The 54,467-nt window shown below is 38.8% G+C and overlaps 2 protein-coding genes across 2 annotated transcripts; one reads left to right on the forward strand and one right to left on the reverse strand.

Moving 5' to 3' along the window:
- Positions 1-23,782: 23,782 nt before the first annotated feature.
- On the forward strand, positions 23,783-28,863 carry sh2d4bb (SH2 domain containing 4Bb). The gene is given in 6 exon segments (XM_077200679.1): positions 23,783-25,163; positions 26,433-26,592; positions 26,765-26,918; positions 27,992-28,130; positions 28,216-28,525; positions 28,735-28,863. Coding segments are annotated over 6 exon segments (1,041 nt in total). The 5' UTR covers positions 23,783-25,006; the 3' UTR covers positions 28,856-28,863.
- Positions 28,864-37,144: 8,281 nt separating this feature from the next.
- Positions 37,145-51,678, reverse strand: bms1 (BMS1 ribosome biogenesis factor). The gene is made up of 23 exons (XM_077200680.1): positions 51,529-51,678; positions 50,243-50,419; positions 49,862-50,052; positions 49,578-49,657; positions 48,921-49,109; positions 48,700-48,842; positions 48,480-48,601; positions 47,295-47,488; positions 46,926-47,065; positions 46,245-46,801; positions 45,878-45,979; positions 45,332-45,486; positions 45,140-45,221; positions 43,449-43,528; positions 43,139-43,348; positions 42,579-42,767; positions 42,240-42,420; positions 41,491-41,549; positions 41,260-41,382; positions 40,976-41,123; positions 39,493-39,668; positions 39,231-39,392; positions 37,145-38,073 (listed from the first exon to the last, which is right to left on the reverse strand). The coding sequence occupies exons 2-23, from the start codon at positions 50,410-50,412 to the stop codon at positions 37,846-37,848; spliced, it is 3,681 nt and encodes a 1,226-aa protein (XP_077056795.1). The 5' UTR covers positions 50,413-50,419; positions 51,529-51,678; the 3' UTR covers positions 37,145-37,845.
- Between the last annotated feature and the right edge of the window lie 2,789 nt (positions 51,679-54,467).

Raw genomic sequence — 54,467 nt, forward strand, 5'->3', positions numbered from 1 at the left:
TAAAAAACGTTTTAATATACTTGATCATCAAGAAAATGCTAATTTTTATATTTGTTGTTAGTGTAAAAGGAACATGTAGAAGTAAATGATTTAAGACTTGTTTTATATCTGACTAACACTCGCAATCTGATAAACACACATTTTATTCCATGTCTAACCATAACAATGCAACAAAGAAAAAACTCAATAAAATCAGTGAAATTACTTCATATCACGATTGATGAAGTTGATCAACTTCATAGTTGATTAAAAACTGTTCCGGTGAGTATACAAGGTAAGTCTGTGAGAGATTAAATTTTAAACAAATATTCACATTTCATGGTAAATAAAACCCATCAAATTGGATTTTCACAATTAAATTCATACTGAATAGACTGTTTTCAATAAACCAGGATTAGTGACGTGACATAAAGCTTAGGCTGTCAATATCATAATGGATACATATGATGTGAAAATGGTTTTCTCTAAGCCTCTCCTCTGGTAACACATTAACAAACAGCAGATGCAACTATAATTTGTTGCATCTGTGTTAAGGCCCGTTCACACCAAGCACGATAACTATAAAGATAACGATAAAGATATAATTCTAAAAATCGCTCTCCATATTAAAGAATAACAGAGTTCACACCACAACTATAACGATAAAGATATGAGGAACGATATCGTTGGGATCACTTTCAGAACGATTTTTTTCCTGCTGTCGAACGATAAAACACTGACAGCTAATCAGAATCCATTCTAATTTAAAGGTCTCGCGCATTTAAAATGGCAGATGACATTGCAGAGAAGTTAATCGTCGAGGTACAAAAAAATCCTCCAAGTCAACCCCCCTTTTCAAGGATACACTAAAAGAGATAGATATATGGAAAGCAAACGGTTGTATCCTGGGAATAAATGGTGAGAAGTATTAACGATTAGATATTTTGCAGTTTAGCATAGTGTAACAAAATTACCTCAGGTAACTTAGGTTCCCTTATCGAGTCGGTCTCTCGACATTACGTATGGGGAAATCCATTTTCCTCGAATCATGAAGTCTGATAGAATAACTCTTTTGCTTGCAAATAGCCAATGGCGGTCCCGCCATCACCTGATTGGCTGACACTGCTCAATATAGGTGACGGCGGGCGCCAGAAACCTCAGAATCTTTTTTCTTCACTCGAGTCTGTTTTCACCGTTGATGTACGCATTCAGAGCGGAGTATATTAAGGAGTTTTAATTCCCCTCTCGCGTTCCGGTGGATTATATTATGTCTCTTTGTCGCCCGTGTGGTGGACCCATTGAATCCCCGGACGCACACAACTTGTGTGCTGTGCCTGGGTCGGGACCACGCAGAGGCGGCACTCGAGGGATCGGGATGTCCCGCCTGTGAGGAGCTTCCCATCAGATCCTTCGTGCAAGGCTGGCCGTTACACGTAGCGACGACCTAGTGTCTCCTGCCTCTCCCCAGTCTGCCGCCGTCGAGCCGCGGACCGGGAGACGGCAGAGATCTCCATTCGCGGGTTCTGTTGAGGCGCTGACGTCGGCCCAAGGTCCACGCCTTCCTCACGTGGCAGAGCCCGTGAGTTACTCTTGAGGCCATTTACCGCCCTCTTGAGGAAGCACGGGAATTATCTCGTTCGGTTACGACGATGACGACGCCAATAGTCCGAGTCTCCGTCTGAAGGCGCCCTCGCCTCTTTGGATGCGGAGCTTATGGCCATTCTCACTGAGGCGGTGGCAGATATGGTGCTGGAGTGGACAGCGCCCAAGGAGCTGCCGTCGGAAAGGTGGCCTCGGCGCGGGCCGTAAAGCTGAAGCGAGAGGCAGTTCAGGAAGTCGCTAAAAAAAAAAAAAAAAAAAAAAAAACAGCGCTCCTGATGTGCGTGTCAGGGAGGAAAGAGCGCGGGACGTGTTCGTCGGACCGGTGCGAAGAGGGCGTGTTCCCGCCCAGAGTTCGACGAGAATGTGTTGTTTCTGAAACCGCTGTGTTCTGTTTCAATAACAAGGTACATTACATGTCTCAGCAAAAGAGCTTCTCTCCCCAACATTATTACCCGCCTCATAGACGGGAGACGCATCGCAGAGCGGAAGCTCGGGGAAACCCGAGGAGATGGCTATCTATGTCCCCGTGCATGATGCCGCGGACGAGCTATACCATTTCATATAGCAGTCAATGCTTTCCCGGTGGCTGGCGCCCAGCCCCCGCCGCAGCATTCATTGCCCTGTATGGTGATTCTGATTACTACACAGTGTGTATTCACAGTTGTTGCGCGATGCAACTGACGCTGTGTTACGTACACACCACACTGTTATGTGTAAGGATTTATGCCATTATATATTGCCCTGTGTCCTTCAGTGCAATGGCTATTCTGTTTACTGCAAGTACGTGTTCACAGTTGTTGCGCGATGCAACTGACGCTGTGTTACGTACACACCACACTGTTATGTGTAAGGATTCATGCCATTATATATTGCCCTGTGTCCTTCAGTGCAATGGCTATTCTGACTACTGCAAGTACGTGTTCACAGTTGGTGCGCGATGCAACTGACGCTGTGTTACGTACACACCACACTGTTATGTGTAAGGATTTATGCCATTATATATTGCCCTGTGTCCTTCAGTACAATGGCTATTCTGATTACTGCAAGTGATGCAACCGACGCTGTGTTACGTACTCACTACACACTGTTATGTGTAAGGATTTATGCCATTATATATTGCCCTGTGTCCTTCAGTGCAATGGCTATTCTGATTACTACACTGTAAGTATTCACAGTTGTTGCGCGATGTAACTGACGCTGCGTTACGTACTCACTACACACTGTTGTGTAATGATTTATGCCATATATTGCCCTGTGTCCTTCAGTGCAATGGCTATTCTGGTTACTACGCAGTACGTATTCACAGTTGTTGTGCGATGCAACTGACGCTGTGTTACGTACTCACTACACACTGTTGTGTGAAATGATTTATGCCATATATTGCCCTGTGTCCTTCAGTGCAATGGCTATTCTGGTTACTACGCAGTACGTATTCACAGTTGTTGCGCGATGCAACTGACACTGTGTTTATGTACACACTGCACACTATATGAATTTGCCGTTGTATATTGCCCTGTATCCTTCAGTGGAATGGCTATTCTGATTACTACGCAGTACGTATTCACAGTTGTCGTGCGATGCAACTGACGCTGTACACACTGCACACTGATATGTTTAATGATTTATGCCTTATATATTGCCCTGTGTCATTCAGTGCAAATGGCTATTCTGATTACTACGTATTCACAGTTCGTGCGCGATGCATCTGACGCTGTGTTACGTACACACCGCACTCTGTTATGTGTAATGTTTTATGCCATTATATATTGCCCTGTGTCATTCAGTGCAAATTGCTATCCTGATTACTACGCAGTGCGTATTCATAGTTGTCGTGCGATGCAACTAACGCTGTGTTTGTGCACACTACACACTGATATGTGTTATGATTTATGCCTTATATATTGCCCTGTGTCATTCAGTGCAAATGGCTATTCTGATTACTACGTATTCATAGTTGTCGTGCGATGCAACGGACGCTGTGTTTGTGCACACCGCACTCTGTTATGTGTAATGATTTATGCCATTATATATTGCCCTGTGTCATTCAGTGCAAATGGCTATTCTGATTACTACGTATTCATAGTTGTCGTGCGATGCAACGGACGCTGTGTTTGTGCACACCGCACTCTGTTATGTGTAATGATTTATGCCATTATATATTGCCCTGTGTCATTCAGTGCAAATGGCTATCCTGATTACTACGCAGTGCGTATTCATAGTTGTCGTGCGATGCAACTAACGCTGTGTTTGTGCACACTACACACTGATATGTGTTATGATCTATGCCGTCATATTTTGCCCTATCCTTCAGTGCAAATGGCTATTCTGATCACTACGTATTCACAATTGTTGTACGATGCAACTGACGCTGTGTACACACAACGCACTGATATGTGTAACTATTACACCGCTATATATTGCCCTGTATCCTTCAGTGCAACTGGCTACTCTTTTACTGTGTAGTCACAGTTGTTGCGCGATGCCACAGACGCTGTGTTATGTACATTGATATGTGTCTATGATTTATGCCGTTATATGTTGCCCTGTATCCTCAGTGCAGCCGGCTATTCCGATTAACTACGTATTCACAGTCGATGTCGCTATGCCTCTGACGCTGTGTTTTTTGTACACAAAAATGTAACTATGCTTGTGCATAGTCTCAGTCGTCGCTACGGCGACTTGCATTGCATCTGTGTAGATATTGAAGCGTTATGCTGCCCTTCAATGTAATGGACCATTGTGTACACATATTCATGCAGTTTCGGTCGCTTCAGCAACTTGAGCTGCATTATACACACAGATGTTTAAAATGTGCACACTGATGTGTTATGCTGTTATGTTGCCCTCTATCATTCAGTGCAACAACCAGCTATCCTATCTAACTGCATATTCAGTTTGTCGCTACAGCGACTACACTGCACTTATGAACGTATAAGGACGTGTGTTGCTATTTTGTTGCTCTGTTTCTTTCAGTGCAAAACTAGCTATCTTAATCTACTGTGCATACTCACAGTTTCTGAATGTATGTTCGTACACGGATGTGCAATTTACCATGTGTTATGCTGTAATGCTGCCCCGTTTCCGTGCAGCTAGCCATCCTGATCGAACTGTACATCTCAGTTTCTGTCTCTACGCAGTTCTGTCGCTACGGCGACTTATGCTGCGTTATGTACATGCATGGATGCGCTACAGCGACCGATGCTGTTACGTACATGTGCTATGCTGTTATGTTGCCCCGTTTCCTTCAGTACAACTGGCTATTCTGTGCTAACTCGTCTACTCACAGTTGTAGCTACGGCTATGTGTTTGTTGTTTACTGAGGTGCTATGCTATTATGGGGCTATTATCTACTGCGTATATTCATCAGAGCCCAGGTGGTTGCAATTCCAGCATTTTGCCCGGATGAGGTCAGTGTTTCAGAGTCTCAGAAGTACGCTTGTGCCCCATGCGTGCCCTGCGTGCTTATGTGAACAGAACTAGCCAGTTTCGAACTTCAGAGCAGCTCTTCGTCTGCTACGCGGGTGCTAAGAGGCGGCGCGCTGTCGAAACGGAGGCTATCTCACTGGATAGTGGAGGCTGTGCACTGGCTGGCTTATGCTTCACAGGAAGCCGTTTCCCTATAGGGGTGCACGCCCACTCCACTAGGAGTTTGGCGTCATCATGGGCGTGGGCGAAAGGCATGTCTATTCAAGACATTTGTTTCGCGGCAGGTTGGTCGTCTCGTAATACCTTCGCGAGGTTCTATAACTTGAATATCCCTTCATTCGCACCACATGTTTGTCAGTGCAGGGAGAGAAAGCTGAGCTGTCGTTGGACTAGGCTAGACTGCCCCGATGGCGCGCGCTCTAGCCACGGTTCGACTAGTCGTCAGACAGTGCGAGTTATTATTAGCATAGCTATCATGTTCACTATATTGTGCCCTTTGTTATGTCCGCATTCATAGCCGGCAGTATTTTCCTAAGCACCAATCACTTGCTGCAATCTCCCTCCATTCAGTTCAGCGTGCTTAGCTTGATGGGAGGGGCCTTCGTTGGTGCAGATGCCGAGTTGGCTCGGTGCCAATAGATGTTTCAACCAGGTCCGGTGTCTGTTCCTGAGAGCTGGGCGGGGTTTCTCCCACACGGCGGGGGTTTTATTGTTCCCCATACGTAATGTCGAGAGACCGACTCGATAAGGGAACGTCTCTGGTTACTCACGTAACCGTAGTTCCCTGAGAGGAGGGAACGAGACATTACGTAACCTGCCGTGTGGGAGGGACTCTCAGTCTCCTTACTCTCGTTCAGCTAAGATTCTGAGGTTTCTGGCGCCCGCCGTCACCTATATTGAGCAGTGTCAGCCAATCAGGTGATGGCGGGACCGCCATTGGCTATTTGCAAGCAATAGAGTTATTCTATCAGACTTCATGATTCGAGGAAAATGGATTTCCCCATACGTAATGTCTCGTTCCCTCCTCTCAGGGAACTACGGTTACGTGAGTAACCAGAGACGTTATCCAGCGCTAGTTTTGACAACATTGCTGAAGTTGCAGTGAAAAAGGCGTTGTGTACATAAAGGTGTTGACTAGGTGATGTTTTTATCCCATCATTGACTTTATGTGTAGTCAGCTAAATTCAACGTCAGCTAAATTCAAATTTAGATTAGATCGATTACACTAGACTTGCTAGATTCACTGTTTAGATGCACTCGGGACATAGCATGCTGGCTGAGGACATCTGCTGGCAAAGATGTGTAAAGGCAATAAGAACAGCAAAAACATATTCAATGACATGTTGTAAACAACAATTATAATAAAATGTAATCTATAACATCAGTTAATATCATTAAAGCTACTGAAGTACGTTTTTCTGAATGAAACTGTTGTTGATTCATTCGAAAATATGAATACAATTTGTCTTCAAAAGACGACAACTCTCTAATCAGAGTGACGGATTCTCCCAACTCCTCTCGTCTTTTAAGGATATTGTGTACCCAAAAGCGCCTGTTTTTCTTTTGATATTTTTTTGTAACGTAATGCAGCAGCAGGTCATCCATTTTCGCTACTTTGAAACCGCAGCGCGGGCGCGCACGTGCTTAGAGTAAAAAGGCCGTTATCGGTTGTTGGTGTGGACACATATATAGTTATCTTTATCGTTATCTTTATAGTTATCGTGCTTGGTGTGAACGGGCCTTTTACTCTCCATTCCAAACTGACATTGTGCCACACCTAGCGCCAACTACACCCAGACAGTGAAAGACGCTTCACTGACCACTGCCAGCATTACTCCAGCTGACAAATATACAATTACTAACACATTAACTCATTTATTAAATAATCCATTACTGCATATGTAACTAGCTTTGCATATGCACCCTATTATGGTATTTTCAAAGTTCGTAATTTTGTTTTGGAGGTTTCCTTGAATGTTTACATGCATCCGAGCACAAAAAAACACTTTCACAAGTTCCTTTGCCCAAATAACCTTTAATCTAATAAGGTTAAGCATATTTAGCTTGCTGTCCGCAATGGAGGGGCTCAAGGAAGCAGCTTCAACTCGAGCTTAGATATATACCCTTCAGTGGGACTTCTAATGCTTGAATGATAAGTATGGTGAGCCCGTTCTCATCCTTTGGCGGCATATGTGACGCCATATGACAAAACGGCGAAATACTACGCACATGGCACCCTTTAGCGTGAATATAACACGCGAACCCAAGGCGTCATAAAGTTGACTGGCATCCTTTAGCGTGAATATGAGACGCAGACCCTACCCCACACCTAAACCTACCCATCACAGTGCGTGTTATATTGACGATAAAGGGTGCCATGTGCGTAGTATTTCGCCGTTTTGTCATATGGCGTCACATATGACGCCAAAGGATGAGAATGCGTTAGTATGGTAGTAAGATGCCTAAATTAAGTTGGTGGAGTTAGGGAGGTGGAGGGAGGCCAAAACAGCTGATGCCAGACCAAGGTGAGTGGCTGCTTATTGTGTGAGTGATTTTTTTAATATACATTGCGGCATTTTTCTCACTGTGTCTGAAATAGTTTGATAAAGGATCCGGTCTCTCAAAACCCCTCCTTTCCGCGAGCCTACTCTGATTGGTTAGATGGCCCAGTCTGTTGTGATTGGTCTACCGCTTGCAGTGCGTGAAACGAAACGGTGGATGGTTGTGAGAACATTGTGCCCAACCGTGGGACCAGCCACCGAGGACGTCGGACTAGCTTCGTTCAGACAGGATACAGATAAGAATACATTTATGCTATTAACTCTACCCGGGTAGTAGTTGACTTTATTCACACACACAAAAGGATCAGGAACTGAACTCTGAACTCAATTTCATACTCCTCAACTTAAAGGAGCATTGAGCTGTCAGCTCACACGGACATTTTCTTTTCTTTTATTATTGAAAGAGCTCTACTTTTGTTTTATTTTATTTTCATGCTTGGTACATTACAGCTCTGTGTTTATTGTTGTGTTCCCTGAGGCAATAAAACTGTCGACTGTTCAACTCAATACTAACTCTTTTTTGAGTCACTCAAGGCAGACCACATCCCTGACCTAGGTAGATGATAGTTGCCCTATTCTGGTATTGGTTAGCAGTAGGGGGCACTACAGTAAGTTTTAATTTAGTTTGTTGTACAACAAAAACCATAGGCGGGCATTACGCCAATATGTTGTAGGTTTGAGCAACTTAAAGTAAGACTGTAATTACTGACGACTTGTTTCAAGCAGTTCAGAATCGGTTCTTTCTTTTGGGAGACAGCAAGTTCATTTTTTGTGCACTTTGGTCTTTGAAACTTTGCAGGTCTTTCACATTCACAAACAGCTATTAATGAAAGGTATCATCTGAAAACGCATAATGGGGAACTTTAAATCTGAGCCTGAGGAGGTGAAATCCACCTGCTGAGCTGGTGAGTTCCTCCCAAGGTTTCTTCCTCATACCCCTATCTTACAGATTTTTTGCAGTCTTGCTCACTGGGGGGCTTTGATACACTATTTTCCGTAAAGTGAAAAGCAGCATAAAAAAACAGACTCAAGTAGAAACTGCTCTGTTAGCAACCACACACATTTTCCATTTCTCATGCACATATCCACATTATCTGATGAAAGATAAGCATTAAGGGTTTTGGCTATGTGATGCCTCTCCCCCTGATGTTGGTGTGGTTTTTGAACTCGTGTATAGCGAAATTGATAAGAGCAATGAGATTATGCTTATGAGCTTAATTAGAAAGATGATATCTAATTTCACATGCAAATACCATTACAGGAAAATATGTGCTGAGGAGAGAAAGGGCTCTATGCATGAGTGCTGAGAGTATAAATAACATATGTACCGAGTTTCAGTGGGTGTCTACAAGAAATTAGAGGCAGAAATACACAATTAATAGATGTGATTATTTTCCAAGACTTGGGATATGAGAATACTGGTCACCATATGATCAATCTCAAATCACAAAATAAGTACTTTGCCAAGGCACTTAAAATTGGAAATTGATTATAGATTTTTTAGAATGTAGAATAAAATATTTTAATGAAATTTAAAAAAAAACTACAAAGTTGTATTTATAAATTATTAATTGTTAATTAGGCTGTTTAAAGGTACACTATATGCAACTTTTGGCCATCTAGCGGTTAAAAATCAAAACTGCATCCTTTTTGCGGAAGAACATTATTTTGGTTGTGCTTCGGCTCTGCGTAACTGTGCGGGTGAATATGGTTATCCTACTGCTCAAAAAACATTCACTACTAGGCTTAAGAGATATAACCAGTTTAGATGGAAAGGATCTCAAGCTGACTAGCTGAAGATGTTACTGTAGATTTACCTATTAATAGACATCATACTTCCTTGCAAATAAATCCAGCACAGCGCTACAACAACCATATTGAAATGACCCTTCACAATAGATATTGCTTTACAATGAACTCTGATAGAGAGCTACATATGGCTATTTATCTGTTCAATAAATAATAATGTACTCATATGTGGAGTAAGAAAAATGGCATCTCCGTGTCGCTTTTACAACATTTTAAATTCCTCAGTTCTAGCCATCTCCAAAAAAAAAACAAGCTAATGTTGATTCTTGTTTTATTACGAGCTTTGTCACGTACTCTTTTTGTCAGCAGACTTTCCTCTGTTCAGCGTTTGTTTTAAACAGTTAATTCCCTGGAGGTTCAAGATTTAGCTGCTCCATGTCAACCTTTCTTGCTCGCTTAGCCAACCTCTGCAACTCCCACACCATATACACATCAAAGTAGCCGGAGCAACTTTTCTCTACTTACTGACATGACGAGACACGCACGGGCGAGTGATGTATGTATGCAATTTCCCACGAAAACTTCACTTCAGGTCTAAAATTTAAAGACTTAAAATGGGCTTACCATCATGAATCAGGGTAAGGCAAAAACACGTTTTGGAAGAAGGATTCCAAATTAATTTGATCTTGGGCTCCATGCACATGCACGTTCCCTAAAGAATACTCAAATAAAAATAACCTCAGTTTTTTGTTCACTGGTCTAGCCGATTCATCCACTTCAGTGGACGAGAAAGCAGATCTTTGCAAGGAGGCCATGAAAAGAGGGTGCAGCTTGTTAAAGGAGCTCTGCATGATCTCTGGCAAATAAACACACTCTAAGCTATTTTTGGTGTGTGTGAATAAGAAAAAAAAGTGAACAGAAGGAAGAGAACAAGAATATCAGGCCCAGGAGAAATAAAGAGACAAAATATAACTCAAATTATGCCCTTCATTGTACTACACAGGCAATTCGGTCACACTTTAGATTAGGGTCCAATACTCACTATTAAATAACTATTATCTAAGGCTTTGCCTCAATAAAGTCCTAATTACTGCTTATTAGTAAGGTAGTAAAGTTTAGGTATTGAGAGATTAAGGGATGTGGGATATGATCATGCACAATAAGACATTAATATATGTGCTTTGTAAGTACTAATAAACAGCCAATATCCTAGTAATATGCATTCTAATAAGCAACTAGTTCATAGTGAGAATTGGACCCAAAACTAAAGTGTTACCATCAATTCTAATCGCAAAGATGTTCTTTACTCTTAAATTAAGTTAAAATGCCACAAATACACATTAAGTGCGGATTAATCAAACTGTGCTTTTTTGGTGTTTTTTCTACATTTTGTCTTTTTTCTTCTTTAGAATGATTCAGTATTCAGTAGATCTCTTTAACAAGGAGAGATATTCAAATTAGCCTAATTGAGTTTCAGATATCTCCTGTGCATATTTCTTTTCTGTTGTGTGTTTTTGTTATTGTTCTTTTATTCTAATGCTACTAAACAAGCAAGCAAGCAGAGGACAGAGAGAGAAAACAACAATGACACATGGAAGAGGCTGGGGAGAGGAGAGACAAAGGTTGAGGAAAAAGAGAATGAGAAAGAATGAGACTGTAAGAAACAATGAATGGAATCAGATAGAAGAGCTGTTCGGTGTGAGTCAGCCATTTGGAAGATTTCCCATTGTGGGGTTACGGGTCAACACAGCTTAAACTAGATCTGTTGACCTCTTGGTCTCCTGACCACAGAAATGTTTGGTTATACCCTGGCCTGGAGGTCATTGTTTTATTTGGACGTGTTCCATCCTCGCCTTGAAAAATTGTTTCTTTGGCTGGAGATAATTTATCATTCCCTATTCACTGTGAGGAATACAGTTATAGATTTACAGATTACAAAAGTGTTTTAAGAGTCATTCCTGTTATGCAGTACATGTTCATGTCTTCAGTCTTGGACCAGTGTATTATAAGACATTAATGAACATAGGATGAATTTTAAATGATTTTATTACTTTGATTTGAGAAATACAGTCATTTGACAAATTTGACTTATGACAATTATTGGCCACATTAATATCAATATATCAATATCTGAGATAAAGTCAGATATTAGGAATTATGAGGGGGGAAAATCTGAAACTGCCATGAGATTTAAACTCAATGGAAAATTTAAAAGTGCAATGTAAAAAATTCAACAAGGAGAAACAAATTTGCAATTGTAAGATGTAAAGTCACATTGTTAGATATTATGAGGAGCAAATCTGAAATATCGCGATAAATCACAATTACAAAACAAATTGCCAATTGTGAGATATGAAGTCACACTAGTCAAGTTTCCATCCAGTTTTTGTGCTGTTTTGTTATAGACAAAGTACATATGCATCAAAAAACGTTTGTGAAATGTGCTGTTTCCAGCCTGTTTCCATACAATTTTCCATTCCATTAAAAAAGCTGCTTTTGACCCATTTCCATAAATAATTGTGCGTCTATAGCAAATGATAGGCCTATCCTATCTTTCGCATCTCAAATATTTGTAAATTGTAGAGAGTACGGAGACAATTAAAATTGGCTAGCTTACGGCTTACTATTTTTACAAACAAGATTATTAAATTAGGAAATATTGGAAATATTGGAAGACGAAGGCAAAGCAGAGAAGCTTGTCTGACAGGATTGCATGTAACTGCCTTGATTTGACATAGCCCATTGGTTTGCACACAGATATTTTTAAAAACACATTTTTTTAGAATCCATAACAAAGATTGGTCCAGTGAAATTTTCAGTCTTTGCATAGCAACAAACTTTAACATAAGCCTTGAACATGCAGTCAAGCCAGTCATGGTTTGACATGGTTGTGAACGCATATAGCCTAATTCAGATCAGAGATGTCGTAATTATTAGAAAAACTAATACTGCAAAATCTAGTCACATTGTAAGATATAAACTCGCAATTATAAGATAAACATTCAAAATTACAACATATAAAATCACAATTGTACAAAATAAATAAAAAATTGCAAAAGTACCTTACCATTTTAAACAGGCTTCCATAGGTTTGGAATTACATGAGGAGAGTAAATGCATTTCATTTTTGGGTGAACTAAATCATTTAAAATACAACACAGTCATATTCATTTTTCTCATATTGACAAGGCTCAAAATGTAATGTATACTGCGTATCAGGAATGACTCTTTAATCACACCCACTCATTCACGCCATCCATACTACTAGCATGATGAATAAATGTGTAATGTATTAAAGAGTCATAAAACAGTGTTGTAGGGTGGAGTACTGTTATCATTGCTCGAGTGTGTGTGTTATACGCAGTTGCTTATTAAAGGACGGAGAACTAGTACTACATCACCATTAGTAACCTCTGATACCACAAATAGGATTCCAACCCCACTAATGCTTTATAGCCTGGAAATGCTGGCAAGCTTGATAAATATCCACATGACTGTTATTCCAACCAGCTCCATTCTCACAATGAAAAAATGTGCACTAAACAAGCTCTGATAAAGTCTTTACGAATGCAACAATTCAATATCTCCCAGTGTTAAAAAAAACATAAGACTGAACATTTTGTTCCAACACAGAAAAAATCCCAGGTGGAAGTTGTTTGTTTACGGTTTTCCCTCCCAAACCTTTTTTAAAATAAGCCAGAAATCCAGCTCTGTGCCTCTGTAGTCCGAGGTTTAATACAACAGTAATTTGTCATGAATGGCAGTTTGTGTGTCCCCAGCAGGCTTTGGATCTTCTCTTGCAGTCTAGACAGCACTCTAAGATGGCTGCCCGGTCCCACGACGAGCGTACAAATGAATCTAGTGTAGTCTGCGACTCTGACCCCTCCGTGGCCCAAACTCTCGTTCACTCGCTCTGGCGATGAGCCAGTTGTCAGGTACTGTCGTTTCCACTTCAAACAGAAGAGCCTGCTTCGCTCTCTCTCATTCACACGCTCATCAAGACACTTGCTTAATTTATTCTAATTACCGTCAATGCAAAAACAACAACAAAGCATCCTTGTCCAAACCATAACCGTTCTGAGACAACAGAGAGAGGTTTAAGCAAATCAGACTTTAGAGCTTTATTAGCAGTCTACCAGAGCACAAGGGAGGGAAAAGTCTTACCATCAGTCTTACATCAGAGTTTTTTTTATTTTTAGGAAAACACAAATCTTTGGTATAAGATTTATGGTATCATGTAAAACAAGCAGATAAACGGCCACAGATAGAAATGGGTTGTTTATCAAGAAAAAAAGGACATGATATACTGAATAAATCACAATCCCAACACAAAATCGAAAATTGAACAATAAAGAATAAGAAAAATAACACTTTTATAGTATTAACACTTTGAAAAGCAGAGTATTACTCATATCTCAAGAGCCTTAAAGGCATTGTTAACCTAAAAATGTAAATTATGTTATTTACTTGTTCTAATACCATTTGACTGTCTTTATTCTGCGAAACATAAAAGAAGATAACAATGGATATCCATCCTGGTTTGTTCAATTCAATACAATACAATGCAATACAATCGCAATCCTACTTAAACAAGTACTAAAACACCCAAAGTTTTCAGTATATGCAGGGTCCGAAATTAACTTTTTGGCTCACCTGCCACGGGGACTGGTAGATGAAAAAATCCACCAGCCAAGCATATTTTTTACCGGCCAAAATAATAAACAGCCTTTTTGTGTCACATATACATTCATTTCAGTACATTTAATTGAGATAAGTATTATGTTGAATGAATAAGAGTACATAGAAGTCAAATCAGAGCAACAAATATAAGACATGGAAGATGTGAGCATGGAACTAGTGCTCATAACAGTACATTTGAAGGATACTTTACCGAAAGTAAACATAAAATTATGTTTTAAAATTATATATATACACACACACACACACACACACACACATTTAGCTTTTTTGTTTGTTTGCTGCATGGTAAAAAAAAAACAGTATATATATACCCTGTATTTGTTAAATCATGGGGTGCGTCGACACGCGCAACCACACGCGCCTAAAGACATATTTCGCTGAGCAAGCACAATGAAGCAAGGCAAGCGAAAAGAAGTAGCTACTGTGTGGGACCATTTTGACAGAAAGGGCGACGAAGTTACTTGCAAAATATGCTACGTGGTATTAAAATAGCAGTAGGCCTAGTGCAAGTACAATGCAATATCACTGGCGAAGCAAACATCCACAAGCAAATGAAAGGCGCTTTCCGAAATTGGCCACTCTAGCGAGACGTCATCTCTGTATTCCCGGGACGTCTGTGCCATCGGAGATCCAGACTCACCCCACATCATGTAGACATATTACTTTTTTAAGTAAAAACTAGACAAGCTGTGGATTGAGGTAGGTCTGCTATTTATATTTGACGAAAAAACGTAGTCTGATGAAAAAAAGCGTTTTTTTTCAAAGCTTCAAACTGATTCAGTGTTTTCTTTTTGTCATCTTAATTTGTTAATTCTTTAAGTTAAAATAATATATTTAGTGTTGGTCTATTTTGGGTGTGGAGAAGGTTCACACACGCTTCTTGAGGCACACACACACACACACACACACAAGGTCTCTCGCTCTCTGCAGTGCGCGCGCTACACGGTTTGGAGCACAGTATGAGCGCGCTCTTTCTTTCTCGCTCGCTCTAGATTCCTGGAGATTTGAACTAATTTGCGGGCATCAGGCAGCCGCTATCAATATGCGGGAGACTCCCGAAACTTCCGCAAGACTTTGGATGTCTGGAACATCCACCCGCCAGTGTGGCGGATAGCCTTTTGAGATTTACTCGCCAAACGGAAAATCTACCCGCATTTGGCGCTTGGCGGGTGCTAATTTCGGACCCTGAGTATATGCAATAGTATATGCGGCTCTCTGATAATTTTTCAAATGTTTTGATCAGTTTTTGTAAAAAACAAATCAATATTTACATTTATTCGTTTAGCAGTCATTACATTTTTATGCAATGCTATAGTAAAACTGTGGCAAAGCCATAATTGTTCTGTGCTTCAGTCAATGCGCTATTCTTATTCTTCTGACTTTTTAATGGCAGTTAGAAAAACTAAAAAATATTGTAACTGTTTTCTGGAACTATCCCTTCCATTCCACTCTATAGCACTGGGTCCAGCATTTTTAAACACAGTAAAACAGCTAGAGTATACAGATCAGTAGGCATAATTTATCACTTTTGTTATAATTAGCTGTACTTAATTAACATGTTAAAATGACGGTCCTAACTAACAGCAGAACAAAGATGCAGCTCAGAATCAGACAAAAATATTCATCTAGTCAGAGTCATAAATGTTTTATCAGTTCTTTATGGGCCTCGGGGGGGGGAACAATGAAAATCAGCCCTATTTCAGCATGGATGCATGCAGATGTGAAAGAATGCGAAAAGCAGCCTAAACATCATCAGCATTGCATTCAATCCACAGAACAAATACAACAGAAGATCAAAGCTTTCTTAGCTCTCTCTCTTAATGGAGCTCTGTATGACTGTAAATCAAAGGTTTGGAAATTGAGAGCTGGATTGTGAGGGAGAGGGGAAGGAGTGGCGTTTGATTGACAGCAGTAAAAGGCTGCCGTGCGATGCTCCCTTGGCCTGTCCACACTGATGAAACCCGTTTGCCTTCTCAGCAGTGTGGGGTGAAGCGCGCATCCGCTGAGACATCCCAGGAGAGGTCATTGCTAGGGTCATGTTGGCATTGCCACACAATAACAGACATACACACCGTCACACACACATTCCGTGTCAGAGTCAGTATAGTCGAGATGATGCTGGCAGAGGACACAGGGTGATCCATAGGAGTTATAGATGGCAGAAGCCCATCAAATGGTAGCATCATAAATCAAAAAGCGGTTTGAGAAAACACTCTGTGTGAATGACAGAAGAAGAGCAAGAGCTTGTCACATCTTTGTGCCTTTGTTCAAGAAGAGTTTAATCTCGACTGATTCTTCTCAGTTTTTGTTGTTTCAATCTGGGAGCTTCTGTATTCGCCCAGTGAACACCCGTCAATGCTGGTCTGTGACAAACGAGTAAAAGGAATAGGGTAGACTTGACTGAGTAGGGCTGGCAAATTGTTTTGCTCCATTTAAAAAAAACAAAAAAAACAACAACTATCAATTTTGTTTCATGACATTCTATAAAAGGTGCAGTGTGTACATTTTAGCGGCATCTAGTGGTGAGGTTGCGAATTGCAACCAACAGAAGTAACTGTGGCCGACAGGAAAAGATGTCCTCTGAGACAACAGAGTAGCCAATTAAGCAATGAGGTTTCTTTGCAAAGATAAATGAAGAAATCATGTTTACTTGATTGTTCAGTAAGAAGATATGTTATTGTTAATATTATTGTTACGTGTTCATAATTGTGTCAGTGTTTTATTCGCTGACTTTAGCTAGCTTCTTTGCTTGAAGAACAACATAGTGACGAAATGCGTTTGTCCGTTTAGGGCTACTTTAGAAACATGTCGGCGCAAAATGGCTATTTCAATGTAAGAGGACCCGCGGTGTATGTACAGTGCTTAGCATAAGTGAACACACCAATGCTAAAGTTGACTAAAAAGAGGAACATAAAAAATCATCTTTTGGAAATTGATCTTAATGCCTTAATTTAAAAAATCAGGAAAAATCCAACCTTTAAGGACACCAATTTTCTTTGTGAATGAATAATGTATCATAAATAAATAAATGTTTTTCCATGAGTGCCCTGGCATGATAGACCTGTAGCAGCGGCATGGCACACAAACAGGAGACGGCTTGCCCACAGGCTTTGTAAGCTCTGCCCGTCGAAACGGACGAGAGCTCACAGGCCTTAGGGGGTAGACGAGGATCGGCAGCTGCCGCCGAACACAGGTGCACCTGTATCGACAGACCGCTCCACTGAAGGGATAGCCTCGCAATCCTTCACCGCTCCTCCGTCAAAGGTAGTGAGGGGGGAAAAGCTGTTTCTGGCAGAGAAAGGTGCTTTCAACAACCTGGTAAGCTCTCCATGCACTTCGGGAAAGAAAGGCACTGGGGTGGCGAGATGAGAACCAGCGCGGCCCACTCCGAGATACCGAGATATTTTTTATTTTGAACATAAGGTTACTTAAACTTAAATCATTGAAAGGAAGTACATATTAGCAAAAAAAATTTGTTTGGTTAATGCCACTAAAACATGTTGCCAGAATAGTATTTTCGTATGTTTTATACTCTACAGAACAATACTAATAAATATATATATATATATATATATATATATATTAGTGGTGGGCCGTTATCGGCGTTAACGTGCTGCGCTAACGTGAGACTCTTATCGGGCGATAAAAAAATATCGCCGTTAATCTATTGTCAAAGTTGGGTTGGGATCATAAAACAGCTTTTTCGAATATCGTTATATTTTCACACAAATCGCGCAGCAGTGTATTTTCCTGTCAGGGACACAAGGTGTATACTTTTACATGTTACGTTGGGCGACGCTTATTGTTTTTTTCTTCTTCCAATTAGCCTACTATGTTTAAAAAAAAAAACGACGAAAACATGTTACTTGTTCAATTAATAAACAGTTTGTTTGATGACAATTCGCTAAAGATGAAAATATAAAAAAAAGATGAAAAATATATATATATATATATATATATATATATATATATTAGTGGTGGGCCGTTATCGGCGTTAACGTGCTGCGCTAACGTGAGACTCTTATCGGGCGATAAAAAAATATCGCCGTTAATCTATTGTCAAAGTTGGGTTGGGATCATAAAACAGCTTTTTCGAATATCGTTATATTTTCACACAAATCGCGCAGCAGTGTATTTTCCTGTCAGGGACACAAGGTGTATACTTTTACATGTTACGTTGGGCGACGCTTATTGTTTTTTTCTTCTTCCAATTAGCCTACTATGTTAAAAAAAAAAAACGACGAAAACATGTTACTTGTTCAATTAATAAACAGTTTGTTTGATGACAATTCGCTAAAGATGAAATTGGCCTCCCTTTCTGTCATTGTAATTGTGCGTTTTATTTTATTATTTTTTTTGAACGATATTCGACTTTTGGTCCTCTATTGTCGAATGGCATTTTTGGCAGAAATTCACATCCCTATGCGAGGCGAACTATTCTCAAAGACTTACTTTTAGTCATTATTTGGGTAGCACACATATTCTGAATGCCTTCGGCAGAATTCAAATGAGCCATTTTAATCTAGATTAATTCCAAGATTCCAGTGAGATTAATCTAGATTTAAAAAAATTAATCTATACCCACCTCTAATATATATATATATATATATATATATATATATACATACACACACACACACACACACACACACACACGCAGTATATAGGCCTTCTAATATACATGGAAAAAACATTTTACTATTGTTAACAACATAGGAACAAAATCATAGTAATGCCACACAAGCAAAATCCATAGAGAAATAAGTGAGCATATGTGTATGACCTCGACTACTGAGACAAAGTGATGTTAAAAAACAACCTCTCTGCCTCCATCTCATGGGTCAAAATCAAAATCGGGCAAATCAATAAATAATAAAATACAACTCATATCAAAAACATGAGGGGCACTCTCACAACCTTCCCAGCAGTGACATAAAAACATTTATCAGTGTCACAGTTGCTGTATTTGTCTATCTCTTTGACTGTTTTTCTGCTTGTTTGTCTGGCTGCTGACAGCATCTCCTGTTAAATTTGTGTTGACAGCACAACGGATGTTTTTTCTGGCGCTGTCAATCGATAGAAAATTTTAATTGCATTAATGAGATCATATGGAGATTAGTTAATCTAATTAATTGCATATCCCAATAATTGCAGAGAAATTCACCCAAATGAAGGCAACTCAAAGACATTGGCCTATGAGTTAAGCATTAAATAGACATTACTAAAATAGGATTTAGAAAGTCAATATATTGCTTAATATCACTGAACATCTACAGCAATTAACAATTCTGTCCAATGTATACTTTTACACAGATCAATTACATTATCAATTACATTTTTAAACAATAACTAACAAAAAAATGTGTTACATTTTTCATCTTTCCCCAAAGATAGCTTGACAAGCCGCAAATAAAAATGGCCATCTATATGCTGGTTCCACTAAGGCACAGCTGGCGCTGATGACAGACTGACAGAGGCTTCCTCTGGAGAATGACCTGCAGGAGGTGAAAGGGGACGCGTCCTTTAAGGTAGCGAGGAGAAAAGCAGCAGGGTTCTTCTGCGACGCCAAAAAACTGATTCACACACTGTGAAAGGAAGGTTTAGTTTCAGACACTTACTGTCTCCATCATATTATGTAGAAAAGGATGTATGTGTGACCTTTGCAGTGTAAATGAGATCTGAATACGGAATTAGAGGCATCAAGCCAAGCACAGTGTGACTGCTGCGTATGTGTAGATGATTACCTCCCTGTCTTCTCTGTCTGTTTCATCCCCAGGTCAAATTGACATGCCATGTCAACCAGTCTGTCACTATTGTCTCTCATTTTCCTCCACTATCATTTCCTGCTCCGACTGAGCTGTTCTCATTAGCACTCACAGGAAGAGTCTACCGGATGGGGCTCGGGCCGGTTGGACCAATTTTGGCTGCAGTAATTATGTTTTGAGAGGAAGGCAAGGGCACAGGCTTACTACTAAGGATGTGTTACAGCACCTCACTATGGTTGCACTTAAAAACAGCGACCTCTAGTGGACACTGCTGGACACAGCAACCCACAATCCCATAGTTCCTAGAGGTAGACAGCTGTCAATGCAGATCTCCTCTGCTTCATCTTTCATTTTATAACAAGTGACTATTTTTTACGCTCAAGCCTGCATTCAAACACTCTATGACAGCAAAGATCAAACAAGTGCAACGTATGTGACTGCGCCGCATTAATAAACACATACCAAGTATCAATCTGGATGTGAGATACGCAGTGATCAGATGGAGTAAATAATCGTTATGTATTGGCCTCGCTCCTCCCAGTCCTCTACGGTCTATAAAGGCCAATTTGGCTTGACAGATCATCAGATGAAGATGAAAAGTGCTCCTGTTTTATTTAGCAGCTCTGACATGAACATCCAGTGCACATCTTTTGATAATGTTATGTACTGCAGTAGAATTTTTAAAAGCCACTGCTTTCCGCATAATGGAAGCGAGGCCCTCTCAGGTCGCAAGTCTACGGGGATGAGTGGAAAGCCGCGGTGGGTTTGAAAGGATAGTAAATATACGCAGAGTGCTGGCTGCATATTGCGAAAGGCTAAATGACATAATTAGTCTCGATCTTTTGCCCAAATTCGCCCACCACGAATTAGCTGCGTTAGTGTAAACACTGAGCTTTGGACAGGCATGACAGGGTTTTGTTTTTTATTAACAGCATTTGATAGCGAGTCTCACTGTTAGACATGATTATTACATCAATGGCGCAATTAGCATTTGTGTTAGAGTTCTGCTATGAATGCAGGAGCCTCTTTGACAGGTTTCAGTACATGTGAAAATATTTTTGCTTCAATACTTTTGAATGTTAAACGTTTCAGTTTAATAACTGCAAAATGCATTAATTTACTTCTACTCTCACATTTATGTTGATTGTCTTTCTTTCTCTATTCCTCTCATTCTTTATTCTGTTTCTCTTGCTCTCGTTCCATTCCCTTTGGCTAATAGTGACCAGGATGAATAAGTGACACAAGAATAATAGTCAGGAGAGAGAAGAGTAATTATGAGGTCATGGGGGTTTTATGCAGAACATGAAAAGTCCCTTGTAGAAATCACGTCCAAAGAGCGGCAGGGGACGAGAGGTGAAGAGAGGCACGGAGATGAAAATACTGACGTCAGAAAGACAATTATACAGAACCAGTGTTGGGAACGCTGCTCTTATCCGTTCAAGCAAATAAACTTCAGGTGAAACTACTATTTTTGTAAAATGAACATACAAATTCATACAAAATTGCCACCTCGTAACATTGTTACCTTTTCCTTAGTGAGATTAGGTTGATGGCCTACTAATGTTATAAAAAATAAAATAAACCTGCAAAATAACAACATCTGTTTTCTATATATAATATGTAATGAGTGTTTTTACAAAATATATATCATAATTTTATTATGCGACTGCGCTTGGCTCTTGAGAGTGCTTTTAAAGTCACGTTTGTGGTCTAAATCCTAAACCCTAGGTCTTCAACCCTGCTCCTGGGGACACTGGCTGCATCCGAAATCGCATATATAGTAGGCGAGAAACTGTAACTTATGTGATAAGATTAGTATGTTTGAATTCACAGTACTCATAAAAGAGTAGGCTATGGTCACAAAATACTTATTCAAAATAGGTCACAAAATACTTATTCAAAATAGGCCTACCCGCTCAAAAGAGTAGGCCAATGCAATTTTTGACCCAGCCTCCATCTCCTGCAAAGTTTATTTCCAACCTGCTTCAGCACACATGCCTGTGATTTTTCAAACCTTTCTGAAGATCTTGATTAGCTGCTTCAGGTGTGTTTGATTAGGGTTGAAGCTCAAATCTGCAGTGGGTCCCCAGGAGCAGGATTGAAGACCACTGGCCTAAACAACACCACTAGTTGGGTTTCCATCCAAACGTGAAGTGAATCTTTTCAATGTTCACAAAAAAAAAACAAATGTGAATTAGGTGAGTTTCCATCAAGTTGTTAGAGCGGATAATGATGGTATTGGTAACCTAGAAACCAACAGTAAATAAAACTCAAAAATCCTTTATTATTGTGGCTTGGTCAAATTACCATCTAAAAAAACTCCAATGCGTTTCGGCTACATGCCTTCTTGGGAGTTAAAGTAAATAAAACTCCATCAGCAGAAACAGACGATTAGTCATGTGGGTTTTATATTCGCTACATCAGAATTTATTTGGCAAATGTGTTTCCATCTCACCTTATTCGCATTAACTAAGTCAAAAACCACCTCATGCGTAAAAACTTATTTGCAAATTAAGGGATTTTTTATTATTATTTGGCGTTTCCAGCACTCGTTTATGATGGGATACTTCAAAATGCGCATAAAAACAGGGTGATGGAAACATAGCTACTGTTGGCTCTCTCTCGTATGTAGCGCGTTTAGGTTCAATTAATTCTAGTTAATAGGTTTGTCTTAAACTAGGCGTGTCCAAAATTGGTCCTGGAGGGATGCAGAACGCTCTATGGCATGGTGTTGCAAACTACCTTTTTGGACGTCACACCGCCCCTTTAATTTTTTTTATAAAAAATAAAATATTATATATATATATATATATATATATACACACACACATCAACATCACCTGGCATGTCTGTTAAAAGAAATGACGGGCTGAAGTGGGTGTGGCCTTTTGTTTGGGGGTGGAGCAATCCTTTTTTAGGAAGCAAAGCCACATGAGACACCGTGCCAACGATTGGTAATATCACTTTTTAACATGTTTAAATTGAAAAAAGAATGCACATTATGTGTCTAGTTGATGTTTATTATTATTATTATTATTATTATGCTGCCACAGAGAATGATGGGAAATGTAGTTTGGTCACTCAAGCCTTTCAGCTTATAAACTGGCTAAATGAGTAGGGTTTTCTGGCAAACTTTATATCTCTTCTTCATTAACAGTACACATAATGCATACAAACTACATTGTCAGCATTCAGAAATAAATTTATCCCGATTTGAAAATTGGCTTCCCACTCGTAATTATGACTTTGTAATTACCACTCGTAACATTCTTTCTGACATGACTTGAATGCACCAATAGTCAATGTTTTTACTATCTACTGATACTTACAGGAAATGGACACAAGAACATTATATGGGCGGAAGGAAAATGATCGAGCAGTTAGGATAATTCCCTCTGACAATGAGGACAGTGAGCTTGCGGAGGGTCATTTTATAAAAATTTCATGTAATAGAGGGTTAACTCCAACTTGCCTCAACTCAGCTGCCTGGAACTTTTTAGAATGCCTAGTAATACCTGTATTAGCTCGTTAAGGTGTGTTTAAATGGGGTTGGAGCTTAACTCTGCTGAACAGTGGCCCTCCAGGAGCAGGATTGGACACCCCTGTCTTAGGATATCTCTGCATGACAACAATATGCTTAAAACTGAGTTTTTTATGCTTAAAAAAAGTTTTTCCTTTGAGTTTTCCGCATACAGACAACACCATTGACAAAAAGATCCCCATTCACACGGATCCGCGAAAACGACAAAAAACGCTGTATTCGGCTGCCAGGCCATTAGAGGGCGATATTGAACACGTAATATGCATGTGCCTGCCATCATCGTTTTAACAGATTCGAGTTTTTGTTGTTTACACAGAGACCGTGTTTAAAAACTTGCACATTGAAATCCGTTTTCAAAAACTTGCACTTTCAGGCACCCAAAACGCCGTTGTCATGTAAATGAACGGCCAAAACGCATAAAAAGTCTTAAGCTTTTAGTTGAAAATGGTGTCATAAACAGCCCCTAAGTGGTTGTTTAAAAACCCATTCATGTAATTAAAAATAATAATTTGATAGAGGTACAGAATAAAGGTTCACCCTATTCCACAAGTATCCAAGATCCACCTACTTGATTTCTATTATCGACATGGGCGATATCTCTTTAAACATATAATAATTGACATAATATTCAGCAATAAGAGCAGTATTTATCGGGCACATAAGTAATAAGTGTGCCAATTAGACTGATGGCATTAAACAGCATGTGAACAAATAAATGTAACCACTAAAACTGAAAATGAGGCCACGTAAATTGTACTTGTCGAACCAACGTCCCTTTAAGGCAAGTCAGAACATTATTGTCTTCTCAAGGACTAACTAATGTCAAGGGTTAAAAGAGGGGGCGTGGGTGGGTCAACGCCATCTGCTAGTGCAGGGCTATTGCAATATGAGTTGCAGATGTAAGATTACACCATGAAAAGGTAGGGAGAAAGGGACAGGTCAGACAACATGCAACATAAGTACATAAATACTACTGTGTATACCAATTAATCTCAAATTTTCATGTCACAATCATAATTAGTTACACATTTTTCTCTCGTAATAGAATGTCTGTTTCAGAATTTAACCTCGCTGAGTAACTGTTTGCAAATTACTGAAATCAATCTGACATTTGAAGTAATTACTGTGACAGACGTGTAGCCTAAGAGAAAACTATTTTTAAATGAGGCAAATCATCTAAAATCACATACGCAGTTATAGCTTAACCTCAAAACTAACTGAAAAAAAAACATGTAGAACTGTCACACATATGTAGTAGTGTCAGACACACCTGGCCTGCAGAGTCACAGCAGGAGACAGATAGAGGGCGGAGAGGGTGAAATTAAACCCCATAAAGGATCTAAACGCAAGAACAAAACACCATTGCAGGATGTGAGTAGTGGAGAGACAGAGACCATACTCGGGTCAAGATTAAAGGAAGGGATCCATTTGTGATCAACAGTTGGCGAACAGAGAGGTATATAAAAAGGAGGGTGAAAGGAAAGAAAGTCTTACAGTAGTAATGCCACACTCAAGAAGAGATTTAGATCAGCTGTACATTACACTGGACAAACCCTAGGCCTTCCTCGGGCATTGAAGACTGATCCTTAGAGACAGACAGACACTTGGACTTACAGTCTGCAGTGACTAGAGACTAAGGTCAAACGATTTTGAGAAGAACATATACTTGGCAATCCGTCAGGATGATGCAGCAGATTCTTCAGGATATGTATATAGAGCCCGACCTGTTGGCTGAACTCAACGAAGAGCAGAAGCAGATCCTCTATAAGATTCAGGAGGAGCAGGTGCTGCGCTGGAACGAGAGGGAGGGAAGAGACACTAGCAAAGCTCTAAAGAAGAGTGAGTCCAGGGTCCATTTTGTACCTTTATTTGATCATGTCTACATGTTTTTTAATAAACAGTGGTTCTAAGTATTTTGTCATTTAAGCCACATCTAAAACTGTATGATGTATGTCTTTGCATCTGATGATTACATAAATTATCAAACCAAGAGGCATTAATTAGGGAAAGATAACAAGTATTCTTTTCAAACCAAATACTAGAAAAGAAAATTAGTTCTTGTCTTGAACTATGTGGTATTTTGATAATTTGTTATCTGTTATCATTTGTAATGCAAAATTTGGAAACAATTCCATTTAAAATATCATTCAATGCTAGATTCAGACATGACCACATCCAAAAATTTCCCCTGCAATGTTATGTCGGTGACTTTAATTGCTTTCACATAGGGTTAATATTTATGCTCACCAAGGCTGCATTTATTATATAAAAAATACAGTAATATTGTGAAATATATATATATATTCTATTTTATTGTACAGTATTTATAGCTATTGCAAATATTGTCTCTTGTGGCCAGTTTAATGCATCCTTGCTAAATAAAAGTAATTAATTTCTTTCTGAGAAAATAAATCGATCACCATAAGTTATTGTTATTTCTAGAACTGTTTTACAAAGAAATAGAAAACTATTTATTTATAGATTGTTAAAATGTGTATTTTTTTGCTCCATCACCAAATGAAATTGCAAAAATAATGATGGTTTTTAAACAGTTTAACACTTATCCATCTTCCCTTGTTCTGACAAATAAACAATCCAGCCTCAAACTCCGCAAGAACTATTCTAATGTTGCTGCTGGTTGGGATGCTAAAAAAAAACAGCACTGTGTTAAAAGCACAACAGAGCCATATAGTGTAAACACCTTTTGGGGAAATCAGTCTACTTGCTTATGCCTCTAAATATTAAAGGGGATTGGAGAAAGTACTTTAGAAAGTACATCTTAAAAAAAATCAACTTTAAGGAAGTGGTGGAAATGAGCTGGATTAGGTTTATATCATGTAGCAAGTGCATTGCATCAAAGGACATCAAAGATTGTGTCAGTGCACTGACAGCTAATGTCCCCTTGTGTTCAAAAGTTCCTCCATTATCTTGTTCAGTTGTCATGTTCCCGCAGCAAACAAAATATCCCAGTAGGATAATCTCTTCCAGCTTTGTAGTGCCGTCGGAGTTATTTTTTCTTTATCTTATCTGAATTCGGTCTGATGGGTCTGGAAAGTGTGTTTCCTCAAGCTATCATTTCACTGTTTTCCGTGTGGTGTCTTTTCTCAGGCGACCGCAGAGGCATTCAGTGGCTTCTGGGATCAAATGGACAGGTATGGGTATGGGTTATGGGGGAGGCCCCGGGGGACAAGCCCTTTGAAGACATTGTGGAAGAGCTGATGGAGGAGAGAGCCAGGAAGCAGGCCCAGTGAGAGGCACTGGAGCTCCGGTGAGAAAACAATGGGACAGGGGTCAAGGGACGGGTGCAGTGGGACACTGAGGGTGGGTGAAGATTGACAGATGTGATTCAGCTAAAATATGAGAGGGGGGTGGAGGGTGATAATGATAGAAGTACAGGGGGATAGAAAGTGCATCACTCAAGCTCTGCTGAATTTCCTGAGGCGTGTGAAGGAGGCAGAGATTGAAAAGAAGTTTCGAGATGCCATGGCGAAGGAGAAGGCTCGCTTCGTGGCAGAAAAATGGAAGGAGGAGACAGATGACAGAAAGGCAGCCAAGCAGGAAGAAGAGGAAGATCGCATTAGAGAGGAACTGAAGGTGGGTTTGGCTGGAATATGTTCCTGCAAATATATATGACAAAACCACAGAATATCTTATGCAACTTTTGAAAGGGGGACACAGTTCTAAACAAACCATTGAATAAAGCTTCATGCCTCATGTCCTCTTAGATTTTAAAGATAAAAAAACAAACACACAGTCACACCAGAGGCGTTTCCTCCGAGGAAACACGGGAGGCAGTGCCTCCTCAAAACAACTGGATGAAAAAAAAACAATTCACAATACAAAAGTAAAACACAAATATTTGAATCGTCTAAAGTAAGACACTGTCCCACAGCAAAACCCACATCTCTCTTGCCTCCCCTGAATGAAAATAACAGCTGAACATCAGTTCAAAAATAAACTAAATTCGTTACTGCATTGCGTTCTTAGTTATTAGTTTGAAATAAACGTGAAAATTCTTAAAACACTAAGTTAATGTTTTAATAAACAGAACATTAATTACATGGTTAATGTAAAAATACAAAATATAATTATTTTTTTATAGTGTAAATAATGTTTAACCAGGAAAATGTCAACATGGAGTATAACTAAGACATGAATTTACATTAAAAAATGTTTTGCCTCCTCCTTTAAGAACACCACAGCATGCCACTGACTCACACATACATACTTTATAATACATTTATGACCCCCCCCAAAATAGCATACAAATCTTGATCTCGATGGCTTAGTTGAGACAAAAGATCCAATAGTTAAGGGTCCTTGCATTTATTCTTCAACCAGGCCTTTAATTATGGTCTTACAATAGAGACTGAGGTTAATTAGGCTTAATTGCTATGTGTTCCATGTCCTGAGAATGAATTATTTAAAAGTTGGCAACCTCTCAGAATGTAGATAGTGATCTCTGAGACACAAGGCCAACATTTGTTCGCCTGATCTATAATAGAGTTGAAAGCACTGATGTTTGGGTTAATGACATTGTCCACCGAATTAATCATTTATATTCCCAGCTTAATGGCACCGAAAATGAAAAAAACTAAAGCAAGCTGCGGCCAAACTTCTGTGCCTTTGTGTTAGCAAGGGGCTGATTCTTTCTCCTTTTCTCTCAGAAATATGAGGAGGAAGAGAGACAGAGAGGCGAGGAAGAAATCCGCCAAACTCAGGAGAGGAGAGCAAAGGAGCTGTACATCTCTCTGAAGCAAGAGGAAAAGAGGAGTGAGAGAGATGACAAAGAATGGCATGAACAATGTGAGAGAACAAATGGAATGGGAACTTTGGCTGCCCTAATAGAAAGTAGCTTATTTCTATTCAAATTTCTCTCCACTTCCCACAGTGCAACGCTCCAAGGCGGCGGATGAGGAGATGAAGTGCAAGGCACGACGGGCTAGTGATGAATACAAGCGCCAGTCTCTGCGGGCTATCGAGAATGGCCTGGTGGCTGGACTCAGTGGCCTGTTCCATGAGACGCACCCGAACGGATCGGGTCACCACCGACAGCATTGCACGGTCATTGAACATCCGACCCCTCCAGCTGAGGCCAGCCATTCACCTGCCACAAGTGCTGGCCAACTCACTTCAGGTCATTACAGGCGCAGACAACACCGTTGTTACAGCAATCCAGTCACACGGTCACTCACTGAATGGTAAATTCAATAATCAAATCAATGACAATTGATCCCAACCATACCTTATGTATTTGTGTTGAGTGTGATATTGTATACAAAATTGCTTACATTTTAGACTAAACATACCACTCACATACTCTAGTCTGTATGCCAAAATTAAGTGAAACAACCACTGAAACATTTGACGGCCAACCACACATCATAAAACTGTTTTCAATGCCTTTCAGCCCAGTTTGGAATCGTCCACCTAGGCCAAACTCTCGAGAATCCATCATTCGCTGGTTTAAAGAGGAGCAGAGACCGAGACGAGCAGGTTATGAGCGAAGCAGCAGCATCATCGCCCCCTAGTTCCACGGTAAAGACAGCTAAAACACTCTTAAGGACTTTTCACATCTTACATCAGGGCTTCAGCACAAGAATCCTCCAGCACTTTGACCTCCACACAACATTTAAAAGAAGGGCGATTTCACGAGACAGTTAAAGGGCATATAAAATGGCGCGATGTTGAAAAAAAAGTTTTTTTTACGAGCAGTCAAAGAAACGCTCACTTATCTACTAAATTGGTGCCCTCATTTCGTTTTAAAACATTTTAAATCCTGCATTAACTTTTCATATGGTATTTTCATACAAGGTTATATATTCATTTTGATATTTTTTTTTACCTGCAATATGCTCTTTAACTAGAATTCGCTCTCACAGGTCACAACTTAATTCATTCCCTTGTTTTTGTAAACGTTGAACTAATTAGTTCCCTCATTTTGATTGAACAAACAAAGGGAATGAATTATTACAACGTGGCTGTGATTTAGTAAAAGGAGGGAAGAAATTATTAAACAGTACGCACAATTTACTTAAAACGAGGGGACGATTTAGTAAAACATGCTGGCATATTAGTAAGTTGTGGGAACTAATTGTTAATTCGTGGCCATGATAAACATTTATCCCCTCCATTTTTTTATCTTGAGTAGAAAATCAGCATATTGGAATGATTTCTGAAGGATCATGTGACACTGAATAATGGAGTAACGGCAGCTGAAATTTCAGCTTTGCTATTGGAATAAATTTCATTTTATGACATATATAAAAATATAAACAGTTACGTTCAATTGTAATAATATTTCAAATATTAGCCTACTGTATTTTTTTTATCAAATAAATGCAGCCTATGTGAGCATAAGAGACCTAATGGTAAACTAAACCTCTTTTAAAAATATTAAAAAACCTTACAGACCCCAAACTTTTGAACAGTAATGGATAGATAGATGAAAACGTACAAGACACAAAATCATGTAGGCCTATAAGAAATTACAAGCGAACGTGCAAAGCAAGCAAAAGCTTGCGAAAATAGACACATTGTGAGAACTGTCTGTTGACCATAGACTGCACTTCAAAAGGTCAGTGGCAAACGGGGTCATTTGAAGTTAGAGTTGAAATTGTTTGAACTTTAAGAGTCACATTAAAACGCTTGACCGGCGCTAGGGTACGCTGGCGCTGCACTCCACAGTGTTCAAATGCATTGGGGCAACGTTGACAGGAGTCTTTTAGAAATGGACTCACAATTTAGCTACAGTTTAGTGGGAACGAGCAGAAGTTCAATGGTTGCACTTAAGTAAACATCGATTAAATCGAGAAAATAATAATGAAAGAGACAGAGAGAGGAGGGAAGAGGCAGACAGAAAGACTCAATAATACAAAGCTTGTGTCAGGATGAGTGGAGCCACAGTGTGGCCTCTGATTGGACAATGATAAGATTAACGACCATCTGAATGACACTATTTGACCAGGAAACACGAGAACACTGCTAGCGTTACTCCAAGATCAGAGCACACCTGCACTTCCAGCTGCACTCTCACTCAATATCTCTCCATATCTGCCTCCTCCTGTCTGTCACTCTGCCTCGTCTCTTCTCTGGCTCTCCATCTGTCTTTTTAACTGTCACCCGTCTCCATATCCTGCAGGAATAATATCACGGCAGGAGTCAGAGGCTTTGCTGACCAATGCCGCAGAAGGCTGTTTCTTGGTCTGAGTGAGTGAACGGAGCTGGGGCTACACACTGTCCTGCCGCACCACCTTTGGATTTAAGCACTTCCTCATTGACGCCTCGGGTGATTATTACAGCTTTCTAGGCGTTGACCAGAACCGTCACGCCACCTTAGCTGACCTCATTGACTTCCATAAGGTAAGCCCTCTTTCCTGGAGTAGATAAAGTCCTGGAAGGTATTTAAGAGATTGCTAGCTAGCAAGAAATCGAACACGGTATGTCCATTAAAAGTAAAGTACTATGGTTACCAAAATGTTACTGTTTCTCCTAAGTAAATTAATTTTTAAAATTGATGAGATATATTTTGTCAAACAAAGAAAAAAGAAAAAGAAAAACTAAAAACACAATAACATTGGATAAAAAAAATAATAAAAAATTTACACACTATTGTATATACTGTCATTTAGAACTTTGGGCTCAGTAAAAAAAAAATGTTTGAGTGCGAAATTAATACTTTTATTCAGTGAGGACTAGGCATGTAACGATGCCCTTATGTCACGATTCGATACATATAACGATACTGAACTCACAATACGATATTGCGATACTCCAAAACATATGGTAAAATTTACTGTTGATTAAAATGGTACATTTGACATTACATTGTGGGTGTAAATGAATAAGCTTGGAGTTGTTGCTGGTAACCCAATGCACCGGACAATGGTGACACCTGGATAAAAAAATATTCCTGATTCTGAAGCTGAAAATACAGAATTATTTTAGAAAGAATATGCTAGATATATTTAAAATAATGTAGGCCACTTTTTAATGGTAACATAAGACATTTGGCATTATCATAACCCACAAATATTCCCCCATTGCATTATTATACATTATATTCAACATTATAAATAGTAGTTTAATGTAATACTAACACTAAAACTCTGAACATTTTAATTTTTTCTCACACAGTAATTTTAATTTTGGGTGAACTATACACAATACATATTGTCACTATCCATGGTATATTGTTACACCCCTAGTAAGGACTCATTTATCAATTAATCAAACGTAACTGTAAAGACTTATTTCAAAACCCTCTATTCGTCAAAGAAAATGTATGACAGTTTCCACAAAAATATTAAGCAGCACAACTGTTTTCAGCATTGATAATAAAAATAAATGTTTTGTGAGTATCGAATCAGCATATTAAGAGTGATTTCTGAAGGATCATGTGACACTGAAGACTGGAGTATTGATGCGGTTTCTGAACTTTTTCTGTATACTGAATACTACAACTGTTGTAGCACGACTGACAAACAAGCTCACAGGGCGAACGCAGAACCCATGGGGCATGAGGAACATAAAACGTGGCGAGCATACCAGTCCTTCCATCTGTGCGTTTGATGCAGAGAATTGATAGTGTTGCTTATGCTTAGCTGTCCCAGGACTGATGTTGATTTTGTTGGCTGATGGTCTGCTTTTCCTCCAGGAGGAAGCGATCACCACGTCTGGAGGAGAACTACTCCAGGACCCCTGCAGGCCGAAAAGCTCCACTGCTGACTAAGGAGGGCTTTTTATGTGAAACTCAATTTGACTATACCATATTTCTTGCATTTAATATATATTATAATATATACACTGCACAGCTTCTATTTGTTGTCTGCCAAGCTTCTTCTGTCAAATGTGAATGTTAATTAGCTTATTCGGTTTCAAATGTGGGTGATAGTAACGGTGCAGTCACGTCAGACTTTAAGTATGCAAAATTATTTTTGCCCCCACAAATATGGGCACCAGGATATGATGTCACACTCTAGGTCATGGATGAGTAATCTTCTCACATTGCCTCGTGGGATGGTAAAGTGTCTATCGTATGCACACTTCAGAATCTCGCCAGAAGTAGTAGGTCATCCAGGTGCTTTTTGCCTACTCTTTATGAGTACAGTGAATTCGGACATACTTCTTTTGTCACATAGCCTACAGTTTTTTACCACTATAAAGTAGAAAAAGTAATCAATTTCAGATGCAGTCACTGTCTGCCGGTTTAGCTTCAACACTGATAAAACTCAACTGCCTTTAATCTTCCAGTAATCCTAAAGACCTTGATCAGCTGGTTCTGGTGTGTTCCATTAAAGGGATAGTTCACCCAAAAATGAAAATTCTGCCATCATTTACTCACCCTCAAGTTGTTCCAAACCTGTATGAGTTTCTTTCTTCTGTTGAACAAAAGAAGATATTTTGAAGAATGTTGGTAACCAGACAGTTGACAGAAGCCATTGACTTCCATGGAAGTCAATGGCTACTGTTAACGGTTCGATTACCAACATTCTTAAAAATATCTTTTGTATTCAGCAGAAGAAAGAAATTCATAAAGGTTTGGAACAACATAAGTGTGAGTAAAAGACAGAAAATTCAGAATGTATCATAAATGTATGTGTGAGTCAGTGGCATGCAGTGGAGCTCTGAAATGAGGAGGCAAAGTCCTCAGATTTGAATGTTCTTTAATGTAAATTCATGTCCCATATATACTCAATGTTGACATTTTCTTGGTTAAATAATAGTGACTAGCCAATGATCAGCTTGGTCCACCATATGACTAACTTCGATCAGTTAGTAACCAGGTTCAAACCCCGGATACCAGCTTAAACTAGTCAACCCAGCTTAAACCAGCCTAAGTTGGTTTACTGGTCCTAGCTAGTCTCCCAGTCTGTTCAGGCTGGTAGAGGTTGTGGGCATTTTTTTTAGATGGTCAGACTGGGAGATCATATTAAACCTTCTTAAAGGGTTAGTTCACCCAAAAATGAAAATTATGTCATTAATGACTCACCCTCATGTCGTTCCAAGCCCGTAAGACCTCCGTTCATCTTTGGAACACAGTTTAAGATATTTTAGATTTAGTCCGAGAGCTTTTTGTCCCTCCATTGAAAATCTATGTACGGTATACTGTCCTTGTCCAGAAAGGAAATAAAGACATCATCAAAGTAGTCCATGTGACCTCAGTGGGTTAGTTAGAATTTTTTGAAGCATCGAAAATACATTTTGTTCCAAAAATAACAAAAACGACGACTTTATTAAGCATTGTATTCTCTTCCGGTTCTGTTGTCAGTCCGCGTTCATGAGTCCGCTGACGTAAGACGAGCTGACGTGTTATCTGGTGCGCCTGAGCTTCGTTTATAGTCTGAGGGAGACGCACGCTGTAAACAAAACAATCTAACTAACCCCCTGAGGTCACGTGGACTACTTTGATGAAGTCGTTATTGCCTTTCTGGACAAGGACAGTATACCGTACATAGATTTTCAATGGAGGGACAGAAAACTCTCGGACTAGGGATGGGCATTCGATTAAATTTTCTTAGTCGATCGTCGGGAGAATTAACGATCGACTATCGATTAATCATTAATATTTTTATATTCAAATTCATTATTTATTTTTATATTATATACTTTTTATAAATTAAAAATGCAATGAAAATACACAAATACAGCGCGTTTTTTCCTCGATTAGATCTTTATTACAAGATGATCAACTTGTGGCAGTAAAACTGGACGTTCGGTTAGGCTAAACTTGAAGATATATGCGCTGCGGTGCTCGAAAGCAACGGAACCTGCAGCTGCGAGTTGGCGTTCTTAAACAGAGACCCTCGTTTGTTCCAAAATAATAAATAATAAAAAAAATCATGTTAAACAATAACTTAACCAAAAACATAATAATACTTAGATCTGACAGGTTTTGTCAAAATGTAACTCAGAACTATCCAAGAACGGAGTCGAGAAAGAGGGTGAGAGAGATTAGCCTACCTACTGTAACAATCAATTCGGCTAGGCTACTTAACAAAGCCTCATAAAAAATAACTAGTAACTCACATACAACTTCTACACCAGTCTACTGATTTTTGTTGAGAAAGATAAGCATGTTGATGACATGATCTGAGGTCAGACGCGACCGCAACCTGGCCGTCAAGCCTCGTTTACACTTAAACCTGGCTCTGCAGCGCGAGTCTCCACAGACTGCGCGCGCACCTCCCCAAACAGACGAGGCGTTTATACTCGACGCGCTCGCCTGTGAAACACCGAATACCGCAATGACGTCATTTTTGCCGCGCTCACCTTCGCGCTCGTGCGGACGCGTCGAGTGTTAACAAGGCTTCAGTCCAGCCGCTGAAAACACCCGCTCTGAGGGGACTGACGTTGCCGGGATGCACAGGTACCTCCGCGCTAACTTGACCAGCCCGGGGAACACGTTCACTTTCCACTCACACTATGCAACGCAGCAGCATTAGTTTAATGATAATCGATAACAAATTAACGTGATCGACGAAATTCTTAATGATCAATAATCGATCGTCGATTAATCATGCCCATCCCTATCTCGGACTAAATCTAAAATATCTTAAACTGTGTTCCGAAGATGAACGGAGGTCTTACGGGCTTGGAACGACATGAGGGTGAGTCATTAATGACATAATTTTCATTTTTGGGTGAACTAACCCTTTAAGCTTTAAAAAAAAATGTAATTAAATGCAAAATAAAAAGCGATTTATTTTCAGCTGTACAGGTCTTCTAATGGTTGGTCAAAAAAATAAGTTGACAAAATAGAAACATTGGTCCGCAACAAAAAATGAGCAGTCTATCCATATGCAAAAGGGTTGTGTGACCACCTCACCATCGTAATGTTTCAAGAGCTAGTCTTTCCACCAATTTCCCAGCCTACACAAGTGTCCCTCTATGATCCTGCATGTCCCTGAGCACCAACAGTTACTGACTACAGTCTGACTTCCCGCACAATCACACAGAGGCATAAAGAGGATCAGGTTTCTGAGAACTACATGTCTGGCCTTGCTAACCTGCACATTGTTCAATGGGAAGGAGCTATTTCAGCTAGCAGTACCAACAAAGACCTGACAGACACATTGAACAGTGGAGTAGGGGTGCTGGGTGACAAACTACGATGAAAGACATCGGGAAAAAATCATGGGAAAGGCAGTTTCAGTTTACCCATATATTTCCAGTCAAGCGAGTGTTTTTCCAATGGCCACCAGCAATTCATAAGACTGTTGTGTGTTTATGTGTGCATCTTGGGAGGGAATAAAAAATGATATACTTATTGATATACCAGGGAGCCAATGACAGTCAGAAAATGGTAACAAACCCATTACACTTGACACAAAGGTCTCCTGCCAAGCACCAGGCAATGTAACATGATGCTGACATGCATTAAACTGACCCAAAGATCTTTACCGCACTTGCTTTATCTACAGAAAAACTTCTGCAATTACAACAACTTTAGAGCTATTGGCCAAAAAAACTAAAAATATGAAGGTGCAATGCAAAACTGGGATATTTCATGAGGGTTCAAAATAACAATATCTTGCTCACTAGCATAGATCTGTAGCTACCAAACCACACTGCAACTTGACTTGCTAAAGAGAACACAAAAATTGCTACTATCAGCCCATGTTTTGGGGACAAACCCCCATGTTTTGGGGACAAAAGAAAAAACAACAGTTTTCAGCATTATAATTCAAAATAATGGTGAGATAAAATGGGCGACCTTGGAAAAAATTTTGTATATCTAAACTTGACGAGACAAACAGTAAAAAAAGACTTACTTACACAGACATATCTTAGGCTGTTAGTTTGATTAGCCTGAAGTGTTTTCAGATGCTCTCCAATCAGCTTTCCTTCACCAGAATGGGCTACCACACAATCTCAGCCAGAAACAACTGAAAAGCAACCACAAGAAACCAACAAAAACACACAGTAAGACCTATACATTTTTGGTACTTGTCTAGTAACAGAAAGATACCATTTAGTTTGCTCAAATAGACCAGTTTGTGTGAAATCAATCATGTTTAAGGTATTAAGTTTATATGAAGAGGAACTAATGATTGATGAATGATTTAATATACTATTGTATGTATAGTGCGCTTCTGATTAGAGATTCTGACAGAGATTCTGATTAGAGACATATTTTCCAGTATTTTTCCCAGTATTTTCTGTGCAGCTGTTCACAGAAACCGCCATTATTTCAATTAATTCCTCCATGATAGTCTATTATTACTGTATAATCTATTTTAGATAAACCCGCCCTAAACGGCATACAACTCAATATGTCAAAGGTCTGGCTGGTGCGTGCGACTAGCACTCACCAGCTAATTCAAGCATAAGACATTAGAGGAACAAAACCGTGCCGATAATTGCTACCGACTGGAGACAGGTTTAGGACAGACAGACATGTATTAGTTCCGAGAGACTCAGTTTTGCAGGACCATCTCATTGATGTTCTCTTCCTCTAAAGACACCGAAACACCTCACATGCTTAATTACCACCATCAATAAATCTCAATCGCACATATGGAGACACTCCCCGCACTATTGAACATCTGTCCATACAATCCCTGATGCTGACAAATTGCAGTACCGTTGCTATTCATAGGCTTTTCATCATCCTGCCGTTTTGCTTTGTGAAAAAAACAACATGGAATTTGGAAACTGCTCAACAGCAGGCGAATGATTATGTCTGACAACAACAAAATCACACCGACTCACTAATGGCTAAAAAAACATGGCTGTCGCTTAAAACCAATAAAATAAGGGCCAACGAGTAGGTACCTCCATCACTACCCTTTTATATGAAACACACATCATTTCCTTACCCATTTTCCAATTGATTTTTATTGAAAAAAATATAATAACACAAGTATAAGCGGTTTCATGTGACTGTGGTAGATATCAGGAAGAAATTGCAATTTGCCTTTTTTGATGCATTATGGATCTTTTTGGTAGCATTTAAAAAAATATTAAATTTCTTAACATTTGTGAATGCAATAGCAAATGTGAATTAACAATGAACCATAATTTTGAAGTATTGACTGATGTAGGTTCATTTATAAATACACTAATACATTTTAACAAGTTGTACAAATCAACTTCTGTTAATGTATTACGAAAAAAACATGCATTAACAATAAAAAAAATGTATTTATGAATTAACATTAACCTAGATTAATGAAGCTGTAAAAATGTTCACTGTTAGTTTATTATACCTAATGCATTAACTTATGTTAATTGAACCTTATTGTAAAGAGTTATCATATTGTTTTTAATAGAAAAATCCTTTCAGATTCACCAGGTAGTTCTATTGTTCTTGTTTATGGTGAGATTGTATCTTTTAGACTTCAACAATACCCATATTCCGGTCTCACGCGGTGTCATCATCTCAACTCTTGAGCCAGCTTAGAAACAGCAGCTGGTGTGAGAATCAAATAATGTCGCACTCCAAACTGTCTAAATAAGAGCCTGATCCGATGGGCCTGGAGTCACAGTCTAACTGAATCAGGTGCGAGTTGAGGTAGACTCAATTGTCCTTGGACGCTCCCTTCAGGCTGGATTTGAGTTTCTTCTTCTCTTTTTGTCCCATTGCACGGTAGGTCTTCTTTCTCTCCTCTTTCAGCCTTTTCTGCCTCTCTGCATCCTCTTTCTCTTTCTGTTTCAAGAATTCTTTGTGCTTGGTGTTCTGTTCTGCTTTCGCCTTCTTATTCTTGTATGCGTAGACTGAGCTCAGAGCCTGAATCAACGCTGCCACCTGGTGGAAAAGGTTTAGAGGTTTGTTAATAAACTGAGACATGAGCCCTAAAGGGTAAAACATGACAATATACCATGGTCCCCAAAAGCATGGGCACATAAAAATAAGACACTCTTAACAAAACATGAACTTCACTGCATTAGAAAACAAAATATCAAACCAAGTAAACATGATGTTAGACCTTTTATCTCAACTGCCTTCACTCTTTTAACCACAGACGGACATGATCACTATTACAGAAGCCCTGAACCGGACAATAAAAAAAGACAAGCAAAAAAAATAAGTGTGCTTTAATGCCTTCAAGTTGATTTCCTACAATGTCACAACTTGCCATTTACTTTTTTTGATGCATTGTGGATCTTTTTGGTGGCATTTTTAAAAAAGATTCAATTTATTAACATTAGTGAATGCAATAGCAAATATTCATTTACAATGAACGATAATTTTGAAGTATTTATTGACGTGATCACTATAACCCCTGACCTCAAAATAAAACTAAAAAAAAAAAAAAAAATTAAAAAGAAGTGTGCTTCAGTGCCTTCAAGTTGATTTCCTATAATGTCAACACTTGTTTTCCTTTCTTTTTTATTCATTGAATGGTTAATGGGCCAGAAAGCTCACAAAAAGACAACAGGCTGAATGAGAGTGATCAAAGAATTGGAAAGTTATGGGCTCTTAACCTTGTATTCCTTCGAGCGTCTTGTCCTAGTAATTACTGTTTTGTAACTGAATAAAACCTTTTAGTTGTAAGAATTAATACATCAACGTCTAATGGAATGATTAAAAAAAAGTCTAGCAGATTAAATGATGACAATGATTAAAAACTCTTTATTACTTTCTCACATCAATGCCTTCCATATCTTGGAACCAGGAGTAGAAGAAATTGATTAAAAATGTAACCCCCTGTGTCATCTTTCAGACAAGAGGATTTCAAAGGGGATTGGTAAAGAAATTGGCCAGCAAGCTGTCTTGGTATTTGCCAAGGACAAGGATTAAAGAAATATGATATTTCGCAGCCAACACTCTGGAGGTTTCTTTGGTGGATTAACTTTAGACTAATAGTGGATATTAAAACAGTCTTAGTATAATGGCAGTAAAAAAGCTCACAAAGGCATGACATGTGTAAAACAGAGATGGACGAGTCAGACGGCTCTCACCTTTTTCTCATGAGGCTCTCGTATGACAGCCGGTCTCTGCAGGTCCCGTGGCGTTTTGCCTTTGGCCTGCATCTGTTTGGATTTGCTTTTGAAAGGGAGGGCCTTCTGCAGCTCTTTGGGAATGTGGAGGGGGTTGAAGTGTCGAACTTGCCTCACAACCGGCTGTGGGGATTCAAGGACAGGGTTGAAGATGAAGAGGACAACAGCAAACAATAATAACAACAACTAACTGGTTACTTAACATTTCTGTAAAAGGGCCTACCTTGTACAGTGAGTCCTGGTTGGGTTTATTCCGGATGCCCAGGTCGTATTTAAGCTGTCCGAGGGTCCTCATACCTCCCCATGTGTCCTTTTGTCCAACCGGCATTAGTAGAGATGTCACTGGATTATACAGCTGAGGAACCGAGACCGGGTACCAGGAGCGCAGAAACACAATATCTAAGGACACACATTCATATGAATTATAGGACTGCACTATTTGATGAAAACAATAATGTTGCAAATATTATTGTAATATTGTACGCATTGTATTAATAATCATTTAACAAAATATATGTTTTGAATTGCAAATATGATAAACATGTCATTGAACCAGTGCATTTCCTAACCCCTTTCTGTTCCACTTTCTCTTATTTCCATTATTCTTTTTTTAACCCAAGTTTTTATATTATATACAGTGTCATTCTAAAGATGTGGGTCAGTAAGATTTTAATAGTGAGGAAGGAAATTAGTAAGGATTCAGCAAGCATCCGTTAATTTGTTCAAAGATGACAGTAAAAACATTTAAAATGTTACAAAAGATTCCCATTTCGAATAAATGCTGTTCTTTTGACCTTGCTATTCATCAAAGAATCCTGAGAGAAAAATGTATTACGGTTTCTACAAAAGTATTAAGCAGCACCACTGTTTTCAACATCAATAATAATTAGAAATGTTTCTTGAGCACCAAATTATCATTGTGATTTCTGAAGGATCATGTGACCCTGAAGACTGGAGTAATGATGCTGAAAGCTTTGTCATCACAGAAATTACATTTTAGAATAAATAAAACAGTTATTATTTTTCTTTATTTTATTTACCATTTTACTGTATTTTTGATCAAACAAACATTTCTTTAAAAAACATTTACAGTAGTGTTTAAAGACATTTCTATGTATAGCCGAAGATTTTCTTTTGTGCTCCTTTTCCGTGACCTGGTATCATGTTATTATTAGATTTGTATAATACTTAGTAGCAGCCAAAATGTTTGGAATTAGGCAAAACGTGCATGTTTTACAGACAGCACAGAATAATGCACCTTCACTTTGAAACACAGTGTTTTTTCATATTTTAATTAAATCAGCCTTTTGCGGTTTAATAATCACACAGCCATAAAGGGATTCAGATTTTTTATTCTGATTAATTCCGCAGACCTAATATAAACAAATCATCATCTAATAAAAGATGCAGTAGATCTAATAAGCCTCGAATCCACAAACTGCCTCACTGCAAGATTTTCCACATGCCCATCTCTCCAGAGAGGAGGATAATAATCAGCAATAATACCCTCCATTTTAACAAGGTGGTTGTTTATGTACAACAGAGCTTCTTGGGAGTCATTACAAACATAGACTTTTCTGATAAATAAAGCACATTGATAAAACTCCCAAAGCACAGCTCATTATATACAAATTCAAATGAATAAATACTGGTAAAAAACTAAGGCAACAAAAAGATCTATAAACAGAGAAATAAGTCTGACTCACCACTCATCAGTAGTCTGTCCTCAAACGTGGCTCTTAAGGCACCTGGTGGGGTGCGCAAGGCTTTCTTTATCTGCCCTTTAATGCCACTGACTGTGCGGACGGACGCACCCTCAAACTTCGCAACCTCCAGGACGGTGTTAAACATTCCCTTAGAGTCGGAAAAAAGACCAAAAATAAGAGGGTCCAATTATTCTGAGAGAGGACGAGGAGTATATCATTATAGTTCCCTGGTGTGCTGTGCCGCTACACTGCGGAGAAACTCCTGACTCTGCAGGACTCCCTACCTGGATAAAGCAGGTGTTCTTAAAGACTTTATAAGGGTATCCAATCAGTTTGAGCTTCTTCACAATTGCAACAGATTTGTCCAGGTCCAGAACCACTCCTGTGGCAGCAATGCGGAAACTGGCCTGAGGGGAAATAAGATGAGATTAGTCCAAGAGAAAAGGGAAGCCTTTGTTGGACTGAAGCTGTGACCCAAGCTTCTCTTGTGCTCTCATCATATTCTGGCGTCTTACCTTAATACCTCCGACCGTCTGCACGGCCAGGAAACCTGTACCCTGGGGTGTTATAGGTCCTAGACAAGAGTAGAGAGAAAGAGTGGAATGTGCATGAGATGACAAGAAAGAGAAGAACTTCACAACTAATCGAATAAACGAACTGTCAGCAAGCTTGTGCAGAACTGCTCAAGCAGTCGCAGCATTGCTTGTTTCTGAGTTTTTGAAGCTGCGAAATGATTTACATTTTGTTTTAGATGTGAGGCCTACATAAAGAACATGGTATGGAGCTGCAATAGACACATGAAAAAGGATTATTTTATGGATGCACCCATATTAAAATTATTATATGCTGATAATCATCTTTATGGCCAATAATCCATAAAATGGACAATATTAAAACTCTCTACAATGTATAATCAAACTGAAAATGTATGGGCATGGAGATGATTACATTAAACCATTTATTTATTTATAAATTATGTTTTAAAATGTATTAAATTATTAGTTTTGTGCAGTGTAGAGTAATGCATATTGTTCTGCACGATCAAAGTGCAGAAATGGAATTATGTTTACAGACATACTATAACATAGTATCCTCTGTTCTCCGCTTATAACTTGTAGTGCATCTATGTTTGTCATCTTTTCACCACGTGATCTGTATTACATTGGCCGCTCAAGCAGAGCTGAAGCAGCACGAGTAAAAATGGGGAGAATGAGCATGTTACATTTCCAATATCGGAGAGGTGTGTGTATGGTTTGTCTCTCACCCCAGATGGTGGCACCGCAGTGCATGTGTTCAGGTGTGTATTTGAGTAGGCGGTGACGTCCGTTGTGGTCCTCGATGTAGTAGAGGGGGATGGTCTGAAAGCGCCTCCAGCCCAAAGATAGGATAAGAGGGTCACGGGTTTTCAAAATACGATGGTGCCAGCGGTGTTTCTTCAGACGCATCTGTGTGGAGGAGATAAAGAAAGGACTGGAATTTTTTACCAAGTCCTGCCTTGTAATGACATTTGGCTTGGAGTTGCATCAGATGTCCTTCACTTTATTCACAAGGTTATCGACTACACTAGAACTTGTAAAATATCCAATTGTCCTTACAGACTTACCTGCAAGTACCCTACATTGCCCTCACTCGCTCCCAAACCACCAAGGATGATAGGATAGTGAGGGTCAAAGTTGGTGACGAATTCACAAGGTAAAGCAGGGATCTCCACACGAACGTACATGCCTGGCCTGAAGCCCTCGTACTGAACTCGAACTTCATCATCCATGTCTTCGAACTCTTGCTTGTTCAGCTACAACACGAAGGGGAGAGTCAGTATGAAAGAAATTCTCAATTAAAAGAGTAGTTCAACCAATAATTTAAATTATTCACTTTTACAAAAATACATACATTAATCTGTATGACATTCCTCGGTGGAGCACAAAAGATATTTTGAAGAATGTTTTTGTTCATACAGTGAAAGTAAGCCAGATAAAAAACATCACTGGACCCTACTGACTCGCATTGTATATGGGCATTTTACAAAATATCTTCTTTTGTTTCACAGAAACAAAGAAATGCACACAGGTTTGTATCACTGGAACAAAAAATTTAATGTTACACATATTCTAGCTCTCCTCTGCAAGGAGGCTGACTGTGACGGACTGAACTTTGAGCTCTGACCTCAGCCTGTTTCTGCATTTCTTCCTTCAGGTCATCAAAGTATGTGGCGTCGCCATCGTCATATTGTGTATTGAACCTCTCCTTCAACCGCCTCTTCTTCTCCAAACGCTTGTTCTTTTGTACTTCAGCATCATCAAATTTCACTTGGGGAGCCTCCTCCTCTTCATCATCATCATCATTATCCGCATTCTTTTCATCATCATTTCCTCCCTGTGTTTAAATCAAAAAATGCAATAAATAAATAGGCAACACAAAAACATGTCAGATGCAATCAGAAGATAATGCTTTAAAAGTAGTTTGATTTTAATACCTCAGCTTGGTCTTTATTCCCAGCCTTTGATTTGTGAACAACTCCCGTTTCCAAATCTTCAAAATCTCCATAGAGTTCATCTAGAAAAACAAGAGGGATGAAATTAATTATATAATATGGATGTCACAGTACCAACATGTCAGGAGTCAATATTAAAACCAGTAAAATTTCACGTTTCGAAGACACTCACCCCCGGTTTCACAGACAAGGCTTAAGCTGGTCCCGGACTAAAATGTATGTTTGGGCAGTTTTAACTGAAAGCAACTTGCACTGACATATCTTAAAATATTGCCGAGTATTTTCTCCTTAAAACTGCAGTGAACCAAAGACAGTCACAAAAACTCTGGTGTTTATGACGTCACAAACTACCTTGTAACCAATCACATCAATGTGGGGCGGGCTTTAATGTCCTTAAATTGAACTACTTTCCGGTAATCTAAGCCATGTTTGTGAAACCAGGCCTATATTACTTAAAATTTTGCATTAACATAAATAATACTAGATACTAGGGCTGTCACTTTACGTTCGAAAATCGATTGCACAATCGATCGGACCAACCAACGAAAGTTTCGAAAACGAAAAAAGAGAATCGATTTTAACCAAATATGTACACTATTATTTTTAAACTAATTAAACAAATAAAAAAGATAGATGTAACAAAACTTACAAACAAGCAGAAAAAGAAAAATAATTCCAAAAGTGCAGTAGGTGTTGCGAAAGCAAAAAAGAAAATTACCACCAATTTAAATGCGCCAATAGTTTCAATAGGCTGCTGGAGTATTGCCAAAAAAATGGAGGACAACGGCGAATCAACCTGTGCGACATAAGAGACGAGTGATAACCCTTAATAACTTGAGGAGTTCAATATGGAAGCACTTCGGGTTTTGGACTGTAGATCAAACTATGAAGGACAAAGTGGTATGCAAACTGTGCGATCGTGAGTTCCCATATCACAGCAGCACCACAACTATGAGGGGACATCCTACACAAACTTCACGTCCAATGTAGGCTAGTCCTTCAGTGAATTTTAAGTTTTATTTTAAACCTCTTTTCATGGGCTACAATCACCTACGTAGGAGAATTTTGTTTGACATTTCAAATCGTAAACACAGCCATGTTGAAGCCTGCAGTAATGTTTTTCATTGATGTTATGGCAGTCCACTCTGCTTATTGTTTTTCGAGAATGTTGCACTACTGTTTGTCATTGTGCACGAAACTACACACCAATAAATCATCAGAAATATTGCTGAATTGTGCGTCTCAAGCGCCCTCTTTACGTTCTTCCTAATGCCTGTAAGTTGTTCGTGGATTGGCCTATAGTTGGCATTGAAAATGGAAACGTCTTTAGACATGGAAAAACGATTTTACAATCGATTCAATGAACACTTACGTCTGAAAAATCGAACAGGATTTTTTCACAAAAGTGACAGCCGTACGATATACAGTACTACATTTAAAAGCAATAATTGAGTTTCATTTTTTCTTATCAACACTATTTTTATTAATAGTGATTACATACTAAACAGTGGCAGATCAAATAATCTGCATTTACACTGCAAGGCCTATTGGATTTTTCTTTACATAAATCTGATATTTTGTCCTGGTTCACCTAAGACATAAATTAATGCATAGCAGAGAACTGCCCAGAATCATCACCTGCTGATGATATCTGGTGAATTAAGTTTTCTTACCATCTTCCTTAAGCAGCGTTGCAGCATCTTTATCCTCCTCCCATTTCCCAGTCACAAAACAGTCCCTGATAGATGCAAGCATCTGAAAAGACACAAATATTAAGAAAACAAGACATGGACAAAAAAACGGTATATTTAAATTAATTATGCAAATATATGCATATGCACATGCGTTTTTATGCTGCCTCTCACCTCGACCTGATCCCAGTCATGGCTGCTGTCTGGCTGAAAGCGAGAGCAGTCCATCGCATCCGCTCGTACTTTCTTACTCTTCTCTGGACGGCTCACTTTAAATAAACCGCCCAGCTCTTCTTCATCATTAGAATCCTCCTCTCCCTCCTCCGCCACTGAGAAAAATGTCAGATACATTATAGGTTGGAACTAGCGGTTCACGTACTTTATGAAAATTAATGCTGATCTTCATGTTGTGCCTTTTTTCAGTGAGTGAATTAAATGTCGGTACTCATAAAACATCATCATTCCCTCCCTGTGTAAATTTGAAATAAGTAATAAATAAACTATGCCTTCAGATTCAGAAGACTTGGTATTCAGCAGCACGCAGGTCTAATTTTAGTACTTTAATTTTAGAGTGCGTTTATAATTTTTTGCAGCTTGCCAGACATCTTTATTAATATTCATTGTAAGGAAAAAAGCTGATTAAGAAGACTTTCAAATTTTGTGTTACACTAAAGAAAAAAACAAACTTAATTTTGGAATCTAGATGTACGTTGTCCTAACCTGTGCCGTACACTAGCTTGCGCAGGTTTGGAGCTGCACGCTGTTGTCTTAAATATGCCTCTGTTGCTTTCTCGGCCAAACCTTCCTTCCATCGTAGTGCTCCTTCAACATAAACATCCACATTAAACAAAATACATTCAACATGTTCAATAGGAGATTTCAGAGCAGTAAAATTCAATAATAATAATAATAAAAAACAGGCAAAAAGGGAAGTATAAGGGGAAATTAAAGGCAGCTTAGGGTATGACAATGTGAAAACAGAAGGATTTAATTTAGAATTCCTAAATTAAATTAAGATCCCTTGAAAATAAATAATAAAAATCTAATGTTTGGATTATTTGGGACATTTTATTTAGTAACAAAGTACCTGCAGTTTCATAACCAATCTCTGCATCCTCCGTGTCTTTCTCGTCTTCCTCTGGATGCTTGGAGGACATCTTTGATTTTACAATCTCATCTCCATCTTCCTCATCATCATCCTCATCATCTTCCTCATCATCATCATCTTCCTCTGAGCAGAGACCAGAGTCTGGACCTGAGCTTTTTTTTGCAGGCTCCCCTTCTTCCATCTCCTCATCATCACTTTCATCATCTTCGGTTTCCTCTCCTTCACTCTTTTCCAGTTCATCGTCACTATCAGCAAACACAGGCATCTCTGCACGCTCCTCAACTTTCTGTTTCTTCACAGGAGGAGCTGCCGTCTCCATTGCAGTCTTATCGTGCTTTTTCATTGTTGCCACCCCCTCTTCATTTTCCTCACCCTCTTCTTCTTCATCCTCCTCTTCATCACTAATTTCCTCCTCATCGCCTTCATCATCATCATCATCATCATCATCTTCCTCATCTTGATCAGCAAAGACAGCTCTCCTCCTCTCTCTCTGTACTTTTTCATCCCATTCAAGGCTTTCCATAGGGTTCTGCTTCCTGTTGATTAGTTCAATGCATGCATAAAAAAATAAATAAAAAATTATTATTTAACTTTGCAGTCAACTCCAGGTACATTACAATCCCTGTTTGCAATACAATAATTTTAATTGGCAAATCTTACACATTTTCCTGGACTTCCTCCGGTGTTAGTGCAGCAGTTCCGGTGAAAAGGGACACTTTGCTGGCAGCCATTTTTACATCCAAAGTGGCTTGTGTTCCAATAAGAGACTGAACGAGTTCAGTGGTGGGCCGCACCTCCTCCTGGGACAGACATTTCTCACACCATTAAAACACTTAATATCTATCAGATCACAAAGTCTTTAAACCTCAAGGTCACATTCGCTGATGGACCAAAATTGAGTGCAAAAAGTGTTATTACTTGGTGTAATAAGCTGTGACTGCCCTGTAAACTGCAGACATTATTGCATCTGGTATTAAATCAACTGTAGGTAATGCTGTCACGGGGGACGTGATGAGACTGAAATCTGACCTGCTGCTTGTTGGCATGTCCACAAGGCATATCGATGTAGACGGCATCCTTATCATACACCAATCCCCCTACGCCAGCCATGGGGGCATACAATAAACGTTCCTTTACGTTCAGTGCTCTCTTCTTAATTGCTTCCGGAAGAGGGCAAGGGTCCGACAGGAAGCTAACATCAGCCACAGAGAAGTCCCCCACTCCTGTAACATTTATCAGTAGTTGTCAACCATATAATAATGCATAGTTAGCATAACAAAATGAATACACTAACGTTTGGGGTCAGTAACTTTTTTTAATGTTTATAAAATAAGTTTATTATTATTAGAAATAATGTAAAATATTATTACAAATTTAAAACAACTTTTCTATTTTGTAAATATTTTATATGTAATTTTCAGCAACTATTAGTCCAGTCTTCAGTGTATAATGATACTTCAGAAATCATTCTAATATGCTGATTTGTTTGCTCAAGAAACATTTATTATCATCATCAATGTTGAACAGTTGTGCTGCTAAATATTTCTGTGGAAATATATTTGTATAATAAGAATTCCTTAATATTTTCAGGATTTTTTTGATGAACAGATAGTTCAAAAGTACATTTAAAACATACATCTTTTGTACCAATTTAAAAGTCTATTGTCACGGTCACTCAATTTAATGTGTCCTTGCTGAATAAAAGTATTTATTTATTTCAAATAAAAAAAATATTAATTACCCCAAACGGTAGGGTAAGTGTATTAACTTTTAAAAGAGTAGACAAAAATGCTTTCCAGAGTCTATATTTTGCTGTTGACATCAAAGACTGTGTCCAATCAAACATTTAGTGCAAATTCATCTGTCAATTTCTTAAAGTTAGTCAAAGGTACCAGATGCCAAATGGACCGGTTGTGAACTTGCTTTCTTCCTTAAAAACCATGAACAAAACTATGTGAAGTCAAAAGAAATATGACCCAAATTACATTAAATGCAGGTTCACTTACAGCGAACTATTTCACTGACCACAGTGTGGTTTGTGCAACAAATTATTGGCTGACAAGAGTTTGAAATAGTCCAAATTAAATTGTGTACAAAAGAAAATATTGGGTTTCCACATGTACAATGTAAAATCTGGTTCCGGAAGGAAAACTTGTTTACAAAAAAAAACTTGTATATCTGTAAAGAATTTTGCTAACATTAATGACAGCTCACCAGGAATGTGGACCTGACATTTATTCTTCAAAAATGTCCCACGCAGGTAGCCGTACATAGAGACGGTTCTGTCACATTTGGGATTTAACCTTATAGCCTCAGGATCAGTAAGATCCTCCATACTATTCGGAAAAACAAACAAACAAATCATTGGCTGTTAAATGCAGCATATGCTTAGACAGACAATGAATAAAAGAAACATTTTCTTCAGGTCACTCACCGGTCAGCCAACACATAGGGGTGAGAAGTCTGCCAGACAAGAGGCCTGAACTTCATGACGGAGATGAACCGCCCAAGGTTCTTAACTTCCTGTATCTGGTACTCTCCATACACCATTCCAGACAGATAAAAGAGCTTGGCACCCTGCAAGACTTTTAGGTTCAGATACAAGACAGTTCTCTTTAAAAGATATGTCAGTTATATGCTGAGTTGTTGACGTACCTGGAAAACTTCAGTCCAGAATCTGTGTTTGAGTCGTTTTTTTGTTTTTCGAAGTCTCTTGTTGTCCTTGAAGGTGTCCAAATGTGTGAGGACCCCCATGATCCGGGGGAAGCCATGGACTTGGCAAATATTCAGGAACTCAAAGGTCTCCATTTCAAAGCCAAAACTTGCATCAATCAGCATCAGAACCTAATAAAGTCAAAACATCAGTGTTGCATTACTGGAAAACATAACAATTAAGTAATTATACAGTATAATATTCAAATAAAAACAGACTTTTTAGGCTACTAGTTATCTAGATTAGTGCCGAGTCAACATGTAGACTACCTTTCAAATGTTTTTTTTTTTTAAGAATTTAATATTGCAACGAAGATGCATTAAATTGGTCAAAAGTAACAAAAAAAGCATTTATGTTACAAATTAAATGTTGTTCTTTTAAACTTTCTATTCACCAAAGAAGCCTGAAACATGGTATCCACAAAAATATTAAGCATCACACCCGTTTTTAACAATGAAAAATGTTTCATGAGCACCAAATCACCGTATTAGAATGATTTCTGAAGGATCATGTGACACTGAAGTCAACTGAAATTTCAGCTTTACCATATCATGAATAAATTATATTTTAAAATAGAAATGATGCAGGCTTGCACTCACCAAGTCAGCAACCTTGGCCAAATCAATCATGGTGTTGATGTCATTGTTGCACTCAATGAAGGTCAGGCGGCGTTTCTTTCCTATAATCATATACAAGAAAAAAAAAAATCACCTCACAGCTTATTGATTCTGTCTGAAAAAGTCAGTACGCTGTTGCTCTGAAGTATACATCAGTTTTAATCTTACCGCAAATGTGACATTTGATTTTTAACAGGTGGATGTTAATATCAGGTGTAAATGGAAACTATTTTACATACGTTTTTATTATGCATTACAAAACTGACCAGATACTATAGTCACGGGTCCACAGATGTCCGAAAGCTTCTGCCGTGTGAAGTTTTTGATCAAGCATCGAATAAGGGTGCTTTTGCCCACTTTTGGAGGTCCCATCACCACTATAACAATAGGCGGGGGTTCCAGAGGGGTCCGGTCTACCAGGGGAATGTGATGTTTCTTTGTTTTAATATCTTGAGCCCTACAAAATAATGGTAAAAGAGATTAAAAGCAAAGAAGGGACACATCATTTTAATAAAAATATAAAAATCAAAAGTTATTAGAACAAAGGGAATGGCAAAGGAATAATGTTTCACTCATTAATAGGATAAAGTAAGTGGAAATATCAGTGGAAGATGGGTAATGTTGAATGAAGCTTTCTGAGCACTGACCTATGGAAGGTTTTTGCCATGCGCACAGCTGATTTAACACTAAACGCGCGTGGGTTCCTCTTGCGCTCATCCTGCTCTGTTTCAGTGCCATGCTCCTTCTTTCTGTTCTTCTTCTGTGCTTTGGGCCCACTGTGCTTATGCTGGTGCCGCTTCTGTTCTTTCTTCTCCATCTTTGCTCTTCATGAGATAAGACAGATTATCAGCAATGATCTTTATTTGACTTCACAGAAGATGTAGATGTCTCCCATCCATGTATTGACTACCTAAACCCTGCTTAACCTCAGTGGAAAGCCAAGCAAGAGCTGCAAGGTGACAGCTGCAGTTTTTACAATGCATATTGATACTCTCCAGCAATTTAAAGTCTGACAAGTCAAAGTCAAACCATACCTACTGAACATTTAGAATCAGTAAGACTTTACTTCCTACGCATATCTATTACACAATGGTTGTGAATAATACACTGGCTTTAAATACAGAATAAACTACTAGGGGTGTAACGATACCCTCATGTCACGATTCGATACACATCAAGATACTGAACTCATGATACGATATTATTGACATATGGCAAAATTTAACAAAAAATCTACTGTTGATTAAAATGGTAAATTTGATATTACATTGTGGGTGTAAATTAATAGGCTTGGATTTGGTGCTGGTAACCCAATGCACCAGACAATGGTGACAAGGATAAAAATATTTATGATTCTGAAGCTGAAAATATTTTAGACGAATATGCTTGCACTATGTCACTGACTAGATATATTTAAAATAATGTAGGCCACTTTTTACTGGTAACATAAGAAATTTGGCATTATCAGGACACACAAATATCCCCCCACTGCATTATTATACATTAGGCCAAATTAAACATAATAAATAGTAAGGTTAGTTTAATTTAGTGCTGACACTAAAACTCTGAAAACTTTTTTTCTCACACAGTAATTCATTTTGGGTGAACTATACACAATACATAGTGTCACTATCCACGATACATGTTGTATATTTGTATTGCGTTATATTGTGACACGATATTGTTACACCCCTATAAACTAACTTACATTGAATCGTGTATCTACAGTCAAACCCACTGGTAACCTCCAAACAGCTAGAATGAAACATGCATGAACAACGTACAGAATTGGTCGATTTGGACAAGCTGGTTATCTATTGTAATTTAATTTCAGGTAACGTCATTGTACGCTGGAACAATTGAGGAATAAACACATTGTTCTTTAAATCATCATCAATGCAGTCACCTTTAGGCATGGAAAATAAAGGCTTACCTTTGTGCGGTTAGTGTTTATTCCAATCCGCTGCACATATAATCGCAGAATTCAAGATGTTAAATCATGGTATCATATCAGGCTCACAACGTGATTCTCTCTCCACTGTTTACACGTGTGTAGCGCTATGCGCTTCCGGTGAGGGGCGGAAGTGGTTACGTTCGACAGAGTTGTCTTGTCAAAAAGGACCCTAGAAAGAACGATCCGTGTTACACGTTCCGCATACAAAATACTTTTCCTTGATTATAATGCCTAGCTGTTGATTGTATGGTACTTGTAAAAACCGAATGAACAAGTTGTTTAGCAACTGAAAACCATAAACTCGTTAAATATGCTTGCGGTCTTTGAGGTAAAATGGAAATGTTGAATAGTGTTGGAAATGCCTTGGAGTCGAGATATTATTATTGGTTTCTTAATTAATCTTTTGAGTGAATCTGAATTTTTTTAATTAATAGCTATTTTGAGCAAACAAAAGACTCGCCCCATACTGGTGAAACTTTGTAACATACAGAGAGACTTATCGACTCAATCAGTGAACAAATTTGACTCGCATTACACGACTCTTTTTGATGAAGAGAATCCAAATCCCCATTACTGAGGCTGTGTCTGATCACTTACTTTACTTACTCTCTTGAGGTAGCCTACCTAATTTGAAGTAATTCACGGCCGCTTAAAAAAAAAATTATATTGAGTGTGTAGTATAAGCTACAGGGCTCACACGCATTTCAACCCGTTCACACGCTCACACGCCACACCTTATATTTCTCACGCTGAGGAGTAAGGGAACTTGTCCCGCTATACAATTAATGGACGAGGCGCAGACAAACGGAGGGAAGTGTGATCAAAGACAGTGAGAGCTGATGTTTAGGAGTATAGCCAAATTCGTGCTAAATTATTTTTGATGCATTCAAAAACTCTCCAACTGCTTTTAAAGGGGTCATCGGATGCAAAATACACTTTTATATGATATTTGCAAATAAATGTGTCTTTGCAGTGTGTGGACACAATCACCATGCAATGAAAAAAATCCTCTCACTTTTTTTTTAATCCTCAAAAAGCCAAAAAGTTGTTGCTCATTATCATTTAAAGAGACATGCACCGAAACGGGTCACTGTGAACAGAGCTGTTTTTGAAGAGGTAAAAATGGTGTTGTTTTACACAACCATTGAGAAATTTTAACCAAAGTATGTTACAAACTTTACATGAAGACCCAAAAGAATCATACCAACTTGTGGAAAAAAAATGGGCATCCGATGACCCCTGTAAAGGTGACCGGTTTGGGTCTTGACATACATGCTCAGGGCAAGTTGTTATGACACAATGTTATGTACATTGAGCACTGATGTTCAGCTGGCTTGTTTGGGGTCAAATTTATTTTTATTTTTCAATAAATTTGTATTTTTTAAATATAACTATTTATTTTATTTGGATGAATTTGTCTTTTTATCAGATTTAACAATTGTTATAATTTCCATTTGTGCTGGTCAATTATGAACAATAGGCAAAATTGAACTGCTAGCAAAAATTGAAGCGAATTTGGTTGGGTCGAGGGACCGCTGCTGCAAATATTCGGGTGGCTCCTCCCCTAAATCTCACTCTAAACTTTTGATAAAACTTGAGAGCCCTGAAGCTATCCTGATGTAGCCTACTACATTTGCCATGTTGTCTTATCAAGTGACCTACCAGCATTAGGGCTGAAACGATTCCTCGAGTTACTCGATTACAAAAATTCCTCGAGGCAAAAACTCTACCTCGAAGCCTCGTTAAATTCCTATGAGGCGCACTATACGCGCGGCGCAGGGCTTTGATTGTTTCCCACGGACCATATATTCACACGGACCTGTTCATGAAGCATATATTTTGAATTTAGTTGGCGCGATGGCGGAGAATAAATATGTAAATAAACGGCAGAAATTGTCTAAAGTGTGGGATCATTACACACTTAATTCACTTAATACACTTAACTCGCTGAAACAAGGTAACGTAGTCTAAGCCTATTGATGTTCGCTGATTTTAATCCCATACTGTATTTGTAGCGATGTCGTGATGCGGTTTGACTAGATATGATTTTCAGCTTTGATGACATTTTTAAGTAGTAGCAGTAAACGTAACTATCAGGTTCAATTGCAAGAGCGTATAGCCTAAAAAAAGAACCCCTACACACACACACACACACGCCAGTCAGACCAATTGCAGCAATGCATCACATATGCTTAAACTTTTATGTAGCCACGCAACAATAATTTCAGCATGCATTCACTGTACACACCGGGACGTGATGGAGGAACATATATTGTATTGCAGTCTTTGCTTTGCACATGGTTTGTACAAACAACAACAAAAAATGAAAGTCCCCAGCCTGTTGTTTTTTAATAAAGATTCGGAGTACTCATTTTTCAGTTAAAACGCACGGAACAAAAAGTGCGTCTGCTTTTACTGCGTGTTCAACAACAAGTCACGTTACAGCTCTTCTTCAGCGTTAAACTACCAAAATACACAAATATGCTTAGATGCTTAGAGTGGTTATATTATAACATCTTAAAGGAAAATTCACATATGAGATAGCTTTATAACTTGCATACTATAACTTATAGTATATAAATTATAACAGCTTTAACTGAAATAGACACAAGTTTAATATAACTATTCTGTTAATAAAACACACACGAAAAAAAATATCCGATTACTCGATTAATCGATCGATTAAGTCCTAGATTAATCGATTACAAAAATAATCGATAGCTGCAGCCCTAACCAGCATCTGATATGTTACTTCACTGCCATTCTCAGATCCTCTCCCGTGACCTCATCGTATGCACACTTCAGAATCTCGCCTGAAAAAGTTGGTCTTTCAGGTACTTTTTGCCTACTCTTTCATGAGTAGCATACCTTGAATTCAGACATACTTCTTTTGTACGTTTTCGCCTACTATATGAATG

The sequence above is a fragment of the Siphateles boraxobius genome, unplaced genomic scaffold, assembly GCF_051911475.1.
Source record: "Siphateles boraxobius isolate OS27281-9 unplaced genomic scaffold, OSU_SipBor_1 46, whole genome shotgun sequence".
Lineage (NCBI taxonomy): Eukaryota > Metazoa > Chordata > Actinopteri > Cypriniformes > Leuciscidae > Siphateles > Siphateles boraxobius.

Excerpts from the sequence above, each read along its gene's own strand:
- bms1 (XM_077200680.1), bottom strand. The coding sequence starts at position 50,412 with ATGGAGAAGAAAGAACAGAAGCGGCACCAGCATAAGCACAGTGGGCCC. Across the intron at positions 45,222-45,331 it reads ATGACTGGGATCAGGTCGAG|ATGCTTGCATCTATCAGGGA; the intron begins GTGAGAGGCAGC and ends GTGTCTTTTCAG. Across the intron at positions 42,421-42,578 it reads GCAATGTAGGGTACTTGCAG|ATGCGTCTGAAGAAACACCG; the intron begins GTAAGTCTGTAA and ends TCCTCCACACAG.